At 42.0% G+C, this 61,892-nt stretch overlaps 1 protein-coding gene, 1 long non-coding RNA gene and 1 pseudogene across 2 annotated transcripts; 2 read left to right on the top strand and 1 right to left on the bottom strand.

Moving 5' to 3' along the window:
* Positions 1–3,405: 3,405 nt before the first annotated feature.
* LOC142845219 (uncharacterized) lies at positions 3,406–38,820 on the bottom strand. Its single transcript, XM_075963970.1, has 10 exons — positions 38,706–38,820; positions 38,072–38,657; positions 32,238–32,330; positions 29,343–29,412; positions 26,979–27,095; positions 10,557–10,673; positions 8,648–8,680; positions 8,498–8,559; positions 7,742–7,832; positions 3,406–3,494 (listed from the first exon to the last, which is right to left on the bottom strand). The coding sequence occupies exons 1-9, from the start codon at positions 38,818–38,820 to the stop codon at positions 7,802–7,804; spliced, it is 1,224 nt and encodes a 407-aa protein (XP_075820085.1). The 3' UTR covers positions 3,406–3,494; positions 7,742–7,801.
* Positions 27,508–28,909, top strand: LOC142843617 (uncharacterized). The gene is made up of 3 exons (XR_012909669.1): positions 27,508–27,556; positions 27,714–27,806; positions 28,616–28,909. It is a non-coding gene; the product is annotated as an uncharacterized LOC142843617 (long non-coding RNA).
* Positions 38,821–51,379: 12,559 nt separating the features above from the next.
* On the top strand, positions 51,380–52,342 carry LOC142844844 (olfactory receptor 4F3/4F16/4F29-like; annotated as a pseudogene).
* Positions 52,343–61,892: the final 9,550 nt, after the last annotated feature.

Below are 61,892 nucleotides of genomic sequence, written 5' to 3'. Positions count from 1 at the left end.
CATCGGAGCTGACCGAATGCTATGCATCATGTAATTCAAGAGTTTCTGAAAACACACGATCCATACAGGAAAAATACACTGAATATGTGCAAATATCAAGACTGTCACAAACACACATGCAAACTCTAATAAATGAGTAGACCAGGAAGCAAAGGAGAGCGGGAGGGGCAGGCAGGGAAGGACAGACTGACAGGAGAGCACTACTGCTCTGGCTCTGGCTTCAGAATGACCATGAAGAAGAATGCTGCATACTAGAGTCATTAGCAATGAGCCTCATACCCTCCACTTCTTTAGTCTATGTTCAGTAAGTAGCTTTAAGCCTAAGATATATCTTCCTAACAAGATTTTAATCAGAAAAGAATGGAGGTAATGATTTGATTTCTTTTGTTGTGTCTATCCATTTCCTTTGAGTTCCGCCATGAGCCCTTTCCTGAGATACAGAATCTCTGTGCTATTAAAATGGAGTATCTTGACCTAAGGAATAAAAACAGCCACCATAAAGCTATGGCAAGTTCACCAACCTTAATGGCATTTTTGAGGGGTTCTGGTGTTTCCTACTGAAATATGAACCACTTACCATACTTGTAGCTTCTTCTGCCACACCCGCCTAAGCTTGGCTTTAATATCCTAGGTACCATACTTTCATCTACCATGCTTTTCAAGTGACTGCCGGGATTGACTTGCCCCTTGCACCATTGAGGGCCTCATGGATTCTATCCTAATGGAGGCGCCATCATCCTACCTGTGCAGCTTGCTCTTCCTCTTTCTGCCTGAGCTCAGTCCGCAAAGTGCAAATGAGTTCTTTATTTTCTTGAAGCTGCTGCTTCATCAATACAAACTCCTCCATCGCAGCCGATTCCTCATCCAACTGAAGGAGAAAATATTTACTTAAGCAATGGGATTGGCAACTTTTAGTTCTTTTGACTTTCTCATTTGCCTTGAATACCTACCCTATTTTTTTGTAATTTCAACTTTAATGGACAACGAATTTTATTTGCTAATTTATAAAATATCATTCAATTGCCAAAACTTTTCAGAAGAAGACAGAAGCAATAGCAATACGCTTTTCAATTTCTTTGAAAGCTAACGCAGCAAAGAGGCAGACCATTCAGATACTGAGCAGAAAAACATGGACAACAGTAACAATATGTAGGTATCTATTCTACAAACCGTGGACTAAAGAAGCTAAGGGCAAACCATGAAAATTGGGATTTTCTTGGCATTAGAGACTGTAAAGTAATGATAAAAAAGACAGCAATAGAGCTACATCTGATGTTCCTTTGGAATAGGGAAAAAATCCAAGGTAACCAAGAGGTATTTGCAGGAATAGGTGGCAGCTAGTATTAGAAGAGATGCAACCCTTCCTGTTCTTTGATCAAGGGTAAATGCAGGCCATCCACAGGAAAAAAATCCCATATGCGATCTGTATAGATAGAGGCTTAGCAATGTTTCAGTCGCTACTAGCACTTGCTGCTCACATGAAAAGATCCAGGTTCCATACCAGCACCCACGCTATCTGTAACTCCAATTCCAGGGGATCTGATGTCTTCGTCTGACCTCTGGGGGTATGTAGTGCATATACATACATGTAAGCAAAAATCTTCACACAAAAGATGCATGAACAATTACATAATATCATTCAAAAGTCAGGCATGGTGGCTCATGCCTATAATTCCAGCACTCAAAATGCTGAGACAGGAGGACTGCCACAAGTTCAAGGTAAAACTGGGCTACATTGTGAGACCTTCCTTCAAAATCAACAACAAAAATCACAAAGAATAAGGAGCAGAACAATATGCTGAAAGACACTGTAAGAAGAGGACATGAAAGGAAAATTAGAGTTAGAAAATTTGAAAAATTAATAAAATTCATGAAGTTGATATAAAAGAAAGCTCGTTTCAGAAGAGAAAGCCAAACACAAAACAGAATGCCTTGAGTTAAATGAGAGAAAGGAGAAATCTAAAAAATATTAATCAAAATTGGTTAAAAAAAATACTCAACCAAAAATAAAGGTTAACAGAAACCTGCAAGGAGAAAATGAAAGCATCGGAGCTGACCGAATGCTATGAATCATGTAATTCACGAGTTTCTCAGAACACACGATCCATATATGAAGAATACACTGAATATGTGCAAATACCAACCGAGAATGCCATACACGTTTGCACACCTAGGGGGCTAAACCTAGGGCCTTATCCACACTGCATAGGTGCTCTTCTCCTGAGCCACATCCCCAGTGCAGTCAAGGGACAGCAATGTCCCTGAAAGGCAAGGCTAAGCAGGGCACTGGGAGGTAACAAGTGCCCTCAAGGGCTGTGGCTCAGAACTTGAAAAACTCCCCTCAGAAGGAACACTTCTGACAATATAATACAGGGGGCAGGGGGAGTCGAGGCTGACTTACAACCACTGTGAGCCACAGGGGCACAGCAGCATCAGGGTAAACTGCACACGCCCCCAATACCTGACGGTTCCTGTTCGTTCTCTACAGAGATACCCAACACTCAGAAGGCAGAGGCTGAGAGATCAGGAGTCCAAGGTCATTCTTTGGCTAGCTACAGAGCAAGTTGGAGACCAGCCTGGAATACACGAGACCCTGTCTCAAACAAATTAAATTAAATTAAAATAATTTATCAAAAATTACTTAAACAAAACAAAAGCCCTCAACTCTTTGGCTTGCCACTTGTCTTTGAAAAAGTTCATGGACATCTTTTGAATCCTCAAGGGTTGGAAAATACAATGCAAACTATAAGAAAGGCAGACAAATTTACAGAAATAAACAGAGGTTTATAAACAAATACAGTGCTCCAGTCCAATTTACTCTTTACACTTTTCTTGTGGAACAAGAGTTATGTCCCTAAGGAGGAGGAAAGGGGGGATAGGGAGGAGGAAGGGGAGGATAGGGAGGAGGAAGGGGAGAAGGAAGATGTTAACAATAACTTTTTTGTATCCCCCCCCCCCTCTCTCTCTCTCTTTTTTTTCTTTTTTTTTTGGATTTTCGAGACAAGGTTTCCTCCATAGCTTTTGGCTCCTGTCCTGGAACTAGCTCTAGTAGACCAGGCCGGCCTCGAACTCACAGAGATCCACTTGCCTCTGCCTTTCGAGTGCTGAGTTTAAAGGCGTGCGCCACAACCGCTGGTTAACAATAACTTCTTAAGACAGTTTGATACTAAACTGTCTAAGTAGATAGCAGAGACCCATCTTTCCCGGCTCATCTACACTTGGTTTCTTTCCCCACAGCTCTCGGACTAACAGGATCATTTACAGAGTGGCAGTGGTTTTCTTAAACATCACTTCTACTGCACGAGGGAGGCTGCTCACATCCCTCTAGCTTAAGTTATTCTCCTCAGAAGAACACACAACGGAGGTCTTGTTAATCTGGATCTGGACAAAGTTACTCACAGCTTCCAAACGATCTTTCATCTCTTGCTCGGCATTATAGCCCGACAATTCATGTAAAACTGCATTCCCTATGTCATAAAATAGCCTCAGCATCTCTGTAAGAGAAATAGAAAGAAAGCGCAACAATCAGTAAAAACAGATACAGGCTGCTGGGGAGTAAGTAAAGCAGATGGGTGCAGCTAGACATTAGTACCCATATCATCTGTGTGAGAGAAGGGACTGTCACTGGATTCTGGGTGCAGCCAGCTGTGTGCCACACCCTGTCCTGCTCAGGTGCCTTATTGCACGCACCATCACTAGGATCAGTTTGAATAATAAAATGCAAGAACACAATCTTTAAATGCAAGGACATCATTGTCAAGGATGTCTTAAGGGCTGCCTTTTAATACCCTATGTTTTTTCATTGATAAACAAAAATCTTAAGTTTTCCTTCTCCCACATTGATCCTTTTCTGATTTTCGATAAAACCCCAAGACTCATCAAAATTTCCCTTCTCATGTGTTCCCGAAGCCCGTTCTTTCATGTAGTTTCCCTGACAAACCATGTGGTGTCAGTGGAGAGTCACTATTCAATGTGGAGTATAGACATTTACAGTAGTAAATGACTGAAATCAGTATCCGCTTGTTCTGAGCAGAATTAGAAAACAAAAGGCAACACAAGCAGAGAGCAGGAGACAAAGTCCAGAGCAGAAATCAGTGAACAGAAAATTAAACCCATAAAGAAAAGGCTGTGCTCAGAAAAGCTACACCCCCAAAGCCCCTATGCTGAGGATTCAGGGCCTGCGCATGCTGTGTAGACACTCAACCGCTAATCCACACCCCAACCATTGAAGATTAATTTTAATAAAGGAAATGAACACCATCAGTAATCTTTCATAGAGATCTGTATAAATCTTCTAAAGAAATTCATACTAGAATATAACTTATCAGATGATTATTCTGTCTTTAAATTTTACATGCCGCTCTTGGGAATAAGCAAACAACCAACTGATGGACTCAGAAGATGGCAATAGGCAGGGAAGAAGGAACATGTGTGTGCTTCTTAGATCCCCAGATAAGAGCAAAGCAAGTAGAGGAACAGCAAAGACCTGTGGGCAACCTGAGCAGAACAAACAGTGCCCCCCAACAACAGAAAAGTCCCTGCACAATCAAGTTTCCTGTCAACCCCCAGGTTAACGTAGCAACAGTCAAAATCAACGACCACCACCAAATCTGGCTTCAGCAGTGTCCGTTCAAGAGGAAACAGATGGTAGCCACGGGTGTGCAACAAACCAAGCAAAGGGCAGAGCCAATTGGCGTTTGTTAACTAATCAGTGTGTCGAGCACACTGATGAGGGAATGGCTCACAGACTGCCAGGTCTGGCAGCACACTTGGAATCCTAGAACCAAAAATGTGAAGGCAAGACCTCGAGACTCCCTGGACAGCCATCCTCACTTATCTGACCAGCACAGGTCCCAGGGAGACCCTGTCTCAAAAGGGCAAGGGTGGAGGACTCCTAAGGGCACCCAGGGGTGACCTCTAGCCTGCACGCACACACGCACGCACATACACACACACACACACACACACAAACATGAACGCACACACAAGTGTGCACTATCTTCCCATGAAATTATTCAGAAAAAAAAAACAACTATTCTAACATTTTCAGGCCCTGATCAAGGTATCTAGATACCGATCAGTCAATAGCTGATAAAGTAAAGTCCAGACATTATGAACTTCCCAAAGAAAGAAGATAACCACCTTCTAGAGTCTTGTCAAAGCATGGAAACTCAGGCCACCCATCCTGCTACATCTGCAGGAAACGCAGAGGACAGAGGAACACACTGAACCACATAAGCCATGTGCACTCCTGCGGAGTGTCCAACTCCACAGCCGCAGGACCCATGTCTCTCTACACACTGTTGTAAGCAAAAGATGGAAGACGTAGCAAGTGAAAAGGGCAAGATTCCCAAAAGGATAATAAAACTAAAAGGAAAGCATAAAGAAGGGCTTCTAGAATGGACAACCAAGTTATATCTGTTACAGTAACTATATGTTTTATAGTGTGCCTTTCTATATCTGTGTTTTATCAATGAGAAGTGGTTTTCTAAAGAAAAATGAACAGAAACTGTTAAATAATTATGTTTAGAGACACCCATAGGAAACTTAAGTTCTTATTTTTATTGACACATATCTGTACATTCCATAAGGTATATGATGTTGAGATTCAGGCATATAGTGTGTGGTTTTCCACTGAGGGTGATTAGCATATTTATAAAGGAGTCTCTAGACTTAAAGCCAGGCTTTGTCACACACCCCACCTAGAAACACGCAGGACTGGCCGGCTCGCCCACCTCTGAGCCTCTCCCAAGGAGAAAGGACCCTGCTGGCCACCAGGGTGTCTAAATGCTCCTGGGCCTCATAGGGCTGCAGCAACTGGGCTGCCACCTAGGATGGGCAGGTGACAGAGGCGGAGCTGCGAGGGGCGGGGCGGCCGGCTGAGCTCCAGTGTCCCCTGGCCAGCGGTGCACTGTGGGCCTATGCGGGGCTCCCAGCGAGGCCTGCCCACCAGACTCACCTGCAGGTGGGTGGCACCGGCAAAGCCGGGCTCCCCCCCGCTCGACCTAAGCCAAGTCAACTCAGGAATACCGCTCGACCTAAGCCACGTCAACTCTGGAATCCCAAACTCAGCGCCTCCGCCTCCACGTCCCTGAAACACGACCACTCTCCCTGGGTCGGAAGACGAGACTGAGGCTTCTGCCTTTGGAACTGTGAAAGCGCCATTACCCTGGCGACCAGGCAGGCCTTGTTTGTTACCTATCGCATCACAATGACAGACACCAATTGATGCCCTACAACCTTCCACTTCCACAAAGACACAACCAAGGGGTTCTAAGGGGGAGAGGCATGGCAGATGATTATGTGTTGGGGTGTGACCCAGGAGAAGATCCAAGAAGGCGGGGCTATGGAGAGAGGATGGGTATTCTGAAAACATCAGGTGTTTGCTGCATAGTTTGGGAGTTCAGGTTTACCCTAATTTCTTACCTACTGCTGTTTGTGCTAGAGACTATGGGCCAGGCTTTTGAGGAGATTTTGGACTAGGGGCACCAGCTGCTAGTATTGGGTTCTGTGTGAGAACCCACCCGGAGTAGAGCCTGAAACTTGGTTTAGTATGGCTTTTTAACTTTGCGATGAAAAAAGGAGAACCAGAGACGAGGCTAGTAAAAGACAACAGCAATTTAGCAAGGGTCGGACTACAACCTGACCTCACAAGGCATCCTTTGTTGGGATCGCTCAGGATGTGATCTAAGAGACAGTCAAGAGTTGGAAAGTGGTGCTTCAGCTGGGATAAGCAGACAGAGATCAAAGGGCTCAGGCTCTGGGAAGAGTCAGTGAGGAGCTCCAACAAGAGACAGAGAGCACTCATCAAGTGCTCCTTCCCCCCAAAAGGCCGGCCGGCAGAGGGTGCAGAAATCTAGCCAACTCCTAATGATTTCAGACATTCTTCGTAAGAATGTTACTATGAATTTATGGAATCTCGTTGTACACCAAGCACTCAGCTAGCCCACTGTATTTGCAGTCTCATCCTAGTGACCACACAATCCCGAGGCTCAAATAGTAGCTCAGTGAGGCATCTCTCAGCTGCTTATTTAAAGTTGTGTATTTACTATATCTATTTTGCCACCTAACGTAACTATCTTATTGCCTTATCACACTTTATTATAAGAAGTCTCTTTTGATCTCAGTTGTATGTCCACGTCCCTTGAAGCAGTATTATGTGTAATATCTTTAATTTAAATGCAATATAATAAACTTAAATTATTTAGCTTATAAAATAGGTTTATAAAAAATAAAACCCCGAAGGTGCAAATTAGGAAAGACTGTTGGCAGACTCTTAATGACTTCCAAAGATTGCTAGGGGACATTTTCCTTCTATGGCACACTATTGGAATAAAACCTGACGACCTGATTAATTTAAACAAAACCTTAGCTGGTGACAATGACTTAAACAGACCCAGGGTATTGTCAACTGGAAGAGAGAATTGGCTTTGATTGAAGAGAAATTACAGAAGGCACATGTGGATCATGTAGATCTGAGTCTTGCCTGCATTTTGGTCATGTTATCCCCCTAACATTCCACTACAGGAATTTTAATGTAGAGAGAAGATATTATCTCAGAATGAATCTTTTACCACATAAACTGAGTATAAAATCAAAAATTTATGTGAAAAGGGTCTCAGTTATGTGGAAGGACACTTAAAAGAAATCCCACACTAGCTCAGAACTAACAAATAGACGGTTATTTATTTAGGGGTCACACAAAATCAGAATCCTCTGCTGGAACAGACATCTTCCTTACCTTTAGGACTCCACAGATTTCAGTGCTGTTCGCAATAGGGACCCTCCAGTTGCCTCGGTCCTAGTGTCCTCTTGCAGCAATTGAAAAGTAACTGAGATAGTGAGCAGAACAGCCTTACTGGAAGAAGTGTGTCACTGGGGCAGGCTTCGAGATTAAAATCCTCCTGACAGTCCCCACTAGTTCTCTCAGCTTCATGATTATGGTTTAAGATTTGAGCTCTCAGCTTCCTGTTCCTGCTTTTTGTCACCTTGCTGTACCCACCATTATATATCCTAACCTTGTGGAACCCTAAGTCCAAATAAACTCTTTCTTCTATCAGTCGCTTTGGTCTTGGTGTTTTATCATAGCAACAAGAAAGGAACTAAGATAGCATTTTTTTTAGTTAATTTTTTAAAACTTAATTAACATTTTTTCCATTTATTTTACATATCAATTACAGTTTTCCCTCCCTCCTCTCCTTCTGTCCTGTGCATCAAGTCCCTTCCTCCTCCCATCCCCCCTTCCCCATCCACTCCTCCTCTGCCTCCATTCAGAAAAGTGCAGGCCCCCATGGGCTTGAACAAAGCAGGGCACATCAAGTTGAGGCAGGACTGAGCTCCTCCATCTGCATCATGGCTGGTTGAAGAAATCCAGCATGGGAAACAGATTCCCAAAAGCCATCTAAGCATCAAGGACAGGTCCTGGTCTCACTGCTAGGAGCTTTACAAACAGACCAAGGAACTAGGACATTTAGGGGTCTGGAGCTTGAGTTCTTACCTTACTTTTATGCTGCGGGAAAAAGGCAGTGAGGCACAGCCATCTTCCCTGATGAAGAGAGCCTGCACAAAATCAGAGGGTCAGATTTCCCTGAAGGGAGCTGACATAGGGAACTTACTCTGAAAGTACATCATCAGAGAGAGTCTATACCTCACATATCCGTGGGGTCAGCCCAACAGAAGCCTGGATGACAGAAAAAGAAAAACATTACTGTTCACTCTGGGCAATGCCCCTGCCCTCCTCTTACCCCCAAACACCCGGGATCCTGGACCCCCCCAAACACAGAGGAGGGGTGTGTGGGCTTAGTGCTAGCTAGCCACTATAGAAGGACGTATAAAACTTGAGGCTGGCACTATCAAGAGACACAGATGAGAGGCAGATTATTACCATAAATAGATAGGAGAAGCTGGCAAACTTAGACATGTGCTTTCCTGCAATGAACTTTATCATTTTCCACCACTAATGTGGTCTCTTCTAGATCCCTACTGTGTCTAGATCCCTAGATACAGAAGCACACACAAACACCCTCTGCAAAACTGCAAAAATCCAAAGAAGTAGGTATTTCCTCTATCTCATAACCAGAGGCTTAAGGTTTTATCCCTTTTGACCTAGTAGGATTTTTTTTTCTTAATTTCAAATGTCTGAAACCACACTAACCACAGACAAAGGGAACAGTGAGCTGTACCCAGAGAAGTGGGCTATTTTTTCAGATTGTTTCTATACAATGTTATTTGTCAACCAGTGCTCAGGTCATCTCACTAGCATACTTCTATATCTTCTAGGTTTGTTTGTTTGTTTTGTTTTGTTTTTTCGAGACAGGGTTTCTGGAGCCTGTCCTGGAACTAGCTCTTGTAAACCAGGCTAGCCTCAAATTCACAGAGATCCACTTGTCTCCACCTTCAGAGTGCTGGGATTAAAGGCTTGCACCACCACTGCCTGGCTAGAAAGGGTATTCTTTTTTTTTTTTTTAGTTGTTGCAAAAAAAAAAAAATCCCATTTCCCTCCCCCTCCTCGCACACATTACCCCTTCCCCCACTCCCCTCCCCCTCTCCCCACTCCTCTTTCCCTCCCAACACTCCATTTCCCCCTCCCTCTTGAGAATGAAGAGCAGTCTAGATTCCCTGCCCTGCTGGAAGTTCAAGGTCCTCCCACTTCTATCCAGGACCAGGAAGGTGAGCATCCAAACAGGCTAGGCTCCCACAAAGCCACTTCACATATTAGGATCGAAACCTAGTGCCCTCGTCCTTGGCTTCTCATCAGCCTTCATTGTCCGCCACGTTCTGAAAATCCGGTTTCATCCCATGCTTATTCAGTCCCAGTCTAGCTGGCCTTGGTGAGCTCCCAATAGATCAGTTCCACTGTCACAGTGGGTGGGTGCACCCCCCGTGGTCCTGACTAAGGGTATTCTTAAGGAATGCTATCCCCTTAATTTTATTTTTATTGCTGTTGTCTGTTTTGAGACAGAGTCTCAGTGTGTATCCCTGGATGGCCTGGAATCAAAGATTTGCCTTGCCTCTACTACCTTCAAAGATTAAAGGGATTAAAGGCATGTGCCACCATACCTGGCATTATCCCCTCAATTTTCTGTGATTAAAAACAACTTGCATTATACTCTACATTTTTAAAAGCCCCCAGCAAAGCTACATCTCTTGCTTTCTTCTAATACACATAGCTTTGAAAGCTGAACACGGCATTCTTATCCCTGTATAGCACTAAAATGCAGTCCAGGTTTAACCCCAGTCAAATTGTGAAGCTTTATGTGATGAACCTGGAAGTAATACATATATCCAGTGGGATCAACAAGGACTCATTGTCAAAGGGAATCATGAAAGTCTAGTTTTTCAAAGTTTCACAAAGAGAGACTAATTATACAAACTTTACTGTTCAGGTAAACTAGTAAAATGCCATTGTTAAGTATAGGAGAGGGTCACACGCATGCCTTTAATCCCTTTAATATTGATTATGGAGGTCATGCTCCATATCACAGTGGTAAGGACAATGTAAGATACAGGTTTGTTGTGACATTAGGAAGATAGTTCATTCCAGTGCTAACACTTACTGGAGTCCCCAGCATGGTATATGTCTTCCCAGAGCCCGTCTGCCCATAGGCAAAGAGGCATATGTTGTAACCTTGGGCAGCTCCAGACAGTACTTCAGTACCCAAGTCCTGGAACACCTGTAACAACAAAAGTAGAAAGCTTATTGATCCATCTTCCCACAGCACATTGAAAAAATACATTAAACCTAAAAAAAAAATAAAATTAAAATATTGGGGCTAGAGAGATAGTTCAGCAGTTAAGAACACTGGACCTCAGGTTCAATTTCCAGTACCCACATGGCAGCTCACACCTGAACTGGTCATTTGTAAGAATCACTTCAGCTTCACAAGAAAAGATTTTAAGGGAAAATTCAAATTGCTCAAATATTCTTAGGTACCTACTGAGTACTAGCCTCATTTTTTGTTTGTTTTAAAATACGTTTCCTAGTCCTTTTTCTTTTCTTTTTTTCCCCAAGACAGGGTTTCACTGTGTAGCTCTGGCTGTCTTGGAACTTGATTTGTAGACCACTGCCCAGGGCTAGTCCTTTTAAAAAGGATTTATTTTCATCATCTGCATGTAGGTGCATGTAGTATGTGGAGTATGTGCACACGTGTGTGAGTGCCTGGTGAAACCAGAAGAGAGCATCAGAGTCCATGGAACATAAGCTACAGGCAGTTATGACTACTTGGTACAGGCACTAGAAACCAAACTTAGGTCATCTAAAAGAGCAGTAAGTATCTCAAATGGCTGAGCAGTATCTCAGCCCCAGTGTTCTGTAGTCTAACACAAAAGAGCCTAAGGCAGGACAAAGATAAAAAGGCAAAAACCTGCTCCTCCTGATACACAGAGAAATGTTCACTAAGGCTAATGAGGTGGTTACAGTGAAACACTGCTCAAGAAGGTGACTCATGGTCTGAAGACCCCACAGGACCAGCTAGAAGTTAGAGAGAGCTGTCCCTGACAGTCGCTCCTCTGACTGCTCCTGATAGCTGGTAGGTTCTGCTGGACAATCGCTTCATCTGTGGTCAGATTTTGTGACTAATTCAGAAACCACCAGTAATCCTCATGTGGCAACTGCACTTTAAGTTTCTAGGTTTCCTGAAATTTCAACTGAACTCTGCCAGGCAGCATCCTAACACTCTTGACCACCGATGCTGGTCTTGGTGGGAAGCAGAACCCAGTTTTCCACCTCGGAGCCCTTTCACTTGCTGGCAGCTGGAACAATGACACACACAAGGAGGCTGCCAAGCAGGTAGACAGTCCCATTTGACTTCCCGAAGAAAGACACAAAAGCAGAACAGCAGATGACAAGTTCTCCAGGAGTGCCCAGCACAGCGGCGGAAGTGTCAACTATGGCGCTCGTGCCAGCCTACTCTGTGTGGCACTGCCTGCGATTCCTGCTGCCGCGGGGGCCCCAGTGCTTTCCTGATTATTTTATTGACTTCCCTTTCAATTCTGTGAAACATCTAGTATGGTTCCAGATTGTGGTGTGCACCTAGTCTTGTGCTTCAAAGTTGGTGATCCTAGGCAAGTTCCTTGCATTTTGTAAACTCCAGTTTCTCCAGCTGTAAGATGTCTATCACACAGACTGCTGTCACAGGCGAAACTGGGGGCAACCAGGTAAAGACAGGAGCTAAGTCAAGACTACATCGTCTCGTATTCCAGCAGCTCCACTTAGGCTTCTTGGCCGTTATTACTTCTGTTTGCTTTTTAATGTGTCCATGGTCTAGGCAAAAGGCCAAAAGAACTCAGGGTGCTGTGAAGACTTGAGCTCTGTTCAAGAGAGATCCTTCCCATGGTCTCTCTTGTAGCTCTCTCTAGTCACACAAACTATGTTAACAAAGTTAAAAATTGGGAGAGGTCTTGCTTGCCTCCTAAAGTCTGGCCAGGTGACATTCCTTGAGTCTGAAGAAGCAATATATTTTGCTGCATTAGATTAGATGAATTGACTACCATTCATTCACTATTTGAAATATCCTCCACACACTCCAGCTTCCTGGGGCAGGAGGTGAGAACAGAGGTGGAAACAGCGAAGGGCCACACCTAAATCTAAACTTTATTTCTGCCCTGTTGCAGAATTGTTCATACTACCACTCTGCTGTGGCAATAAGGTTTACCTTGTATTCGAGGCCAGAGCTAGCTAATAGCTGACCAAAATTAGCCATAGAGGTTTTGGAGGACTGAGGATATATAGAGAGACATGGGAAGTAGTAGAGAGATGCTTAGAAAGATGTGTGTTCTTTGGATTAAGGAAGGAGACAGAAAGGAGGTCACTAGTTACTTCTCTGCCCCTGATCAATCTGGTTCTAACCCCATATCTGACTCGGGAGTTTTTATTAATAATAGAATAATTTAGGTAATCGTTACTACCCACAGTTTATGCTCAGCTGAGCAGAGTAAAGAGAGAGAAAAAAACCAAAGATTGTTACTTCGTTCATGTCCTTATCCAAATGCCTATGTGTTCTCTGAAAGTATCACTGAAGAAAGCACTATAGCTGATGATAGAAGAATATCAACAGGATCAGGGCTCCAGTCAAGAATGATGGAGACTAAGACACAGTACCACAGCTGGGCGGTGTTGGCACACACCTTTAATCCCAGCACTTGGGAGAGAGAGGTAGGCAGATCCCTGTGAGTTCAAAGCCAGCCTGGTCTACAAGCGCTAGTTCCAGGACAGGCTCCAAAGCTACAGAGAAACCCTATCTAGAAAAACCAACAAAAAGATACAGTACCCACTCCTCAAGAGCTGGTAGGCTTAGCTCATCAGAAGATCCTGGAAAAGCCACAACCTTAGAAAGAGGAAAACAGGGAGATAAGACATGTTCCACTCCACCCATGTTAACACAATGAGACATAAGCCATGTCAGGGGAGCAGCGGGTGACAATTGGGGTTCGAGGTGTCAGCCCATCAGTAGGAGACTCTCTGGTGGGTGAGGCAAGGCCCTGAGACTACAGACTCCAGGATGTCTTTTGATTCTCTTGTGCCTTTACATGTTGCTGTTGCTATCTTTCTCTGGTGTGAATCGGGTGTGGGGAGATGCCCTACTGCCTGTAATGTAATGTGTTTATCTCATGGAAACATCCTGCTCACTGGACATTTTTTACCTGTAGACTATAATAAAAAATGACTTCTCTCTAACAGATACTGTTTAATTGATAATAATAATGTTACATTATACAATATATTATATAATAATATTAAAAATACAGAGTTGTGATAAATAAAAGTAACTACAAGGAAACGTCACACAACAGGGGTCTATGTAAGGGGTCACTTAAGGAGCTGCCTAGATCATAGCTCAAGTTAATGATTAAGAGAAACAGTTGAGTCCCAGGAACCAGGCTGGCTCAAAATCCTTTAATCTTAGAGCTGAAAGACTCTAATGCCAAAAGACATAGTCACGGGTCTCGGTGTGCATCATTAGCTGAAACAAAGCGTTTTTACCTGTACTCTGTAAGAAATTTAACACAGTCACTGTATGGGGTAGATATATTGGATTGAACAGCCGTATTTCAGAAGTACCTTCATCTTGAAGAATCCTTGTAGAAAACAGTGAATGTTTTGCCAAAGGGTCCTGTGGCCATCCTATGACTTTGGTCACAAGACACCTCAGGTACACTTGAGGCTCTTGTATTATTGTGTATTGCACACAATGCATAGTGAATGACTAGAATCATGGAGGCATGTGATGGTCTTCAGTAAGATGTGCAAATTTAGATTAGGGACCTTGGTATGAGGAAATACTGTATAACAATCAATAAATACGTCTTTGTATGGCTGTTTGGGGTCCAGTCCAAGCCCAGTCCATTCCAGTTCAGTCTATCAGAAGAGGCTGGACCTTTCTGCTGCTACATGGGCCTTAAAAAATACAGAAGAATAAAGAAGGAAAGCATCAAGAGATTGAGTGAGTGTCTTTTTCCTTAACACCCTCAGACAGAAAAGTCTAATGTTGTGAATTGCCCTTTGAACCCTGTGCTGCTTGGAGGCTGGTCCCCCAGGCAGCAATACTATAGTGGCATTTCATTTGTATTTTAATAAATAAATGTTTGCCAGAAGATTAGAGAGTAAAACAGCCTCACTGTTCAGCCTTACACACACCTTTAATCTCAGTAGCCACACTAGTTGCAATAGAAACTGGGTGGTGCATGTCTTTAATCCCAGTGGTGCATGCTCTTAATCCCGGCCCTAGGGAGGATTATAAAGTGGGAGGAGACAGCTCTCAGACACAGTCTCATTCTGAGATTCCTGGAGGCAGGATCGCCATTTTTGGATGGAGGTCAAAGTAAGAGCCAGTAGCTGGCTGTTTTGCTTTTTGGGTCTTCAGGTTGAACCCCAATTTCTCTGAGTTTTTATTAATTGTGCCTCACAATATGACATCATAGTCTAAGAGTTAAGATAAATCACTGAACTACAGTCTGCCGCAGACACTAATTAAGAATAGATAGGTGACTTCCTTTATTTATTTTTTAAGAATTCAAGTAATGGAACATATATAATGCACAGCACTATAGACCTTGTTCTTTTTTCCTCTCCCTCTCTCTCCCTCCCTCTCTCTCTCCCTTCCTCCCTCCCCCGCTCCCCCCCTCTTTCTTTCTTTCTTTCTTTCTTTCTTTCTTTCTTTCTTTCTTTCTTCCTTTCTTCCTTTCTTTCTTCCTTTCTTCCTTTCTCTCTTTCCTTTTTATTTTGTTGTTCTAAATAGGGTTTCTCTGTGTAACAGTCCTGGCTGTCCTGGAACTCACTCTGTAGATCAGGCTGGTCTCAAACTCAGAGAACCTGCCTGCCTCTGCCTTCAGAGTGCTGGGACTAAAGGTGTGTGTCACCAGGCCCGGCTCAGACATCCCTTTCTCAAATCCAACCAGAATCAACAACACTGCTGACAATTTCCTAACAATGGTTCATCCAAGCATAGGGGCGGCCTACATATTCCTAGAGGGATTTGTCACTGATAAGTTGCTTTGGTTTGTATGGGTTTTTATTCTGTTAGCTATTATGTTCTCTAACCAAGTGGACTCATAGCAAAAGTAATTGTAAAAAGTGCATATGGACCCAGCAGTGTTAGTGCACGTCTTTAATCCCAGCACTCAGGCAGATCTCGGCGAGGTTGAGGCCAGTCTGGACAGCAAAGGCTGTTACACAGAGAAAGCCTATCCTAAAAACAAAAACAACAACAAAAAAAACCATATAGTTCCTGGATAGCTTTGTGTCATCTTAACACAAGCTGGAGTCATTTGAAAAGAGGGACTCTCAACTGAAAACAGTGCCTCCATAAGAGCTGCCTGCAGGCAAGTCTATAGTGTATTTTCTAAACTATTAATTGGCATGGGTGGTGGCATCCTTGGGCTGGTGATCTTGGGTGCTACAAGAATGCAAACTGGGCAAGCCATGAGGAGCAATCCAGTAAGCAGCCAGCAAGCAGCCAGCACTCCTCCATGACCTGCATCAGCTCCTGACTCCAGGTTTCTGCCTTGCTTGAGTTCCTGCCCTGACTTCTCTCAGTGATGAACTGTTATTTGTATTTTAATAAATAAAGCTTGCCCGAAGGTCAGTGAAAAGCAGCCACACTAGTCAGCCATACAGACCAGGCAGTGGTGGCACACACCTTTAATCCAGCAGTTACACTAGTCAGCCATACAGACCAGGCAGTGGTGGCACACACCTTTAATCTAGCAGCCACACTAGTCAGCCATACAGACCAGGCAGTGGTGGCACACACCTTTAATCCAGCAGTTACACTAGTCAGCCATACAGACCAGGCAGTGGTGGCACACACCTTTAATCCAGCAGCCACACTAGTCAGCCATACAGACCAGGCAGTGGTGGCACACACCTTTAATCCAGCAGTTACACTAGTCAGCCATAGAGGCTGCATAGTGGTGGTGCACGTCTTTAATCCCAGCACTAGAGAGGAATATAAGGCAGACGAGGACTGGTTCTCTTTCAGTCTGAAGATTTCAAAGAGGTAAGAGCTCTCTAGTGGCTTGGCTGCTTTTGCTTTTCTAGTCTTCAGGTGGAACCCCAATATCTGTCTCTTGGTATTTATTATTCATGCTGCAGAAAATGACTCAGGAAAAACCAGAATGGAGCCTTGAAAATCAGGTAGGTTGTGTAACAGAAAAGATGTCTAAACTGTATAAACAACTGTGTTACACTGTGAGGGATTAACTTAATGGAATTTGGAAAATCAAATACATGAAGAAAAAGGACTCAAATGTTAGTGCAAGGTAAACACGCTTATTTTCTTCCACTAAGCGCGCTGCATTCTTTAGATGACAAGGCAATCACGTTCAGCCAGAAAACTATCAATAATATAAGACAATTAGACAGTACAGAAATGAAGAAATCACCGATAACCCTTCAATCACAAAAAAATAAAAACTGAAATTGTGGATGACCCAAAATGCAATAAAGATAATAACCTATTGGTAAAATACAGCAAACATGGACCACAGTAAATTATGGCTTCATCTAATTACAGAGAAAGGTCTAAATGTATTTTAACCTATAGTCTTCCTACAAATTAGGGGAAATGGGGTGGGAGGTGAGTAGAACTTAATTAATAGACAAACCATTAACTCCACACAAGGAAATTTTTTTTTACACAAGGAAACTTTTTAGAAACAAAGAAAATTTTGTTATGTGTAACAACATGGATGAAAAAAGAAAAAAGGTATTTTTCTCCACTTACTATTCAAGGTTCATCTATGTTGTTGCACAGATCAAACTTTATAAAACACCATTTCTCAGCACGTATCTCAACCACCCAGACAATATTAAAAGTATGTTGGTAACATAGAGGAAGAGGGAGAAAGGAGAGATAGGTAATGCTAAGAATGTCTGAAAAGGCCACATATTATTTTGCGAGTGCATCTTAAAATACTAAAGTAACATGTGTATGTGTGTGTGCGTGCACATATATATACATATACATATACATATATATATATATATATATTAAATGGAGTTACAGCACACCAGGTGATAATGTTCCTTTTGACCACACAGTTATCTTCTGAAGAAACATGTTCATAATATTGAGTTGAGCCAGATGAGAGTTGTGAGCAAAGGCCAGGGTGACAGAGAGAGTCTGAGTCATAGTCTTAGTGCTTCCAAAACTTTCCCCAACACAGTATTTATTTAGGCATAATAACATCACAGCTGGGGAGAAAGGAAAAACAAAACCAAGCCAAATAAGCATTGCCTTCCTAGCCTTTAGACTCTTTGTCCCTTCTTTCCTTTGTTCTCAAATGGAACTGTCCCTCCACCACTGCTCTCATGAGGATAGCATGTAAAACAGTGGTCCTGGGAGTTGGATCCCTGGCTATAGAGATTCTCTGGGTTCACCATCACGAGAAAACCCTAGGCAAGCCCCTGAAGTACTAGACAGAGGATGCTCATTTAAGGCTGAGGCTCCGACATGGCATCCACAAGCAACACAGTGCACATAAATGAATGTATAACAATGGACTGAATCCGGTATGCTCACAAAATATATGCAGAATAAAATTACATTATGGTTGTTCAGTAGTTTTCCTTTAAATCCTGAATTCCTTTCCACATGTTTGATGCTCGTTAGAGTCTTGCATACAGCACTGTTTCCAGTGTACTCAAAAGAGCTCCTCAGCATTGTTTTCAATGGGTTTGGTCCAGCAGCACCAAGACATAGTCAAGTAGGACCAAGCTGTTTCATATCGTTTGAGCTGCAAATACTTGTATAGAAGGAAGCTGGAAATATGGCTGAGTGGTATTCACCAGACAAGGCCAATGTGAAAACTAGAGTTTGGGTTCTCAGAACAAAAAAAGCTGGGTGGGTGTGGTAGACCACCTGTAATGCTAGCACGTAGAAAGGGAAGAAAGGGAATCCTCAGCTAGACTAGGCAAAAAGTTGAATCCAAGTTCAGTGGGAGAGACTGCCTCAGTATGTAAGGCAGAGAGTGACTAAGGAAAACACTGGAAATCAACCCTGGGCCAGTGTGCACACACAGAAAGAGACACCACAACCACACACACATGACCGTGAACCTCCATACATGTCTGCACACCACACATACACATACACCGGGGAAGGAAAACAAGCCTAGATGATTGCGTCTATGTGGAAAAAGTTTTCTGCCAATTATGCTGCTAGGAGCATATTTTCCTGTTTTTAATCTTGTTTAGTCTAAAGGGTCTCACGAGGCCAATGTTAGCACTGGAGACACAAGCGAACTGGTTTTATACTTTAGCAAGGCCAGTTGAAGCTCATCTCATTTTTAGGTTTGGTTTAAGAGATTAATTGTTGTGATGACCTGTGGGGTATCTGCCTCAGATATCCCACTTACAGTACAACTTCCTGACTAAAGCCATAGTCCCCTCCCCCAGCCTTAAAGCCTTTGCAGAAGGAGCGGCTGCACGCTAGTCACAATTCCTCAACACGCTGGCCTCAAGTCACTTCTTCCGCTTCAGCTCTCAGACTTCAAGTCCATCCCAAACTATACAAAACTAACTCTAGTTTAACACCTATTTATGGAACAAATGGAGGCTGAGGTGGGGAGATCTCAGTAAGAGGCCAGCCTAGGCCACACAGGAGAATTCTGTCTCCAAACCAAAACAAAAGCATCATATATATTAAAAGTCTTCTGGATTCATTCTGGAGGACTTGCGTTCGTTCCCCCTCTGATTTGAAACTGGACACCCTAGGGTACAAGACAGATGAAAGAGAACCTACTTGGAAAGACAAGAGCCAGGAGTGCTGGGTTATACTAGGAAGAAAGCACAATGAGCTAGTGCAGGCCTGGAATCTCAGCACCCGGGAGGCTGAGACAGGAAGATAGCAAGCTGAAGGTTTATCAGGGTTATATAATGAGTTCCAGACCAGCCTTGGCCACACACTCAGACCCTGTCGCAAAACTCAAAGAAAGAAAAGAAAGTAGCACAATGACTACATTGTGACACAGATCCTAGTCGCCTGTGGGAGCATTCCAGCTACACTTCAACACCTAGCCCCTGGGTCACAAAGGAGTAAGTAGCATTCTCATTCACTGTTATAAAGTACAAACTATTTGTCTCTATATCACAGAATACTCAAGTCCACTGAAGTACTCAGGTAATTTAGGATAAAACATCCTGATTGCATCCATAGACAAACACTTGCTCTGGTTACAGAACTAAAATCAGGTGGTGTTCTCCACTTCTCAGAAAGAGAGGAGTCACTAAGCAGGCCTGAAAATAACATGTCCTTCATTCATGACCGTTGGTTCTTTCTACACTACTGTAAGACTTAACAGTCCAGTATCTTCTAAATGTCAGATACTTCATTTCACACTTCAAATATCAGAGGGCATCATAGAGTGAGGAGATGGGGCAAGTTCATACAGCACTTAGGAGAATCTAGTATAAAAGTCAAGACTTTGAGGCAGCAGACCTGGGTTTAAATCTAGGTTCCACACTTTCCAGGACTGCCATGGAGAAGAAATGATATAACAGAACTTAAAATACCCAGTCTACCTAGAACAGGGTGGCCCTCAATCGGTTTGTAATCCTAGCATGAGGGTGGCAGGGGCAGGAACAAGTTTGAGGCCAGCCTGGTCTACACAGTGAGAGACTATCTCAAAACAACAACAGCATTTTAAGAACCCAGGCAAGATGGTACAAGCCTATAATCCTAGCACTTGAAAGGTAGGGGCAGAAGGCTTGTCCACACAGCAAGTTTAAGGCCAGTGTGAGCTACATGGGACTCTGTCTCTACAAAACAAAAGTCCTATTTTCTCCCTATAGAAGAAAGTTGGTTATGAAAACATTTCCAGAATTAACTCTGACTTTTCCAAACCCTGAAACCGAATCACTAAACTTCATGGAATGTTTCCAGATCCTTGAAGAGAAGGAAGAAGTTGTTTACTTTCTTAAAATGGATGTGGACAGAAGGAAAAATCATACCAGCCTGAAACCATGACATGTCTGTGTTTAACATCACCACAAACAAGATGACCAATTTAACATGAGAGGAATAATAGAGAGTAATTAAGGGTTTCTATTCTTGTCAAATTCCATCTCAACAGAGTCGCTGCTTCTCCCAGCTACATAGAAGCTGTATTAATCTTCCTCCTGTGTAAACTCAGTGAGTATCCCTAAGAAGCACCTGTCTTATACCTAAATGCTGAGCTTCAGAAATAAGAGCTGAACAATGAAATGAGAGACAAAGGAATAATCTACTATTTCTAAGAAATGTGTAAGGCAAATGAGCACATTTTTCTGCTTGCTTCTTCCATCCCCGAGGGACAGTTACTTAGGAGACCGTGTATAAACTAAGATAATTTTAGGGCTCAATTCCACATCTGCCTGAACTCCCCAGTGTAGCCTGAGGCATCTTGTTCATTTCCCGGTCAGCCAGGCCTGAAATGATCACACAGAAATTGTATTATTACAACACTGCTTGGCCAATAGCTCAAGCGTATTTCTAGCAAGCTCTTACATCTTAAATTAACCCATTTTTATTAATCCATGCATTACCACGAGGTCATGGCCTAGTGGCAAGGTTCTGGCGGGTTCCCACAGGCATCTTTCTCCTTGGGTGGCTACATGGCATCTTCCTGATTTGTCTGCTCTCCTCCACTATCTGCTTAGAATTCCCACCTTGCCCTATTCTGCGCTGCAATAGATCTAAAGAAGCTTCTTTATTAACCAATGATATTCACAACATACAGAGGGGAATCTCACATCACCCCAGGGTTCTGCCTTTTACAGCTTGAAAATCCATGGGTGCAGTGGCCCATGTCTTTAATCCCAGCTCTGGGGAAGCAGAGGCAAGTGTATATCAGTGAGTTCAAGAGCAGGCTAGTCTAACATATCCAGAGTTCCAGACTAGCAAGGGCTATATAGTGAGACCCTGTTCAAAAATGAAATAAAATAAAAATCCAGACTATGAGTGATGCCTGGACAAACTGTCACTATTGGAATTCAGGCTTTTATTGCATTCAGTCTTTGAGGGAGAGGAAATATAAATACCCCATACTCTCTGCTTCATAGTTGAAAAATACTATCTGTCTTCTATGTCTTTCTGCAGAAACAAGAGAGATTTCTATTGACATTTAGACAACTGAACCAAGGGTCCCCCATGAATCTCGTACATGATATACTGAGGCCAGCCTTAGCCAGATGATTCATACACCTTGGACTAGATGGAATACATTGAATACTTCTTGACATTGTTGGCACAATACTGACATCTACAAAGTTTACATACTAAACTGTGCAATTGACTTACAAAAAAAACCAGTCAAACAGTCGCACACTCACACACACACACACACACCTCACACATTTGAATTAAGTTGACAAGTTTGCATCGGACTGTACTCATAGCTATTATAGGCATCTACATGGCCTACAGACTCCTGGCTGAAGGACAGAATGAAACCCAAGAGGGAACTCCCAAGTTAAATTAGTGACTCACATGATGCTCTGAGAAATCAGATCCTCTTGAAATCCAAAGAGCTGAGGTTAAATGTGTGTATGTGTGTGTGTGTGTTACTTTCAAATCTTAGGAAAGAATGTCTCTCTCATTTTTTGGAAGAGAATCTACAGACTTAGGTTCTATCTTATTACAAACTAAGCAATCATATTGTTAATCAGATTTTAAAATGTTTTCATTAGCATATATTACCTATATATAATTTGTTTCATTATGAAATTTTCATATGGGTACATAATATATTCCAATTACATTCTCCCCTGTTTATCTTTCTTGCCTTTTTCCTCTCACCCTAACTCCCTTATACTCCCTCTTCCTAACTAGCTCCCCTTCTAATTTCATGTGTCTGTCCCTTTTTTGCTTATTTTCAATGATTTAGTGGACCGACCGTGCAGTTTATCAGTGGCGATACCACTGAAGACAATGTCTCTCCCTCCCTGACCACTGATAACTGCTTATAAATTCTCAAGTAAGCATGGGGGCCCCGTGAGTCCCTCCCACAACACAATTCTGGCAGGCTCAATGTAGTCCAGCTCTTGTGTAAGTAATCACACCTGCTATGAGATTAAGAGTACAACAGCCCTGTCACGCCTGGATGCCAGTGTCCCACACCCTTCAGCTCCTTTCTCCAGCTCCTACACTCCTTCTGCCCCATCTTCTATAATATGAACAAAAATTTTTATACTTTCTTCCCATCATTGAGAATAACAATTTACCCACCCCTCTCTTTGTTTTTTGTTTTGTTTTGAGATAGGCTCTAGCTGTCCTGGAAACGACTATGTAGACCAGGCTGACTTTAAACTCACAAGAGATCCATCCACCTCTGCCTTCCAAATGCTGGGATTAATATGGGTACATAATATTACATTCGCTACCACACCTGGTATATATCTCCCTTGAAATTCCATGAAAAGCTTGGGTAAAATGTGTGTTATTTTCCACATTGTTGGACTGAGGAAAACTGCTCAATGGACAGAGTGATGGCCATGCAAGTGTGAGGACCACAATCTGTACCCCCAGCACCTCTAACTAAAAAAAAAAGTGGGAGCCAGTGGTGGTAATGCACACCTTTAATTTCAGCACTTAGGAGACAGAGGCAGGCAGATCTCTGAGTTTGAGGCCAGCCTGGTCTACCGAACAAGTACCAATACAGCCATGGCTACAAAGAGAAACCCTGTCTCAAAAAAACCACACATACACACACTAAAAAAAAAAAAAAGAAGAAAGAAAGAAAGAGAAGAGGAGGGGGAGGAGGAGGAAGAAGAAGATGATGAAAAAGAAGAAGGAAGAGAGAAGAAGGGAGAAGAAAGAAGGAGGAGGAGGAGGAGGAAAAAGAAGGAAGAAGAAAAAGAGAGAAGAAAGGCTGGGAGAGTGTAGTTACCCCTTGTAATCCCAGCATCTGGGAAGCAGAAGTGGGAGAGTCCCTACAATAAACTAGGTGTAGATTAGCTAGACTTGGTGAATCCTGGGTTCAGAGAGACCTTACCTCAATAAAACAGTGGAGAACAGCTGAGGAAGGTCAACTTCAGGCCTACATATACTTCCAACACACATACAGACACACACGCCAGCAAATAAGCATACCTTCCTGTGCACACAAACATGCACACATATATGCATACAGACATGTACATCACACACAATGCACAAGTAAAAAAGCATAGTACTTACCACACTGTGATTATCTGTCTCCTCTAAAATAGACACATCAAATGTGATGCTGATTTAAGGGGAAATGTTTGAGAAAGGAGGACCAATCAAGCAAGAGCAAACAAAACCAAGATGAAAACAAATTCTTTCTCCTGTCATCTCTGTAGATATGCTTGCAATTCTAAAAAGGCAATTTTTACTAAAAGTTGAGATTATTTAAATGTATATAAACTGAAAAACAGTTAGACCACTGCATTATAAGTACCGTTCCTGACTTCAAATGTGTGTGAGCAGAGAACTCCTGCCCCAACAGCTGCTCATCACCAGGAGGAAGTTAGGTGAGTTTCCCAAGCAGAACATGCTGGTCCCAGGAGAAATACACAGCTTCAAAGAAGGGTTAGAAAAAGTGTGCACTAATGGATGGATCTAGATAACACCATATTGAGTGAGGTAACCCAGACCCAGAAAGACAAATATAGCATGTACTCACTCATAAGTGGCTTTTAGACATAAAGCAAAGAAAAACCAGCCTACAGGACACAGACCCAGAGAAACTAGACAACAAAGAGAACCCTAAATAGAGAACATACATGGATCTACTACATAGGAAGGTGAAAAAAACAAGATCTCCTGAGTAAGCTGGGAGTTTGGGGCTCACAGGAGAGAGTAGAAGGGGAGAGGAAAGGAAGAGAGGGGAGAAAAATGTATAGCTCAATAAAAATAAAGAAAGGAAAAAGAAAAAGCACGTATTTGCTTCTCATGTGCTGTAAGAGAATGGTTGCTCACTGTGCCAGGATCTGAGCGAAAGCACATAAAAACTCACATATCAACTTACTAGGTGGGCAATGAACATAAGTACTTTAACAAATAATTCATCATATGGTAATTCTGAGATATTCACTACCACAATGGTAATAATACACACACATAACTAATACGAATAGGCCATAGAGATTTTAAGTAGCTTGTTCAAAGTAAGACAGTAAATTAGTATCTGTGCCTATTTCAAATGTGGGTCTAATTTCAGAGTATAAACAGATTAGCATTAGTGCAGATTCACACCAGGGAGAACAGATCAATTTTGATGAAAAGTTTTGGCTGAACATCCAAATATTTTTAATAGGGTATAAATACAATTTTTATCAACGAAGATCTTCCTTAAGAATGGAAAGTTAGGGCTGTGGAGTTGGCTCAGTAGGAAATGTCTTTTGCCACCAAGCCTAAAGACCTGAGTTTGATCCCTGGGGCCACAAGGTGAAAGGAGAGTAAAGACTCCTAAAAATTGTTCTCTGGCCTCCTTATATGTGTGTGGCATAATTTACTTATTTAGTTTTTAGAGATGGGGTTTCTCTGTAGCCTTGGAGCCTGTCCTGGAGCTGGCTTTGTAGACTAGACTGGTCTCAAACTCAAAGAGATTCTCCTGTCTCTGTCTCCCGAGTACTGGGCTTAAAGGTGTACTCCACCACTGCCTGGCAAATAAGTGTAATTTTAAAAAATTACAAATAATAGGAAGCTAGTAACACCAGGGTTATAGGATAAAGGATCATGGAATAAAGACAGATGTGTTCTTTCTCTCTTCTTTGAGACAGGGTCACTTATAGCCCTCGCTGCCCTGGAACTCTCCATGCAGACCATGCTGGCCTCAAACTCATAGATCCTTGGCTTTGCCTCCTGAATGCTGGGATGAAAGGTGTGCACTACCATCCCCAGATCCCGCTCTTACTTTTCTTGTTGCTATGATTAAATACCTTAATAAAAACAACAGAATGGGGGAAAGTTTATTTGGCTCACAGTTCAGGGTACAATCTATCATGGCAGGGAATGAAAGATGGCAGATGCTGAAAGTGGCTGGTCACACAGCATCCAGTCTGGAGGTGGGACACTATGAACACTGGTGCTCACCTTACCTTCTCTCCTATAGAGCCCAGGATTCCTGCCCACAGAATGGTACCATTCTCAGGGACAGGCTCTTCCTACCTGACCGTTATCCAAGATAATCCCTACAGGCCTGCCAACGCCAGTCTGCCAGGTGATTCTACAGCTCATCAATCTGACAACTGAAATTAGTCATCATCACACATTTACCTGTGAATTACTAACATTAACATCTGTTTTGTTTGTTTGTTTTTTGAGACAGGGTCTCAACTGAGTAAGTGGCCTGGAACTTGCTATATAAGCCATACTGGGCTCCAATTCAGAGATCTGACTACCTCTGCCTCCCAAGTGCCAGCACTTGGGATTAAAAGTGTACGCCAACACTGCTCAGGTCCTAGGTGACATTCTTGTTTACATCCACCAATAAACAGTGACATCTTGTTAACATCTGTCTATGAATGGTGACACCTTGTTCACAGGTATCTCTGAATGCTAAAATCTTACTAACCATTATCTATTAATAGTGATACTTTACAGTCTATAGATAGTGACATCTTGCTAACAGCTATCTATGAATGGTGACACTTTGTTAACATCTAAGTCATATATACACAGACACAAGTATGCCATGTTTGAGGTGAGCCTTACTAACTGTGGTGGTTTGAAAGAACATGGCCCCAAAAGGCAGTAGCACTATTAGAAGTGTGTCACTATGTGGGCCAGCTTTGAAGTCTTTTCCTCAAGCTTCACTCAGTGTGACAGTCAGTCAACTTCCTGTTGCCTCTAAGTCTAGATGTAGAACTCTCAGCTCCAGCATCACATCTATCTGCCTGCATGTCACCATGCTCTCCATCCTGGTAATGAACTGAACCTTTGAAACTGTAAGCAAGCCACCTCAATTACGTGTCTTTATTTTAGGAGTTGTCATGGTCATGGTATCTCTTTACAGCAATAAAAACCCCTAAGACACTGACCTATTCCAATAGTAGAAGACTACCTGCACTAAGCCCCACTCCTAGTCACTCTGAGGCCCAGATTTGAAACGGACACTAGTCAAGTTCCCACACCTTCACCAAGCAGTCTTTTTCCACCTCTTTGCCACATTAAAAAAGAAGAAAGAAAGAAAGAAAGAAAGAAAGAAAGAAAAGAAACTGATGCCACATATTACCATTTCTCAGATTAAAACATTAGTTTCTAACCAGCATATCATAAAATACACTCATCACCCAGATTCCATGCTAATTTACCTAAGTATCCAGTTATAAAAACTAATGCTATCATTAAAATAACTTTAAACATTCCACAATGTATTTGAGGGTTTTCCTCTCGAAAACCACTTTTCATTTGAGAGTTTTCAAAGTTAAAAGTAGCAGTTAGAGTACTTTAAGTTTGCAACTGTCACAATGACCTTGAAAAGTAAATTTACAGCAAACATTTGTAAAAAGGAGAATGGAGGGAAAATGACATTACCACTTCCTGAGATGCATATTGAGGGTCCTCCGGGTTGACTGACCAATAGCAGTAATCAAAACCAAACGCTACAACCTTCTCCCGGGTGTCTCCAGACCTCTCTGGTCGACTGTTCACCTAAAATTAAACACAGCATCCAGTGTCTTTCCTGTCATATCATTGGAATCTGGACAGTGGCCCTTAATTATGCTCTCTGATGATTACAGAGACCTGGACTATCACTATAATGTTTACGACAGCCACAAAAGAAGAGAGGTAACATCTATCTCCATCTCACTAGGAACAAAGAAAGACCCAGGAACTAAATATGCCCATGACACAAGCCTGTGTCTGCGCACAAACACATGAACTACAGGACAGTGCAGGAGAAACAGGCTCTTTTAAAGGACATCTTCATCACTCGCTCTTCCCTAGGCATTTCTATAGAGGAGACTGACAGCATGAGTAGCACAGCCTCTGGGTGCTGCAGATTTCATCACCTTGGAGCTTTCGCTGGGATCCTTCAGGAATCTACCTTCAGTGACTTGGAAATAGTATTAAATGGAATAACCAGGAATAATATAGCTGCTGAACACAGGGTAGGGCCAAAACGTAGAACTATGCTGAGCCCTGGGTACTGGGTAGAATGGCTGGCATTCTTCACAGATATGCCTAGTCTTGGTATTTAAACTGTGGCACTCAGGAGTTAATGATCCTCCTATGATAAAATGCCTTTTGCATTTTCATCCTCTCCAGAGACAAGAAACTGAAGAATGGATACCTGGTGCACACCCTGAGTTCCTAGTTCGCTGGTATAAAATGGCCAGGATGCTACAAAATCACCAGTCGGTAAAGCACGCACAGTTTTGCGTGCTGGCTGCTCCACTGTCTTCTGTCAGCTCCAAGTGGGAAAGCATGGCCACAGAGGGTGCTCCTTGAGGAGGAAGCAGCACTAAGAGTGCCCATATCAAGGTTAAGGGGAAAATATACCCAAAACACATTTTAGACAAGAAGAAAGTTAGAAAAGGGGAAGGTAGCTCTGACATTAGCCATTCAAAATCTACAGAAGAACATGGATGTCATAATGAATAATAGCTTGTTCATAAACAACTGACCTTAGGGAAGCCAACAGCTAAGGAAGTGTGTAGAGGGCAAACTGGAATCTGTCCTTGGGTGCTTGAGAGGTGGCTCGGAGGTTAAGAGCACTGGCAGCCCATCCAGAGGACCTGGGCTTGATTCCCAGCACCCACATGGTGGGTCTTAACCATCTGTATCTCCAGGCCTGGGGGATCTGATACCCTCTTCTGGCCCCTTAGGCCACTAGGTACCTATGTGGTACATAGACATATATGCAGGCACAACACCCATACACATAAAATAATATTTTTTAAATTTGCTTTTAAATTTTCCTCTTGGACATACTTTATTCTCTAGACCCAAGAGTGTGAGATCTTACAACAAACTAGCAAGGGCAGTAAGAGAGAAGGCAAGGGATGGAAGGCCCTTTGTTCTCCAGGAGCTCCTGCTTAAACTTTCACAGGACCCCTCCTTTAACAGGAGCTGCTGACAAGAGGAAACAAATCACAGCAGGGAAGTAAGGGGGGGGGGTGACCAGAGCTCTGAGGGCTGGGATTTAGATGACCTTCACTCTGCCTCAGCTTCCTCAGCTCTTGGAAAGGCTGGCATTGCATCACAAGCTAACTACAGCATCGATCACGTGATCACCTCCCTGGTTTCTTTCCACTGCTCAAGGACCACAAAAGAAGAACCAGCTCATCTTCTGCATCAGGAAGGATGGAGGAAGTTGACTCTGGAGGGCAGGGTGAGGAGCAGGGAAGGACGTTCCCCGTGTCTGCCCAGTTGAGCTCCAAATTTAAGCAGGGTTGTGGAAAAAGAAATCTGAACAAGACTCGGGCTAGTGACCAACTCCCTTCTGGGATCTGCAGGCTGATGTCTGACACCTGGACCATATTACGGCCAACACAAACCCTGCATTATCAGACAAATACTAAAATTCCCAATAATGACCTGGATAAAGTATTATCAGTTGAGGGGCTCAGGATAAAGTTTAATTGGTGGCCAGGTGAGTTACATAGGCATACAAATTGCCCCCAGCATGAGTTACATAGTCTGGATTTGGTTTCAAAGCAGCTCTTATCAGTTTCCAAAACAGCTGCACTATTCTATTTAACAGCATGGACTACAACGCCACATTTTCTGGACTCTAAGCATAATTCTTTTGTTGTTTATTTACTTTATGATTGGTCTAAGCTTTCCCCACAATCCTTACATCTCCTGCTCTCTAATATATTAAACATATTCACCCCAGAGTCACCTTTAATCATAGATTCGTACCTAAGAAAACAAACACAATTTCAGACTTACCTTCAAATTCCTGATTTTTGCCACTTTGTCCTCAACTTCCACAATAATTCTTCCCCCTTCTTTGGCCTCGCTAAGAAATGAGAACAGAATTCCAATGAGAAGAAATACTTTTTGTTTTCTTTTCTGAGACAGAATCTTAGGTAGCCCAGGCTGCTTAAATCTACTCTCTAGCCAAAAATGACTGAGCTTCTGATCCTCCTGTCTCTTCTTCCTAAATGCTAGAATTACAAACATCTGCTGCCCACTTTACACACACACACACACACACACACACACACACACACACACACACACACACCAGAAACAAAAACAGAAAAGACAAAAAGAAATTAGTTTTCTCACTCCTGTCCCTGTTCCAGGAAGTGCAATGCCTGTCTCCATAAATAGCCAAAAGCACGTGAAGACTCCCTTGAGGGCACACTTTCCTGATCAGACACTTTGACTCCGGAAGCACTAACTGTCACCACCATTTATTTCGGCGATAATGTATAAAGCACCATATTGTGTATGGACACTGTAATTTCCCTACCCACCCTACTCTCCTGATACCACTTCATAGCATGTCTTCATTCTGACAGAATTTTAAAGCCTAGAGAAATTGCATAACTCATCCAAGGCCACCCAGCCAGGACCAGTAACTGAGATTTAAGTCCAGATCTGTCTGATCCTTAACTATAGCTTTAAAATAAGGCTTGGAAAATATCTTTGGTCCAGTGCAAGACACAATTTCTCACCGTCTCTGAACCACTGTACAAAGTACTGATGAGAACACTGCAGTCCTCTCTGCTGAAATGTTGGGCGTACTTCTGAAGTTGGAGAAAGCCAAGGTACTAAGAAATCCTCCTACCCTGTCCGTATGTGGTAACACTGCTAGCAACTAGCCCACCTTTACATTCACTATAAACTTCTTCTTGCAGTGCTGGGGATTTAAACTTACTCATTTTAATAGGCTTTTTTAATGGCTTATTATGGTGATCCATGCATCTGAAGCCCACTCTTTTCATAACAAAAACCTCTGGCTAGGACAAGATGGCTCATCAACTGAAGGCACTTGGTGTATCTGGAATAAAGTCCTAGATAAAACTTAACTCTAGCTGGGCAGTGGTGACACATGCTTTAATCCCGGCACTTCAGAGGCAGAAGCAGGTGGATCTCTGTGAGTTGATGGCCAGCCTGGGCTACAGAGGTAATTCCAGGACAGCCAGGGCAATACAGAGAAACCCTGTCTTGAAAAAACAAAAAACAAGACAAAACAAACAAAAAGTAACTAGCTAAGTAGCATCTTTGTTAGTTGAACTTAAGTTTCTGTTGTTTCTTTCCCCTTAAGGCTTTACTGTACTTTCTTGTCCACTATACAGAAGACAGTACACGAGAGAGGTATTCTTTTGTGGTGGAGGCGATCAAGCCCATTGTCTTATACATCTAGGCAAGTGCTTTATCACCCAGTCACACACCCCCATGTACAGAGATATTCCCAACTCCCAGGATCATCAGTCCACAAGTAGGTGAAATTTTCCTACCTCCTCTGCTCACCTACAGACATGTTGGCATTAAATTTTAAGAGGGCAGAAAGGACATCAATCTCAAGGAAGAAGCTCGCTTCAGCTGGGTGGCACACACCTTTAATCCTAGCACTCAGGAGGCAGAGGCAGGTAGATTTCTGAGTTCAAGACCAGCCAGAGAGTGTTCCAGGACAGACAGGGCTACACAGAGAAACTCTGTCTCAGAAAACAAACAAAAATCAAAAACAACAACAACAACAAAAAGAAGCTGGCTTCAAACGGTTCAAACCAGTCCTACTAAGGAAAAGCCCTAAGCAAGGCAAAGCAGTCACTATTACTAGCTGCCAGAGCCCATCAGCAGAATCCATCTTTAGCATCAAAGACTTTGAATAGAAGTAAATCTACAGGCTGCCTACATCAGAATTAAGAAGAATACAAGAAGGCTGAGTTAATTCAAATGTTTAGAGGAGTAGAGCAGATGATAACCAGCTTCTGGGGGACAGGGATTTTATGTGTGCTCTAATTTGAAAACCACTGTTCTAGAGGGGAATTTAACCAAGCTACACATTTGTATTTATTTCTTTTTTTAAAACTCAAAAAAGGAACAAACGAAGAGGCCAGAAGAACAAAAACGATCACTAAAAATATGATTAACACCTGATTAGACATGAAATGGTAACAGGTGATATGATCAAAGTTCATTATCTACATATGTGCAAATGTCATAATAAAGCCCATTATTTTGTACAACTAAGACATGCTAATAAAATGTATTATAAAAAGATTGACATGGAGACAGGTGGTGTGGGATACACTTTTAACCGCAGCACTCAGGGAGCAGAGGTAGGCAGATCTTTGTGAGTTTGCCACCAGCCTGGTCTACAAAGGGAGTTCCAGGACAGCCAGGGCTACAAAGAAAAACCCTGTCTCAGAAAAAAAAAGAGAAAAGAAGATTGACGTTATTATCATTTTAGTCTATTTTATAGATCAAAACCAAAAACCAAAAAGTGAAACAAATTAAGGTACTAGGTGAAAGTAGAGGGCAGTGGGGCAGAGCTCAGTGGGGCAGGTGTTTTCTCCAGTGGCGAATGACTCTGGACAGGCAATGGCAGCATCTCTAACCAACAAACAGAATTTCTGATTATGGGAAACATATGGGTCAAGGGGAGGACTCCAAAATCACTTCTGTGTTATTTCATCCAGCATTTTCTCAAGTCCTATAGAACACAGGAACAATTTTGAGCATCTTGGGAAGGAGCAGTGTGGTTGGTTTAGTGAATCAAATCCTGCTTCTAGAACTTAAGCAAGACCATGTTCTCATTTGGAGAAAAATAATGTAAGCTTGGGCTAGATGGTTCCTTCTCAAGCACAGTTGTCAGTCCTGATAACTTACCTGTAAGTTGGGACAGATGACACAGTCAGTAGACTCTCCGTATGCAAAACAGCGTCAATAAGCAGTGGGTACCACCACCATCTCTGCAGAATTCTGTGGGAATTGGAGAATGGTCTAGTCTAAACGTCTTAGCTGAGATCACACTAATTGTTTACAAAACTACTCCTGAATCAGTGACTGTGGATCTGCAGCCTGCTAAAAATCAGCTCACACCTGGAGACCAGGAGGCTTGATGATCTAATCTACCACTTACTCTCAAGCCTCTTCACTGGAGCTGAAAGTAAATAAGTTCCCTGATTGTTTTTCATTTTTGTTGGATGAGATATGTTATTCTCGGCAACGACTGCAAGTAACAAAGGGTTTCAACATCCTTTTCTTAATCTAATCCATGCTATTTGAAACTCCTGGTTTCCAAGGAACTAAAAAGTTAAGAGTGGTCAATACTGCTATCCTAAGAACCCTAAAAATTAGTTTAGAAAGAATGAAATCTACCAGCAGTTACCTCCTCCTGGATAGCTGCTCCCTGGAAGCCTCCAACCCTGAGTCACCGCGTGTAGTTATGCAAACCCAGATGTTTAAAAACCAATTGTCCTGGCTGTCCTGGAACTTAGGCTGATAGACCGAGCTGGCCTTCAACACAGAGTGGTTCACCTGCCTCTGCCTCCTGAGTGCTGGAATTAAAGGCATTTGCCAACAACACTGGCATGGGTATATCTTCTTATGTCTTCCTCCTATCTCATGGTTCTCATTCTGTCAAAACTTTTCAAAGCAAATGACCTCTACAAGGACAAAACTAACACCCCATGATACTATTTCTGTCATAGGAGACAAAGCCTTTCTTGACCTCTGTGTACTGGACATTGAAGATTTTTTTCTACAATAAATCTCAAGATATGTCATCTGGTATAGAACCACACTCTGCCAATTTTCTCGCCCATCACACCCTGCGTCTGTCTATCCACGCACGTGTCCAAGGCTCCCATCTACACCCTAACAGCCTAAATTTACTTTCTCTTCCTGCTCTTACTTTAGAGAGCTCTGCACTTTCCCCTCCTGTCAGAAAACTCAAAGATCTTTCAGAACAGTTCAGACATCAACCCTTGTGCAAAGCCTTCTTTGACTTCCCGAGTGGGAGAGGATGAAATGTTCAGTTCCACAATGGTTGCCTCAAGGGCTGAGAGGTGTGGAATGAGGCGCAGGCACAAGGAACTGGCACTAAGGAGCAACTTCCCCTTCCCATGTCACAGTTCTGTTCTTAAATCACGTCAGCTGTTGAGCACAGATTGAAATCACATTCTCTCTCTGGGCCTCAATTTCCCTCCCATATCCCGACAATCCTTTTTCCTAAGTCCCCACAGAGGAATCCCATGTATATATGTATATGAACACACCTTTCAGTCCTCTCGGGTCCTCCTGGGTCACCATGAGGAGTGGAGACTGCCCACCTCTTTGCACCTCCTCACGTCATGATGCACGAGAAAGGCCCTACTAAGTGCACCAAGACCGGAGCCAGGGTCCCAAGAAACTCTTGTTGGCAAGATGCCAGGGACGTGTAGACAGGGCAGCGACCTCTGGAGGGAGGCACACAGGAACCGCTATCTACTAGCTTGACGGGAAAGCTCGACTTGAAGCCCTGTCCCTCCAGGCCTTCATGGCTTCTGGACCCTGAGCCCTCAGGGCACTGTGAGTCTGATTTTTCTCCAGGCCAGTCCACCTAGAGAAAGGCGCCTTCTCGCTCTCCTCTCAGTTCACTTGACGCCTCAGGCGCCCCCCCCCCCTGCCAGACTCACCGCTTGCTGAGAGGCCGGACCCTTATGGCCACCTGCACATTCGCCACCCCTCCACCACAGTCCAAGACCCACACAGCGGGTATAAGCAGTGCATAAATTACACACCAATTAGTTCTTCTAGCTACTGATCAACGGGAGCATCTTTATACTTATCTCTTTGGTGAGGGTGTATAAAATATATACTTGAAGATTCTTTTCTAAGTGTGTGTGTGTGTGTGTGTGTGTGTGTGTGTGTGTTTGCGTGTGTGTAATAGAGAAGGGGAGAGAATGGGTGCATACTTGTAGAGGAAGTCTGTAGGGTGGGGTCCCCCCGAGGATATTTTTTACTTATAAAGATTGCGGGCGCACTCCCGGCCGCCCCTTCTGCTTTCCTGTTCTCCGCTGGAACCTCTGGTTCTGTAAGTCTATTTATCAATTAAAGCTGTATGTATTATTACAATTTCTGTCTGCATTCATTTTCGCCGATACAGAAGTCAGTTTCCGCCTTCCACCTTGTCGAGGCAGTCTCCAGTTTCTGCTTCTGTGCTGTGTATCCCAGGCTGGCTGTGTCCCTCCACAAGAGCTGAGAGTGCTTACTTGCCCTGACTTCTCACTTGTTCATCAGGCTTTAGCAGCTATCACTTTACCTGCTCTCTCCCTAACCTGTTTCCTATTATTCTGACTTTTGCTGCTTGCTCTTCAAATAGCATTAAACTTTTACCAATAATATGTACTGACACGTTCAATTTTGTTAATCTGCCTGATCATTTCTGGGTCTTTTTCATATACCATTATCCAAACTAATAATGACAATAAAACTCATTTTTTCTCTTATGACTTGTATCTTTTGTGATTGACTCAAAAATCTCAAATCATACATATAACTATTGCCCCGAATTACCTTCTAAATGTTTTATAGTTTCACCTTCAATATGTAAATCTTTTATTAAGCTGTACATGACTATTTCCAGCTACATAAATTAGAACTGCGTCCCATGAACAGCGAGCTCCTATTTGCTGATGCGCACACATACAGACAGCTGCAATTTTAAGGTGTGAAAGTGGAACAAGCGAACCTGAGAAGGAGCTTGACACCTGGAGCCCTGCTTCTGACTGCTGTACTTCCCAGGGCTCTGCTCAGCTACCCTGACAGCTCCCAGAATGCCCTGCCCTCTTTTAGGGTACCCTGTGCCCTGCAATGGCCTTCCTCCCTCCTCCTGGGCTCTGCCGCACATTACGAAGTGTCTGATAACAAGACTATACACTGCCTGGGGGCAAAGTGCCTACAATCAGACATCTAAGGACTGAACCATGGGACAAGTATTGGCTAAAGTGTCATGAAGTCAGTGGACTGGCCTATGACTCAAAGAGTGGCTATACAGTCACACCGCCTTGGCTAGAAACTAGCTCCACCATTTAAGAACTGCACAGAGCTGCACAAACTGCGTGCCTACCCTAAACTGAATGCACCATAGTGGATAAAATGTAGGACACGGCTTCAGAGAATGTGCTGGGGACTAAATGAGATTATGAAAAGTTTACACCAACTAAGAGCTCAAAACATTATTGTTATTTTCATGGAATTCTGTTTATTACCTTTATTACTCCTTAGTACCAAGTCCTTAGTATTTCAGACACTTCCAATTTTCTGGGGTAAACACTATCCCTCCCAAAAATTGCAATGACAGAGGCCAGGTAGTGGTGGCGCGCGCCTTTAATCCCAGCACTCGGGAGGCAGAGGCAGGTGGATCTCTGTGAGTTCAAGGCCAGCCTGGTTTACAAGAGCTACTGCCAGGACAGGAACCAAATAAACTATGGAGAAACCCTGTCTCGAAAATCAAAAGAAAAAAGAAAAAAAAAAAAGAAAAAAGAGAGAAAGAAAAGAAATTGCAATGACAGTTGCTGCTAAGAGCAGAGGCATTTAGATTCCCTGCACTCTCACAAAGACTACACTGTGTCGAGAGAGCTAAGGGTCCTGCTACCTAGGACTACACGGGACCTGCAACAATAACAAGTAGCACCTCCAATTGCCTTCACTCAAAATGTTCAGATGCTCAAGTATACACCAAAGTGGTAAGCACCAGCCAGCACTTGAAATGCCACTTCTCCTTGCTTAGCCAGTTTTTGAGGGTAAATTAACAGGAGTCCAACAAGCTGACTGGTAATAGTCACATTAAACCTTTTTGCTCTTGAAGTTACCTTCATATTTTAAAAGAATCCAGGGCTGTTTATGAGATGCTGTGACACAGAAAATACACTGTCTCCCCTCCCTAGGAACTAGGTGGTCTGGCCAATCTTATGTCCTACCACTTAGAACTTTAAAGGACGCAATGATGGAGACGCAGAGGGGACTCAAGAGTGCATCACAAAGGTGGTAGTTTCTCCAGTCAGTAGCAAAATTCTAAGCAGACTACTTACAGGATGTGGCCAAGCTACGACCTCAGTCAGACCCCCAGTCTCTCTCCTGGAACACATTTCTCCAGCCTGCTATGACTCTTCCAGTACATGCCCCTCTGCTTACATCAGTCAAAGCCCATTCCTAGCTGACACCCAAGAACCATGAGCAGCAGTGCAATGCCTCGCCCTCAGAGAACACAGGATCAACACGAGACTGTACTGCCACGGCCAGTTACTACCTGGTACTCTGCTATCCCAACCATCAGTTTACTTGCTACAATGACTGGGACAAAGCAGGCAGACAAGAAATGCTTCCTGTATGAACTCCACAACTAGGGAGAATGTTAGGCCACCGTGCAGAAACACCCACTAGCACTCACTTATTGCCAAGAGGGTCCAATTGCCAGGTGGATCTGCACAGCTTAACTCATTCGGGAATTTACAAACTAGGATTCTTTTCACCACCTAATTAGCAAACCTACCTCCCCCGCCCCCCATGTGTATGTATATGTGTGTGGTGCGTTTATTTTTAAGAGAGAAATAAAAAAAATAGCATTCTATTTTACTAGCATTCTCTTCCAGTAAGAAAAGCCTAATTTGGGCCGTGCAGTGGAGGCGCACACCTTTAATCCCAGCACTCGGGAGACAGAGATAGGTGGATCTCTGTGAGTTTGAGGCCAGCCTGGTCTACAAGAGCTAGTTCTAGGACAGGCTCCAAAGCTACAGAGAAACCCTGTCTCCAAAGACAAAAACAAACAAACAAAAACCCTTTTAAGCGTTTTTCAGGTTTGTAGAAAAGTTGTAGTGGAGCACAAACAGTGGGTATGGTCCCAAAGCAATGTCTCCACTTCCTGTTTGTGCCGGCCATTATTCTAGATTCTGGAAAGCTAACACTTGGCTATTTTAATAAATGTACCTTGTAAGTGCTAAAACAGACCTGCAAATGTAGTGGAAGTTACCTGGTGGGGTTTTTTAATGTAACCAGTTCTCATCTGCTGTAGCACAGAGCCTGGCTTGTGCCAACAGGAATACTCCTATCTGGAACAAGTACCAAACATTTGACTGTGAACATTGATTTTGCTCAAGTTATTTTATGGATGTTAGTGAATTTGGAGTAACTTCTATACAAAGTTGTCCTGCTTTATGAGTTATAGCGTATGTTCAACAGACAGGAGATCTTCGAATACTTTCTAATCAGTATTTTGTTTCAAGATGGACTAAGATCCCACCAATTAGGTACATACTGTGTGTGACCAGCCCTGTCAAACATAGGCTAAAAAGTCACCATTGGACTTTTACATCCCATTACATAATAAAAAAAAATCGGAGAGAGGGGGGAGGAGGAGAGGAAGAGGGATACAGAGAAAGAGAGGGGGTGTGAGTGTGGAGCAGTGTCTTCACAGAGGCCAACTCCGCCAAGAGGTCCTGTTCCAGAACTCTTCAATATAAACGCTCCACTCAAAACCCAACGCTACCAACAGGGGTCAGCAGCCTCTGCTCCCATCGCCCAGCAGACTGAACTGAAGACAGAAGGCAAGCACAGCCGGCGGTGGTCCCGAGGGTGCCGAGTTTAAGTGGGACGAGGCGCACTGCCCACTGCCAAGCTGACCGGGGTCGACCGCCGCAGGGGCCCGAGTCCCCCGGCAGTCGCGCAGCGCAGGAACCTACCTTTCCGTCGTGGGCTCCCGGTCACCGGCATGGCGTAACGGAAGAAGCGCGAGTGGCAGCGGCGGCAGAGGCTGCAGAGGCGGCAGCGGCTTCGGCAAGGCACCCGGGTGCACGGGAGCGGGCTGCGCGGAGCCTCTGCGGGGAAGCCCGTCCCTCGGAGCAGACGCTGGGCAGCCGGGGAAGCGTGTTCCTCCGGGACGGACCGGGGAACGGCCAATCCCGGAGCCGAGGGCGGCGCGGCGGACTCCGAGCACGGCTGTCAGCGCTCCAGCCGAGGGGACACCCGCGCCCAAGGAGCCCGAGAGGGCGCGAGGCCGCCGCGGCCCCGACAGCTGCAGCACCGGCCGGAGGTCGCCGGGCAGCGGGACGAGCGCCGCCGACGGGCGAGGGCCTGAGTCCCGGCGTGCGGCGGGGAGGCGTCGGCCCCGGCGGGGAGGGGCGGAGGCGGAGGAGGGGGCGGGGGCGCGGCCGGCCCGCGGACACCGGACGCCGCGCCGCCCGCTCGGGCCCGCAGGCCGCTGCTCCCGCACCCCCGCCGACGCCAAACCATCCCCGCCGCCAGACCCCCCGCCACGTCGGAGAATAACTCACCTGTTTGTCGGGGAAATCGCTCCTGCTCGGCCCTCTGACTGACTCCTCCGGCTCACCGTCTTCCCTCTGGGAGGAAGAGGCGGGACTTCCTGTTTCTCCGTTGAGCTACTTCCGGCGGTTCCCAGGGCGTCTGTTCTGGATGGCGCGCAGAGCACCATAACCGAAAAACAGAGATTTTACAACTGCATGGGCAAAGGCCCAAGTTCGCGTCCTTTTTTTCCTTGAATAGCCGTCAGCTCGGCGTGTCGAGTTGTTTTCGGCCCTGCAGTAGTTTCCGGAAGTCCCTAAGACAGAAAACAGGAAGTTCCACCCTTCCTGCTGGAAGGGAAACGGAAAGCCTAGAGAGTCAATCCGTAGGGCAGAAGCTGCGAGGGCTCCGTACTGCTGGGTCTCACCGGGAGGACCGTCTCTTCCCGAGGATGCTCAGCGGGCCGAGCCCAGACAGCACCCCGCGACCGGTCTCCATCCCTGGAACCCGAGGGCGGTGCCGGGAACGTTACTGACATATATATTTGGATGCTTGAAATTAGTAATTTGATATGATCTGAGACAGTTTTTCTAAGAATAAGCAAGCTGATATTTATTGTATAAATCTATTTTTATACATAACTTAATTGTATATTGATTCTTCAGGAATTTTATATCATGCGCCCCAATCTTATTCACCTCTCAATCTCCCCATGCCTATCTATAATCCCTGCAGCATAACCTCCCAAAAATCCCCCCAAATTAATTAAAATAAAATAAAACAAACAAAACCCCACCTTTCTCCCTCATCTTTCCCATATCTAACACCTCTTCGTTCCTCCTAGTGCATTGGGAGTTCTGGTGTGACACACGATATACTGTTTTGTTCAATTTGCCCTACCTTCAAATATTCATTGCTAATGAGTCATAGGTCTGGTTCAAGGTCTCTGGCCTCTAGCACACCATCATTAATGGACTCCTACCAAAACTCCTCTCAGAGTTTCTGCTGTTGTCAGGAGTCATGGGGATTCTGTGGCTAGTATTCCATAGGACCAGTCCCTTCAAATGCTCCAGCAGATCCTAGGTAGTGTAGATGTTAGGGTGGGCCAACCCAAGGTCCAGAATGTGGGTCTGAGTGGCAACGGTGCTGGTCATTCCAGTCCACTGGAACCAGCAGTCACCCAGGCAAGCGGCAGAGCCAGCTCTCCTAGTCCCATGCAATCAGGTCCTCTTTATTGCGAGGAGGGGGCAGCTCTCCCATGAGGGGTAGAACCAGCTCTCCTGTTTCAGTGTCCAGTGAGGGGCATAGGCCTCTATCCCAGGTCCAGTGAAAGGTGAAACTAGCATGGCTCTTACAGCCTCCTGTAGGAACTTTGGACATGATCATCAATACAGATCCCAGCTGTAATGGGACCAGGGATCCAGACATGGCAGCAGCTTTATCCCCAACATCATCATGGCCACAGTGGCAACATGGTCATCCAGATCAGTATGTCCCCAGCAGTAGTATGACCCTTGGACATCAACATGGTCTCTGGTGACTGACCAGATGCCAGGTTTTCATACAGTTTGGGTGGAGCTGCTGCCTAGGCCATGTCTGGGGCCATGGTCCTGCAGCAGTCAGGGTCTGAATTTATGTCCATGGCTCCTCTTACCACAGACATCACTTCTTATATTTTATTTACATATCTATATGGAGTTGCCTCAAGACTGAATTCCAATCACTAGTGACCTGCTGCTTAGCCTTTTACATGTGGGTAACAACAGATCTCCAAACACCTATTCAACTAAGGAGGGACCAAGCTATCCACACCAAGGAACACTGTCAATGACCTATGTCTAGATTCTTTGGTCATATCACAAAGACAGAACATGAATAACTAAGACAACATGCCTCCTACAAAAATGCAGACATGACTATTCTAACATCTGATGAAAAAGATTTCAAGTCAAAACCAGTCAGAGAGATAAGAAGGACCAATTCATATGCATTAAAGGAAAAATCCAAGAAGCTAATACAATTCTAAACATATACACATTGAACACAAGAAAACCTGATTTCATAAAAGAAATACTATTATTCTTAAAACCACAGATTAACCACCAAATAGTGATAGTGGATGACTTAAATATCCCAATAAGTAAGTCTATAGGACAAAAACTGAACAGAGAAAACCTGAAGTTAAATGACATAAAACAAATAGACTAAAGAAATATCTACAGAACATTCTACACCAATAATAAACAACACATCTACTTCTCAGCAGTCCATGAAACTTTCCACAAACCCGATTGTATATTAGGATGCAAAACTTTACTCAAAATAGAAAAACTGAAATGACGTTTTGTCTTTTATATTACCCCAATGGGATAAGGTTGAATATCAATACCAGTAGATTCTACAAAAAGCATACCAGCTCATAGAGACCAATCAAAATACTACCGAATGATAATTGACTCAAGGAAGAAATGGAAAAGGAAGTTTAAAAATTCTATAATTGAATGTAAATGAAAACACAGTATCTAAAAATTTATGGAACATAAATAAGGTAGTCAAAACTGGCAAATTTTAGAGCACTATGTCCCTACTCAAAACTTGGAGAGATGTCAAGTGAAAAACTCAATTAAGTGCTTGAAGGCCTTTGAATATCGACAACAATCAACTCACCCAAACAGTAGATGGGAAGAGATAATCAAACACTAGCTGAAATGAACAAAATAGAAAAAAAAGATTTACAAAAAAATCAATGACAAACAGAGCCTGCATAATACTTGTATATATATATTATAGGACAGGCTGTTTGTATTGGATAGCCAATTAGTGTGCTCTTTCATGGGGAAGATTATTTCTCCCAAAGTCAGCATTCCTGAGCTATCTGTAGTTCTCTGTGTAGCAATGAGCCTCTCGGGCATTGCTCACCCATTTTACCATGGATTTTGGCCTTGTTCACATCATGTTTAGACAATCATGCTGAAATTTTATGATTACAACTTCTGACATAACTAGAGGTCACAATCTCATAGCAAACTCCCTTTCCTCTGACTCTTACAATCTTTCTGACCTCTTCTACAATTACTCCTGAACCTGAGGTGTGGGAGTTGTTTTGTTTAAATAATGGTCTCCATCCATTCCAAAGAGGAGCTTCCTTGATGAGGGGTGAGGATGACACCTCTCTTTGTTTATAACGACAAATATTTATAGTGCAGTTTGAGATAACGCTGGTTTAATAAAGTGACAGTTGTTGGTTTTCCTCCATGATCCATGAATCTCCTAGCCCAAACTAGCTGGCAAGGTTTCCATTCGTATGCATAATTACCCTCTTCTTACACAGTTGTTTTATTTGTTTATTTATTTAGTGTTTTTTTTTGACACTGGTTTTTCAGTGTAGCCTTGGCTGTCCTGTAACTCACTTTAGACCAGGTTGGTCTTAAACTCACAGAGATCTACCTGCCTCTGCTTTCTGTGTGTTGAGATTAAAGGTGTGTGTTACTGCATCCCAGTTTGAACAAGTTTTAAGAAATTATGTATTTTTTTCCTTTTTTAATTTTTTTTAAATTTTATTTTATATTCCATCCACATTCTCAACCCCAACTGAAATAATCACACAGAAACTGTATTATTTAAATCACTGCTTGTTCCATTAACTCTAGATTCTTATTAGCTAACTCTTACAACTTAATTTAACCCATTTCTATTAATCTGTGTATCACCACATGGCTGTGGACTACCAGCGTGGTTCTGGCATGTCTGTTCCTGGTGGGGCTACATAGTGTCTCTGAGATGCCTCATTCTTTCTCCCAGCATTCAGTTTAGTGTTCCCTGTCTATCTTTGTTCTGTCCTGTTATAGGCTCAAGCCAGCTTTCTTTATTAGTTAATGTTAATCACAGCATACAGAGGGGAATTCCACATCACAGGATGAAGGCTTAATGATGATAGTTGGAGTATTCAGCCATCTGATTATAGGGGAAGACCACTTAGGGTTCTCTCTCCACTATTGCTAGGAGTCTTAGTTGTGGTCATCCTTGCGGATTCTTGGGAATTTCCTGGCACTAGGTTTCTCCCCAACCTCATAGTGGCTCTCTCTATCTAGATCTCTCCATTTCATTCCCACAATGTCCCTCTTCCTCCTCAACCAGTCTATTTCCTCAAGTTGTCATCTCCCATTCCCTCTTCTTTACAACCCCATTTCCCCTGTTTACCCAGGGAGAGTTCATCTGCTTCTCCTTCCCTGAGCCATCCATGTGTCACTCTTAGGGTCTTCTTTGTTACCTGCCTCCTCAGGATCTGTGGATTGTAGTTTGAATATCCTTTGCTTTATATCTAATATCCATTTCTTGTTGAGTACAAACCGTGTTTATCTTTTTAAGTCTGGGGTACCTCATTTGGGATAGTTCTTTCTAGTTCCATCAATTTTCCTGTAAATTTCAAGATGTCATTGTTCTATACAGCTGAGTAATACTTCAACATTTTCTTTATCCATTCTTTGGTTGGTAGGCATCTAGATTATTTTCAGGTTCTGAGTATTATGAATAATACTGCTATGAAATAGTTGATCAAGTGTCCTTGTGGTATGATTGAGTATCTTATAGATATATGACCAGGAGTGGTATCATTGGCTGTTGTAGGAGAGACGCTACTTGTTTTCCCGGCCACCTGGCTAGCTTACACCCAAAATAACCACACAAAATCTGTGTTCATTAAATCACTGCTTGGCCTATTAGCTCTAACATCTTATTGACTAGCTCTTATACCTTGATTTTGCCCATTTTTATTAATCTATGCGTCGCCACATGGCAGTGGCTTACCAGGAAATATTCAGCACGTCTGATTCTGGTGGCTCCATGGTGTCTCTCCCCTCTGCTTTCTTCTTCCGAGAATTCAGTTCTGTCTTCTCCACCTACCTAAGTTCTGGCCTATCAGGCCAAGGCAGTTTTTTTTTATTCATTAACCAATACAAGCAACTCATAGAAAGAAGGACCTTCTACACCAATTGGCCTCAAAGTAGACTGATTTCCAGTTTTCTGAGAAAAAGTCACACTGGTTTCTAAAGTGACTATACAAGTTTGTACTCCCACAAGCAGTGGAGGAGTGATCCCCTGACTCCACATCTTCTCCAACATAAGCTGTTCTCAGTACTTTTGATCCTAGTCATTCTGAAGGTGTAAGATGGTATCTCAGAGCCATTTGATTTGCATTTCCCTGATGATTAAGGATGTTGAGCAATTCCTTAAATGTCTTTATGTCATTTGTGATTCTTCTGCTGAGAATTCTTTGTTTAGCTCTGTACCCCATTTTTTTAAACTGGAACTTTTGGGTACAGTTGATTTAGTGTTCTGTAAGTTTCTTGTATTTTCATAACTGTTTCCTTTCTTAAGATTGTAAAGTTTTCTTTTATGATTTTGTTTAATATATTTTCTGTGCCTTTGAGCTGCTATTCTTCTCCTTTATCCAACCCTATTGTTCTTAGGTTTGGTCTTTTCATGGTGCCCCAGATTTCCTGGACATTTTGTGTTATGACCTATTTGCCTTTAATTTTTTATTTGCCCACAAAATCTATTTCTTCTGCTTTTTCTGGGTTGGGAGGTTCAGGTCTTTCTGTTGTTGTAGGACGACAGGGTTCTGGTGGTGCCACATTGCTCTTTAGATTGTTTAATATATACTTGCATTAGTGTCTACCCATCTGTTAGTCCAGTTGGTGCAGGCAGTGTCTTTGCTCTTAGTTTGACTTTTGCAGTTGGTGTCTGGGTCTCATGTCTTGGACCAATCTGTGCAGTTACTGCCTGTTTTAGGGAGTGGCTCTTGGTTCACTCTGTGTACTCACAGTCTGTTTCTCAGGGAGCTGCTGCTCACTTACCTCTGGTCAGTTCTGTGCAGTCACAGTCTGTATCTCAGGGGACTGCTGAGGTCACAGAGAATGAGTAGGCTTGTAGGGACATGTAGATTGCAGTACCTGATAGGTGGTGCTTGGGCACACTGCCTATAGGACGCTTGCTCTTGTAGCTGAGGTGTGTCGGGGGTAAAGGGCCCAGGTTTTGCCTAGGGCCTACATACTGGGCTGTCCAGCTGAAAGGCTGGTCACTCACCTTTTGGTTTGTTCTATGCAGTTGTAGTCTGTGTCTCGAGGAGCGGCTGAAGTAGCCTGAGATAGGTGGGTTTAGGGATGAAGTGGTACTTGTTGATGCTATGTATTTTGAGGTGGCTCTGGAGCCTGAAAATATTATGCAAATTTTGTAGAAAAAGATAAAATTGCAGTTTAGAGTGTCACAGTTTCTTTATCATGAACACACACATGCACACACACATACACACACACAAACAATTTTCGACAGGTTCTCTAGGTAATTTAAACAAGGAGATAACATCTACAAGACAATCAGGACAATTTTTCAGGAGAGACTCCTCCATACTCAGATGATTCTAATTTGTGGCAAGTTGACATTAAAACCAACCATAATGTACATTCTCTCTCTCTCTCTCTGTGTCTCTGTCTCTCTCTCTCTCTCTCTCTCTCTCTCTCTCTCTCTCTGTGTGTGTGTGTGTGTGTGTGTGTGTGTGTGTGTGTGCATACAACTTGCAGCATATTTTCCATAACCCAGAAGAAAACATAAACCTGTATTGTGAATGTATTCACATATATTGGTGGCCTAACTTGGAACTGACCATCCACTGAAAAAAATCTAATACAGAAATCTTTCACTTATATGGTTTTAACTCCATATTACAATGGGGACTGGAAACATGAGACTTAGACTTTAGGGATTGTATTTATATTCTTTTAATAATCTCTGATAAGTGGTTTACATGTGCTGTAAATAAATAATGATACATATAAAATGTGTCACATCAAGGTATATCACCAATTAAAGTAAAACTATTTTAGTTCTTAAGTAGAGAATACAATATAGTACAAATCCTGATGGAGGATAAGATGATTGGAGGGAAACTGTGCTATTAGAAGAAATCTCATGATAACATGCAGACAGTTATCTTGCAAAGATATAATTACTCATTATATGGCCCAATGCTTTCTTAATTTGATATTATTTTCCCAACTCTGCTCATCCCTCAGATTTAAGAAAACTGAAGGTACAAGTATTTCACCCCTCCAGTTACACCCAGTTTCTGTTTCTCTCCTATTTGGGGATATATTAAGCACCCGTCCAAGCCCTTGACACAGTATGCCATTCCTAGGCGCAGCCATTTCCATTATAATTCACAGTACCTAAACTCTTACTGTGCTGTGATACTTATTGAAAAATAAATCTATTTTTGTCTACATTCATGTGTATTTACCTGTGCAACAGTTTATAAGATGTTTTTCTGCTGTCTGTTCTTTGTATAAACTGTAAGTCTTCTTATATAGTCTCAACATACTTTTTAGGGGGTTGTTACGTGTGTGGAACATAGTTTCTTTGTTATTCTTAGTTGACAGAAATTTGAGTTATTTCATTTACTTTTGAGATTTATTTACTGCACTTGATTTCTGTCCAGCTCAATCTATGCACACATCTATAATTATAGGTCACAGTTTTACAGAAAATGAAGACTTCTCGAAAATTCTTCTTTGTTTTAAACTACACTTTAATTAGTACTTTAGCTTGATTTAACTCGGTGATGATAGTTAAACATTGAGCAAATATTTATCAATTATTAAGGAATAATATCAATGGGATTTTTTTGCTTTGAACAAGATCTCACTATGTAGCTCTAAATGTTCTGAAAGTCACTATGTAAGGCTGGCTTCAAACTCACAGAGATCCAGCTGCCTCTGTCTTCTGATTGCTGAGATTAAAGGTGTGTGCCACCATGTTAACTTTCAAATTCACGTAGGTTAATGTTACCATAACAATCCTGGTTTTCTTTTATTCTTCCTTTTAATATCATACTATGAGCTATAGAAATTCTTAGGTCACATAGACCAAACCAAATACTCTAGAGAAAAGAATTTTATAACCACATGATGCTTTTAAATTGCTATGTTTTTTGAGTATATCTTAGTCTGTGGCCTCTTGAGGTACATATAATTAGCTTCTTATCTCCCTAATGGAAGATTCCATGTAGTATTTTATGTTAGGGCACACAGAGAAGCCTGACTCTGCTAAGATGATGTTGTTATCATTCAGGTAAAATGCATGGCTGAAAATAAACTTAACAATGCTTGGGTGGCTAATTCCCAGATGCTGGTTTGTGCTTGGAATTACTATGGATAAGAGTCACATCCTAAAGGGCTTGAGGAAGATGAGCAAAGTAGAGAGCAGTCAGGAAAAGAAATTGAACGCACAGGAGGATAGCTGATAAACAGCAACTGAAGTATTGGCAAAGGCTAAGTAACCGACTGCCTATGAGCTAGACCCACATTGTAAATGGCCTTGAGAAGCCAAACAACCTTGTAACATTTTCTACTAAGTTTGTGTAGCAATATAATGAATCATTCTTTATTCATCAATAATTAATTGAATGCATGATACAATACACCCTACGATCTAATGAGATATTAAAGATGCTTGTAAGTAAAAAGGAAAGATTTGTAATTTTCTCCTCACTGACTTTTAAAAATAGTTTGAGTGTGAACAACTCACCTTCTACCAAACATTATGTGATTGTTCTGTAAAACAGAAGTAAATTTGGTCAAGATTTTCATGCTTTTCAGGTTGGAAGAGTGTTACGAAAACCTGACCAGAAGTAAATTTTAACATGTGACTAAAAGCCTCAATGTTGCAAACAGATGTTGTGATAAAATGTCATTTTAATTTTAGAACAAAATGGTACTTAAAATATAAAAAGTTAAATTTATTTTCTTGCTTTCAGCTCTGGTATAAAATATAAAGTTGGAATGTTTGTATTAATTTGATTATGATCCGTGATCTGATCAGAAAGACTTTAAAGATGTTGAAGTGACTTTTACCTAATTATATTTTTGAAAAGAATACAGAATTATTTATATCTTACAAACTATTTAATAGATATAGTTATGTTTAAATTAGAAGCATCCAAATTTGGGTAGGAATCCTTAAGTTGAGGAAATGATTTGAAATAATAAGCATAGTGAAAATAAAGACAGATTCAACTGAGATAAGTTCATAATTTAAATATTTATGCCTAGTTTATAGTAAGCTTCCTCATTTTTCTATTCCTAATTATATACCAACTTTTCAAATTTTATAGTCTTTCTATGTGCATTCTTCAACAAAGAAAACACAAGTTTTGGGGCACAGTACCTTTTCTAATAGTAGTCAGCACATAGCTGATTAATCAGAGATCCTGAATCAAAAGCTCAGATGTTGTCTGCTGTGCTGTTTCTTCTCTAAATAAAATGAAACCACCAAATAATAAGATAAATCTTTTCATAGAGTTATGATAAAAGGATTATTACAATATTTTTTGTGTTTATGTATGTCCATTTGTAATCCATGTGTCTATAAGTGTTCAGTGGACAGAGGTTGTTCATCATAATATTAATTTTTAGGAATAATACAAAAAATGGGAAAATATATTGACTTAATGTTTCCTTCTGGATATATACCCTTAAGGTGAGAATTTCTATATTCTTTTCTTTTTTATTTATTTTTTCTGTTTATTTATTTATTAAAGATTTCTGTCTATTCCCCGCCACCACCTCCCATTTTCTTCCCCCTCCCCCAATCAAGTTCCCCTCTTTTGTCAGCCCATAGAGCTATCAGGGTTCCCTGCCCTGTGGGAAGTCCAAGGACCACCCACCTCCATCCAGGTCTAGTAAGGTAAGCACCCAAACTGCCTAGGCACCCACAAAGCCAGTACGTGCAGTAGGATCAAAACCCATTGCCATTGTTCTTGAGTTCTCAGTAGTCCTAAGTGTCCACTATGTTCAGCGAGTCCAGTTTTATCCCAGGCTTTTTCAGATCCAGGCCAACTGGCCTTGGTGAGTTCCCGATAGAACATCCCCATTGTCTCAGTGTGTGGGTGCACCTCTCGCGGTCCTGAGTTCCATTCTCGTACTGTCTCTCTTTCTGCTTCTGATTTGGACCTTGAGATTTCTGTCCAGTGCTCCAAAGTGGGTCTCTGTCTCTGTCTCCTTTCATCGCCTGATGAAGGTTAATATTCAGGAGGATGCCTATATATTTTTCTTTGGGTTCTCCTTATTTAGCTTCTCTAGGATCACTAATTATAGGCTCAATGTCCTTTGTTTATGGCTAGAAACCAAATATGAGTGAGTACATCCCATGTTCCTCTTTTTGGGTCTGGCTTACCTCACTCAGGATAGTGTTTTCTATTTCCATCCACTTGTATGCAAAATTCAAGAAGTCCTTGTTTTTTACTGCTGAGTAGTACTCTAATATGTATACATTCCATACTTTGTTCATCCATTCTTCCATTGAAGGGCATCTAGGTTGTTTCCAGGTTCTGACTATTACAAACAATGCTGCTATGAACATAGTAGAGCATACACTTTTGTTGTATGATAAGGCCTTTCTTAGATATATTCCGAAGAGTGGTATTGCTGGGTCCAGGGGTAGGTTGATCCCGAATTTCCTGAGAAACCGCCACACTGCTTTTCAAAGTGGTTGCACAAGTTTGCATTCCCACCAGCAATGGATGAGTGTACCACTTTCTCCACAACCTCTCCAGCAAAGGCTATCATTGGTGTTTTTTATTTTAGCCATTCTGACAGGTGTAAGATGGTATCTTAAAGTTGTCTTGATTTGCATTTCCCTGATCACTAAGGAAGTAGAACATGACCTTAAGTGTCTTTTGGCCATTTGAACTTCTTCTGTTGAGAATTCTCTGTTCAACTCAGTGCCCCATTTTATAATTGTGTTGATTAGATTTTTACGGTCTAGTTTCTGGAGTTCTTTATATATTTTGGAGATCAGACCTTTGTCAGTTGCGGGGTTGGTGAAGATCTTCTCCCAGTCAGTGGGTTGCCTTTGTGTCTTAGTGACAGTGTCCTTTGCTTTACAGAAACTTCTCAGTCTCAGGAGGTCCCATTTATTCAATGAGGCCCTTAATGTCAGTGCTGCTGGGGTTATACGTAGGAAGTGGTCTCCTATGCCCATGTGTTGTAGAGTACTTCCCACTTTCTCTTCTATCAGGTTCAGTGTGTTCGGACTGATATTGAGGTCTTTAATCCATTTAGACTTGAGTTTTGTGCATGGTGATAGATATGGATCTAGTTTCATTCTTGTACAGGTTGACATCCAGTTTTGCCAGCACAATTTGTTGAAGATGCTCTCTTTTTTCCATTGTATACTTTTAGCTCCTTTATTGAAAATCAGGTGTTCATATGTTTGTGGGTTAATGTCAGGGTCTTCTATTTGATTCCATTGGTCTACTTCTCTGTTTTTATGCCAATACCAAGCTGTTTTTAATACTGTAGCTCTGTAATAGAGTTTGAAGTCAGGGATGGTAATGCCTCCAGAAGTTCCTTTATTGTATAAGATTGTTTTGGCTATCCTGGTTCTTTTTATTTTTCCATATAAAGTTGATTATTGTCTTCTCCAGCTCTGTGAAGAATTTTGATGGAAGTTTGATGGGGATTGCTTTTGGTAGAATTTCCATTTTTACTATGTTGATCCTCCCAATCCAAGAGCAGGGGAGATCCTTACATTTTCTGGTGTCCACTCAATTTCTTTCTTCAAAGACTTAAAGTTCTTGTCATATAGATCTTTCACTTCCTTGGTCAGAGTTACCCCAAGATATTTTATGTTATTTGTGGCTATTGTGAAAGGTGATGCTTCTCTGATTTCCCTCTCTGTTTCCTTATCCTTAGTGTATAGGAAGGCCACTGATTTTTTGGAGTTGATCTTGTATCCTGCCACATTACTAAAGGTGTTTATCAGCTGTAGGAGTTCTTTGGTAGAGTTTTTGGGGTCGCTTATGTATACTATCATATCATCTGCAAATAACGAAAGCTTAACTTCTTCCTTTCCAATACGAATCCCCTTGATCCCCTTATGTTGTCTTATTGCTATTGCTAGAACTTCAAGTCCTATATTGAAGAGGTATGGAGAGAGTGGAGAATTTCTATATTGTATGGTACTTCTCGTTTAATCATTTGCATCTTTTGTGTTCTTTTTTCTACCTTATTTGTCACCACACTTCTCTTTTTGTATTATACTATTACGTATAAAACCAATATAAGGATAAAATTTGTTAGACAAGCACACCTATACTGTGCTGCAAATCTAGTCTCTAGTTTTTGAAAACTTCCCATACTTTTTCCTTTATGGATGTGTTAATTTAAATTGTCATCAACAGTTTATAAAAATATTCTCTTTATAAACATTCATTTAAAAATTACATGTATGTGTCTTTGTTATTAATTTTATGATTCATGCTTGAGAAAATCTCATGAAACTAAGAGGTGTCATTAGATTCCCTGGAGCTAGAACTATAGACTATTGTAAGCTACTTGGTATGGATGCTAAGAAAAGAGCAGGGGTCTTTTGAAAGAGTAGCAACTGCTCTTAATGAATGAGACAGTTCACCTGGCCCTAGTATCCTCATTTAAAGCCCACCAAACCTTACTGTCTTTGAGTTTTTGATGAAAACTTTTGTTACAGGAGTTAAATCCTATTTCCAACTAATTTATAAATTTCAGATTATTGGTTGTGTATAGAACTTACTTGTCTCACACTACTCACTTTAAAGTTAGTTTCAATGTTGCAATAAAATAGATTTTCATTACTAGGAGATTCTTCTATTCTATTTATAAAATTATAATTTATAGTTTCTCACATTTCTTCCTTCAGGTAGCACTGCCAACAGAGCAATGGAAGGAAAGAATCAGTCTGTGGCGTCAGAGTTTGTGTTCCTGGGACTCACCAACTCTTGGGACATCCAATTATTCTTTTTTGAGTTCTCTTCCATGTTTTATGTAGCAAGTATGACAGGAAACTCCCTCATTGTGTTCACTGTCGCATCTGACGCTCACTTACATTCTCCTATGTACTTTCTGTTGGCTAACCTCTCCTTCATTGACTTGGGTGTTTCTTCTGTTGTGTCCCCCTAGATGATTTTTGATCTGTTGAGAAAGCATAAAGTCATCACTTTTAGAGGATGCATCACCCAAATATTCTTCATTCACTTTGTTAGTGGTATAGAAATGGTTTTACTCATAGCCATGGCTTTTGACAGATACGTGGCCATATGTAAACCTCTCCATTATCTGACCATTATGAGCCCAAAGATGTGCATCTTGTTTTCAGTGTCCTGTTGGGTGGTTGGATTTATGCATTCTCTCATTCAATTGGCTTTTGTAGTAAACTTACCATTTTGTGGACCAAATGTTTTGGACAGCTTCTATTGTGACTTTCCTGGGTTCATCAAACTTGCCTGTGTAGATACATACAGACTGAAATTACTGGTCTCTGTCAACACTGGATTCATGTCTGTAGGTTTCTTCTTCATACTGATCATTTCCTATATTGTCATCATATTTACTGTTCAGAAACATTCTTCAAGTGGCTCCTCTAAGGCCCTGTCTACACTTTCAGCTCATGTGACTGTGGTGGTCTTATTCTTTGGCCCTGTGATGTTCATCTACACATGGCCTTCTTCTTTCACACACTTGGATAAGTTTCTGTCCATATTTGATGCAGTTGTCACTCCCTTTCTGAACTCTGTGATCTATACATTCAGGAATCAAGAAATGAAAATGGCAATGATGAGAGTATTTAAACAGATAGTGGTTTATAGACAAATAATTAAACACGTGCACACTGATCATTCTTAACTGAGTACAAATGTTCATTGTTAATATCTGAGAAAAATATTTCCTTGCAAATTTGGTCTGTTTATTCATATAAATTAACCATGGGGGTTTGGAGGACTATAGACAGAGAGGAGACAGTAGTAGTAAGGTCCAGGGGGAGAGGATCTCTTTTTGGATGGAGTAATGGTAGAAGTATAAAGCGACTGGTGGCTGCTCCCTGCTTCTCTGGTCTTTCATATTCTAACCTGATAACTGACTCCTGATTATTTTATTTAAAGATATTAATTAGATTAATGCTTTGGAGGAGGGCAGGCTGCAATTGCGATTTATTGCATGAGAAAAAATAAATAAAAGAAGAAAAATGTTTAAAATTCTCAACATCTTTAGCAACTAGGGAACTACAAATTAGAACTAATGGGATTCTATCTCGCTCCGATTCTAATATCTAACAAAATTGATTTCAAACTAAAATCAATCAGAAGAGATGGAGAAGGATACTTTATACTCATAACAGGAACAATTCATCAATATGGCGTCTCAATCCTGAAAATCTATGCCCCTAATACAAGAGCACCCATACATGTAAAAGAAACATTACTAAAATTTAATCACACATCAAATCCCACACATTAATAGTAGCAGATTTCAACACTCCTCTCCCACCAATGGACAGGTCAACCAAACAGAAACTTAACAGAGAAATAAGAGAACTAGCAGATGTAATGAATTAAATGGACATAACTGACATCTATAGAACATTCCACCCAAACAGGAAAGAATATACCTTCTTCTCAGCACCTCATGGAACCTTCTCTAAAATTGATCAAATATGGTAACAAAGCAAAATCACAGATAAAAAAATTGGAGTAACCCACTGTGTTGAAATAGGAGCGGCAGGCTGTGTCCCCGGCACCCGGCTGCCCCCACTGCTAGCTTTACCCGAAATAACTACAGGGAAACTGTATTCTTTTAAACACCGCTTGGCCCATTATATATCTGCCTGGAGTGGGAGAACCATGGCGACTCTCTGACTCAGCTTCTTTCTCCCAGCCTTCCATTCTGTTTACTCCACCCACCTAAGGGTGGGCCTATCAAATGGGCCTGGCAGTTTCTTTATTGCTTAACCAATGAAATCAACAGATTGATATATGACACTCCCACATCACTTCCCCTTTTTCTGTTTAAACAAAAAAAGGAAGGCTTTAACTTTAACATAGTAAAATTACATATAACAAAACAGTTATCAGGCAAGAATCACAGTTACAATATTTATATCTATTTTATCTTTTATCATAACAATGGAAAACTATAACTCCCTATCCATTCTTCAACTCCATCAAAGACTCCAGAAGGATATAATATTACCTAAGTAAACAAGAACTAAGAAACTTTAAATGGTAGAAATGACAAAGACATCTCGCTGCCTGGACAGTCACCCAAAGTTCTTTTGTACCGTTGGGGCATCCATCTTCAGCCTTCAGGCCCATAGTATCCAGCAGACATTTTCATCAAGCAGGAAATTCCAAATACAGTTTAATCACTTTATGCTGTATCCTGCAGAATGTCTCGCAGACTCTTTCATGAATCAGGAACCACAAAAGATCATCTCATCTTTAGGCAAGTTCATCAGTCCTCTCTGTGGGTTCTTTGTGTCCAGTTTATGCATCAGTCCAGGCAAGAGCAGTTTTTTGCCCAAATGGCTATCAAGCTCCGTAACGAGCCTCTTCAATGTCCATCTTCCTCTTGAAGTAGATTGGTGCCGCCAGGAGCAGACATGTCTCATTGTCATGAAAAGTCCTAAGTTATTAAAATATTTTAAATGCCATATTCTGTAGCCTCTGAGTGATATGAAGAATGCTTATCTGAAATATATCTCTATATATCTAGAAAATCTAACTAACATGACTACAAACTTGACTATTATTTATGACTATCCATCAACAACCTATATTTCCTAATTATACATTACATTTTAAAAATGAACTACACAACCACAACACCTTATTCAAGATCAGAAATACATATACATATAACAAAATTGACCTTAAAATCCACACCAATGCAAATTCTTCATACCTATATCATTTTCCCCCTTTAAATGTAAAAGAACATTTATAAACAATATTTTGGGAACATGGGTGCAGTTTTTTCTCTCCAAACTGCTTCCTGCTGAATGGGGGCGTCGTTAATTAGGTCTTTCATGGTATAACCTGTGTGCTAGTTTCATCTCAGTTGGCAGTTGAGCGAAGCAATTTTCTGAAGATGTTCACAACAACCTTTCAGGAGGGCGTGGTCTATCATACCAAATTGGAATAGAAGAAATCCACAGGGTCTGGTCCTCTGTGAAAACAAAAGAAGACCCTCTCCAAAGCATCATATTCTTAGACCCAAATTTTGAAACCGTAATACCCTTATATCCATTCTGGTTCAGCTTGGCAGCCCATATAATGAAATGTCTCTCTGTACTTAGCTCCTTCACAGTCAAAAATTTTAAAGAAAACACAATGTACATAATCCAGACTCTCTGTGAATTTCCTGTTATTATGTGGCTTGTTTTTCTTTATTTCTTTTAATCTCTTAACTATCTGTAGTCTGTCTCTTTAAAGACTTTACCTTTTTTAAAACTATTAACTTTATTCTCTATATTCTTTTTCTTCTCTCTCTCAAGTCTACGTACATTCATCCAACAGTGTGGTCTTTTATGTCTGAATCTGTTTTATTGTGAATCTGTAACATTTTTTTACTATCCAGGGGCATTTTTTAGAATGTTAAGCAGTTCTTAAAACTTAAGTTGCACCATGTAGGGGTAATACAGTACTGCCTGTTTACTGCCAAGCCTAAACCTTAACTGCGCTATTATTATGGTAATTACGGCAGTTCCTGCCTGAGGTCAGCACAGTTCAGCTTGGAGCAGCCACTCCTGCCTCAGATCCATTTGGTGCCCCTGAGCTGAGCACAGTTCCAGGCACACAGCAAGTCCACATTGGCACCACAGTCAGCAGTTTAACTCTGAGACTGAGCGTGCAGCACAGAAACTCTTTTCATCCAAGTTACAGCCAAATCTGACATGCAGAACACTGTGCAGTCTGAAAACATCTCTCTATATGTTGGCAGGAATCCGCCATGTTCTCCCGCCTGCCTAAGCCTGATTCTGCCATCTGCCCAGGTGCAGGCGGGGAGCACTGAGAGCCATCAGCATGGTCTCAGAGCACTCTCATTCCGATCCCAAGAGGGAACAGAAACATCCAGTCCCATAAAATCCATTGAAATGCTTTAAAGCCAGAGTTCACGCTTGCAGCACAGCCCCAGGAAGCCGCTCTTTAAAATGATGCAGCGTTTTTTCTGCTGTTGATGCCAAATCAGGATATCTCTCTACAGCACGCCACCAACAAACAGCAAAAATCTGTGTTAAACTCTCTCTCCCTTATTTTTAAGCCTTCTCAGGTTTTACGTGGAGTTCATTAGCACGTTGGGTGCCACTCTGTTGAAATAGGAGCAGCAGGCTGTGTCCCCGGCACCTGGCTGCCCCCACTGCTAGCTTTATCCGAAATAATTACATGGAAACTGTATTCTTTTAAACACCTTGCTTGGCCCATTATATATCTGCCTGGAGTGGGAGAACCATGGCGACTCTCTGACTCAGCTTCTTTCTCCCAGCCTTCCTTTCTGCTTACTCCACCCACCTAAGGGTGGGCCTATCAAATGGGCCTGGCAGTTTCTTTATTGCTTAACCAATGAAATCAACAGATTGATATATGACACTCCCACATCACCACTGTGTCTTATTGAATCACCAAGGACTAAAGTTAAAATTCAACAACAGTACTACTTCCAGAAAGCCTACAAACTCATGGAAATTGAACAATCAACTAATGAACCACCCTTGGGTCAAGGAAGAAATAAAGAAATTGTATTCTTCCTTGAATTCAATTAAAACGACAGCACAACATATCCAAACCTATGGAACACTATGAAAGCAGTGTTAAGAGGAAAGTTCATACCACTAAGTGCCCATATAAAAAAATTGGAGCAGGTTCACATTAGCAACCTAACAGCACACCTGAAAGCTCTAGAAAAAAAGAATCAGACTCACCTAGGAGGCATAGAAGATAGGAAATAATCAAAGTGAGGGCTGAAATCAACAAAATAGAAACATAGAAAACCATACAAAGAATCAACGGAAGAAAGAGCTGGTTCTTTGAGAAAATCAATAAAATTGACAAACGCTTATCCAAAATAATCAAAAGGCAGAAAGAGAACATCCAAATTAACAAAATCAGAAATAAAAAGGGGAACATAACAACAGACACCGAGGAAATCCAAAAAACCATTAGCTCTTACTACAAAAACCTTTACTCTACAAAATTGGAAAATGTAAAAGAAATGGACAATTTTTAAGATAGATACCATATACCAAAATTAAATCAAGAACAGGTGAGCAATTTAAATAGTCTTATAAACCACAAGGAGATAGAAGCTGTTATCAAAAACCTCCCAACCAAAAAAAGCCAGAGCCAGATGGTTTTAGTGCTGGATTCTACCAGAACTTTCAAGAAGAGCTAATACCTATACTCCTCAAAGTGTTCCACATAATAGAAACAGAGGGTCATTACCAAACTCTTTTTATGAGGCTACAGTTACTCTGATACGAAACCTGCACAAAGACTCAACCAAGAAAGAGAATTACATATCAGTCTCACTCATGAACATCGAAGCAAAAATTCTCAATAAAATACTGGCAAATCGAATCCAAGAACACATCAATAAAAATCTTCTGTCATGATCAAGTAGGCTTTATTCCAGAGATGCAGGGCTGGTTCAACATATGAAAATCTATCAATGTAATCCATCATATAAACAAACTAAAAGAAAAAAAGACATATGATCATTTCTTTAGATGCTGAAAAAGGATTTGATAAAATTCAACACCCCTACATAATAAAGATCTTGGAGAGATTAGGGATACAAGGATCATATCTAAATATAATAAAAGCAATATACAGCAAGCTGACAGCTAACATAAAATTAAATAGAGAGAAACTCAAAGGCATTCCACTAAAATCAGGAACAAGACAAGGCTATCCACTCTCTCCATATCTCTTCAACATAATTCTTGAAGTTTCCGATAGCAATAAGATCACAGAAGGAGATCAAGGGGATTCAAATTGGAGAGGAAGAAGTCAAACTTTTGTTATTTGCAGATGATATGATAGTGTACATAAGTGACCTCAAAAACTCTACCAGCGAACTCCTACAGCTGATAAATACCTTCACTGATGTGGCAGGATACGTGATCAGCTTAAATAAATCAGTAGCCCTCCTATACACAAAGGATAAAGAATCAGAGAGGGAAATCAGAGCTTGAAGTATTGAAATACAGAGCCACAGTATTAAAAACAGCTTGGTATTGGCATAAAAACAGAGACATTGAACAATGGAATTGAATTGAAGTCCTGGATATTAATCCACACACATATGGAACACCTGATTTATGACAAAGATGCTAAAATTATACTATGAAAAAAAAGCATCTTTAACAAAAGGTTCTGGCATAACTGGATGTCAACCTGTAGAAGAATGAAAATAGATCCATATCTATCACCATGTACAAAACTCAAGTCCAAATGGATTAAGGACCTCAATTTAAATATGACCACACTGAACCTGATAGAGGAGAAAGTGGGAAGTAGCCTTCATTGCATGGGCACAGGAGATCACTTCCTAAATATAACCGCAGTAGCACAGATAATAAGATCAACAATAAATAAATGGGACCTCCTGAAACTGAGAAGCCTCTGTAAAGGAAAAGACACAGACAATCAGACAAAAAGACAGCCTACTAAATGGGAAAAATATTCACCAACTCCACATCAGACAAAGGACTGGTCTCCAAAATATATAAAGAACTCAAGAAATTAGGCATTAAAATTCTAAATAACCCAATTAAAAATGGTGTATTGAACTAAACAGAGAATTCTCAACAGAAGAATTTCAAATAATCAGAAGATACTTAAAGACATGTTCAACTTCCTTAGCTATCAGGGAAATGCAAATCAAAACAACTCTGAGATACCATCTTATATCTGTCAGAATGGCTAAGATCAAAACCACTAATGATAGCTTATGCTGTAGAGGATGTGGAGCAAGGGGAACACTCATCCATTGCTGGTGGGAATGCAAACTTGTGCAACCATTTTGGAAAACAGTGTGCCGGTCTCTCAGAAAGCTGAAAATCAACCTACCTCAGGATCCAGCAATACCACTCTTGGGAATATACCCAAGAGATGCCCAATCACACTACAAATCATTTGTTCAACTATGTTCATAGCAGCATAATTTGTAATAGCCAGAACCTGGAAACAATCTAGATGCCCTTCAACTGAAAAATAGATAAAGAAAGTGTGGCACATCTATACATTAGGGTACTACTCAGCAGTAAAAAACAATGACATCTTGAATTTTCATGCAAATGGATGGAATTAGAAAACACTCTTCTGAGTGAGGTAACCTAGACCCCCCAAAATGAGTAAGGTATGTACTCACTCATAAGTGGCTCCTAGCCATAAACAAAGGATATTGAGCCTATAGTTCACGATTCTAGAGAAGCTAAGTAATAACGTGAACCCAAAGAAACACACACACACACACACACATCCCCCTGGAAATTGGAAAGAGACTAGATCATCTGACATAATTTGGGAGCATGGGGCAGAGGATAGAAGGAGGGGAGAATGGGAGGGTTGAGGAGAACTTGAGGGAATGGGATAGTCGAGATGGAGGAAGGACAGATATGAGAGCAAGGAAAGAGATATCTTTATTGAGGAAGCCCTTATGGCGTTAGCAATAAACCTGGATCTAGAAAAATACACATGAATCCACAAGGTTGACCCCAGCTAAGACCCTAAGCAATAGTGGAGAGGGTGACTGAACCGGCCTTGCCCTGTAGTCTGACTGATGATTATTTTAAATATCACCATAGAAACTTCGTTCAACAACAAATGGAAACAAGGAAAGACCCACATTGGAGCACTGGACTGAGCTCCTGAGATCCAGTTGAAGAGTGGAAAGGGTGAGAATATAAACAAGGAAGTCAAGACCATGAGGGGTTCATCCACTGAGACAGTTTGTCTGAGCTAAAGGGAGCTCACCAACTCCAATTGGACTAGGAGTGAACGGGCATGGGAAAAAACTAGTCCCTCTGAATGTGGTTGAAAGTTGGGGAAGACTGTGGGGTCACTGATAGTGACACTGGGATTTGTCTCTACTGAATGTACTGGCATTTTGGGATCCTATTCTCTTTGGATGTATACCTTGCTCAACCTAGATGTAGTAGGGAGGGCCTTGAAGTTTCCCCATTGTGGGGTGCATTGCCCTCTCTTTGGATTAGAGGAAGTGGGGTAGGATGGTGAGTGGAGAGACTGGGAGGAGGGGGGAGTGGGAATTTGGATTGGTATTTTTTAAAGTAATAAAATAAAATAATAAAAAAAAATTGTTCCCACCATCAGTGCAGAAGTGTTCCCTTTCCCCCACAACCTCCTTCTGCATTGCTTGTGGGAATGAAAGCTGGTACAACCCCTTTGGATGTCAGTGTGGTGATTTGTCATAAAATTAGGAAACATCCTTCCTCAAGACCCAGTAATACCACTTTTGAGTATCTATCCAAAGGATGCTCAAGCATGCCACAAGGACATGTGCTCAACTATGTTCATAGCAGCTTTGTTTGCCATAGCCAGAACTTGGAAAAAAACAAAATGCCCCTGGACTGAAGAATGGATAAGGAAAATGTGGTACATTTACACAATGGAGTACTACACAGCAGAGAAAAATAATGACCTTGAATTTTGCAGGAAAATGGATGGAGCTAGAAAACACTATTTTGAGTGAGGTAACCTGTAGGGATAAGTCCCGCCCCTTAGGGGGTGTGTTCGCCTCGGGCTAATGTCTGCCTATAAATTTGGCGAGTGTGCTCCGAGCTGTCTCTTCTACTCTCCTGGTCTCCGCGGGAACGGTGGTTCTGTAAGTCTATTTCTACATTAAAACTATATATATATATTTTTACAAACTGTCTGCATTCGTTTACGCCGCTACATTTTTGGCGCCCAACGTGGGGCTATTTTGCCCCCCACTCAAGCGGGTAGCCTGCTAGCTAACACAGCAACCTCCTGGGTGCTGTTTTTCAGTTCGTGACTCCGGCCCCAGTCCCGAGTCCGAGACATACTCGGCCACACAGGCCCATTCTGCCTGCCTTGGCTAAGTTTTACAGCGGAACCCCACTGCCTGAATTAGCGGAAGCTCAAGTACCTGCGGTTTTGCAACAAAAGCTGCCTGCCACAGCGGCAGATTTGGTCTGACACAAAGTGACTTGGCAGGGCAGTGGTGGCGCACGCTTTTGATACCAGCACTTGGGAGGCAAGGGCAGGCGGATCTCTGTGAGTTTGAGGCCGGCCAGGCAGTGGTAGCACACGCCTTTAATCCCAGCACTTGGGAAGCAGAGGCAGACGGATCTCTGTGAGTTTGAGGCCTGCCAGGCCGTGGTAGTGCACGCCTTTAATCCCAGCACTTGGAAGGCAGAGACAGGCGGATCTCTGTGATTTCGAGGCCAGCCTGGTCTACAAGAGCTAGTTCTAGGACAGGCTCCAAAAACACAGAGACCAACAACTAGCAGGAACCGATCATTGCAGGTAAAAAATTTTTTCTTTTATAAATAAAATGTCTGAACACATTACTGTTCAAGAATTTAACAGTTTTTTTAATTGTACCATGTGAGAGATTTTACAAGAGGTGTCTATCACGCCACCTCTATGGATCCTTCTGGGATTCGTAGTTTTCATTGGCACCAAATGGTTTGATAATAGAAATATGATAAAGTCTTTACGAGACGAATCCAGGATTCTTAAGGCAGAGATAGAACGCTTAAAAACAATTGAGAATGATAACAATCTTCTCAAGAATCAGTTTGAAGTTCTCCAGACTGATAACAATCTTCTCAAGAATCAGTTTGAAGTTCTCCAGACTGATAACAATCTTCTCAAGAATCAGTTTGGAGTTCTCCAGACTGATAACAATCTTCTCGAGAATCGGTTTGAAGTTCTCCAGGCTGATGTTAAGGAGAAATTCATTACTATGGAAGAGGGAACAGCTGATCTGGATCGTAAGGTTCAGTCCCTCTCTGTAGGAACTGAAACATTAGTGGCTGATATTAAGGAGAAATTCATTACTATGGAAGAGGGAACAGCTGATTTGGATCGTAAGGTTCAGTCCCTCTCTGTAGGAACTGAAACATTAGTGGCTGATATTAAGGAGAAATTCATTGCTATGGAAGAGGGAACAGCGGATTTGGACAATAAGATTCAGTCCCTTTCTGTAGGAAATGAAACATTAACTGAGAGAATCAAAACTGCTGAATGTGACAATCGGATTTTGTCTAAAGCTTATGACAAATTGATGGAAAGAGTGTCAATACAAGAAGGCACAGTTTATGCCATAAAAATTATGTCCAAAGATAAGATGTTATCTCTAACGGACAAACTTCATACTTTAGAATCCTCAATGAAGGCTTTGGAACATAATT

The sequence above is a fragment of the Microtus pennsylvanicus genome, chromosome 2, assembly GCF_037038515.1.
Source record: "Microtus pennsylvanicus isolate mMicPen1 chromosome 2, mMicPen1.hap1, whole genome shotgun sequence".
NCBI classification, from domain to species: domain Eukaryota; kingdom Metazoa; phylum Chordata; class Mammalia; order Rodentia; family Cricetidae; genus Microtus; species Microtus pennsylvanicus.
This window is presented reverse-complemented; position numbering and strand designations above follow the sequence as displayed.

What these genes read in the sequence shown, in the direction of transcription:
- LOC142845219 (XM_075963970.1), bottom strand. Translation starts at nt 38,820, where the DNA reads ATGGTGCTCTGCGCGCCATCCAGAACAGACGCCCTGGGAACCGCCGGA. An exon ending in CAAAAATCAGGAATTTGAAG is followed by an intron (nt 27,096 to 29,342) that starts GTAAGTCTGAAA and finishes GTTTAATTTTAG; the next exon opens with GTGAACAGTCGACCAGAGAG. An exon ending in AATATGCATCTCAGGAAGTG is followed by an intron (nt 10,674 to 26,978) that starts GTAATGTCATTT and finishes TTGTTGTTACAG; the next exon opens with GTGTTCCAGGACTTGGGTAC.